The following is a 72,089-nucleotide window of genomic DNA, read 5'->3' as shown; positions in this document are numbered from 1 at the left end:
TTTAATGCATTAAAACCACTGTTACTTTAGCTAAAATGATACTGAAAAAGGTATCTAAATGAAGTGATCTTAAGCTTAAAATAATAGCAAATATCTGCTGATGGAGTCTTGCTTTCCCTTGAATTGGCAGATATTTTTTTTGTTTTAACCATAAATTGATTTTTTTTTCTTCAGAAAACAAGACTTAATACACATTTACTTGAAGTGAAATCACTTTGGTAACTTGGATACACTGCAACAAATGATTTCCTCAGGGTTACGTATTTTTGTCTTCTAGTATAAATATCTAAACATTCTTAAATCAAGATACATTAAGTAAAATCATGTAAGATATTAAGTCTTGTTTTCTAAAAAAAAAAAAAAAATCTAAATGTTGTTAGCTTTTGCGTAAAACAAGCAAAAATATCTGCCAATGGAGTAAGAAAAATAATCTTAATTCAAAGGCTAAACAAGATTATTTTTCATTGGCAGATATTTTTGATTTTTTTTTTGGACATATCTTAAGTCATTTTACTTGTAAAGAAAATTCATCTTGATTTCAAGAATTTTTAGATATTTATAATAGAAAAAAAGACAAAAATACTAGGTAAGAAAATCATTTCTATTTATCAAGGAATGATTATTATGGAATGTTCAGATTTATTTAATCCTCTTTTCCTTTAATGTCCTTTTTAGTGTCTTTAAATATAGAATCTTATTTAATTTAATTTATTCTATTGTTTTTTACTACTTACTTGCTTTTAATTATATATTTCTTATAAAAACCTTTAGCTTTTTTTTTTTTTTTTTCCTAAAGCATTGAATGAAATGAGCTATATAAATAAATGTGCCCCGTCTGCCTATTTGTGCTGGAAAACATGCTGAGTAAGACATGTGATTGCAAACCCACTGCAGTCTCATCGAGTATTTCTTTCACCGTTATTAATCAGATGCTGCTGTTTGCAATAAAAGAAATAAAGCGGCGATCTGTTTCATTCAGCCACAGAAACCTCACAGAGCGGACGTTTCCAGCTAATACACATATCACGTCTCATTTGTCTTATATTTAGCCTTCATTTATGAGCAGATTACGGACTTACTAAACCACGGCCGTCATTCATCTTCGTCCACAGACGCAGATCATCTGGAATTAAACTCCGATTCATGCTGATGCACGAAGATCGAGGCGTTCGGCAGAGGAGCGTATGATTACACGTGCGGTTCGTGCATCAATAAAACTCTGCGACTATCATTAGCCTGATGCCACCAGTTAAGAAACCCTAAAACTCTGTAGACGTGGTCATTATGTTGAAAATGTACAGACTCGCCCCAGACTGAGAGACTGAGCTTTGATATTTAACAGCCGGACAGAACGGCTCCTGCGCTGACCTCTGACTGACCCCTGGATCAGGGCGAAGGGCGTGAGGATAAAACCACAGCTAATGGAGGTGACTAACCACCGGCTCCAAACGACAGCCATGACATCTGCCCTAAAACTACAGCAGCACAGACAAACACAGAACAATCACTGACTGCCACATCAGAGCAAATCTAACCTAAACTGAGCATTTGACACCCAAAAATGAAAATGTGCTCATCCTCAGGCCATCCCAAATGTAGATGAGTTTGTTTCTTCATCAGATTTGTAGAAATTCCATGACTGTCTCTCTCTGCAGTGAATGGGTGCCGTCAGAATGAGAGTCCAAACAGCTGATAAAATCATCACAATAATCCACACCACTCCAGTCCATCAGTTCACATCTTGACAAGACAAAAGCTCAAACAGATGAAATTCATAATAACACTTCCTCCAGTGAAAAAGTGGTCTGGTCTGAATCAGGAGACAAATCTGCACTGATTACAAACCAAAACAGCTCTAAACAAATATGTGACTGGATTTTGATGTGAGAGACATTTTCACTGAAGGAAGCGTTATTATAGTTTATGGACTCATATCTTGATGCATTTGTTTCAGCTTTTGTCTTGTCAAGATGTTAACTGGTGGACTGGAGTGGTGTGGATTATTGTGATGTTTTTACCAGCTGTTTGGACTCTCATTCTGACGGCACCCATTCACATCCATTTGTGAGCAAGTGATGGAATGACACATTTCTACAAATCTGATAAAGAAACAAACTCATCTTACTGTGTGCTTCAAAAACACATTCCACTCTCATAATGCAAAGCACTTTCAGTCCTGGAGGGTTGTGTATTTTGTAGATAGATGCACGTTTGTTTACTTGCTCACCAATGGATGCAAATGGGTGCCGTCAGAATGAGAGTCCAAACAGCTGATAAAAACATCACAATAATCCACACCACTCCAGTCCATCAGTTAACATCTTGACAAGACAAAAGCTCAAACAAATCCAGCATTAAGACCTTTTAACTCAAATTCCACTGGAGTGGAGTGGTTTCATTTTCAGCGTAACTATTTTTAAACCAGGCGGAATATTCTTGCTCTGGAGTTTCCTGCATCTATAAACTAAACTCTTCTCATAAACTCATCTGAACACTATGGAAACGTTGCTGGAATTACCTGCATTGGAATAAGGTTGTACGTCCAACACTATTCCCATTAAAACGGGGTAGAAAATGCATGAAGTCGGAAATGTATTCGATACAAAGCCACACCCTGGATCTTTACTGGTGATTTTAATAAGCTGAAATGAATAGTTAGTTGTTGTTGGAAGCTCGAGTCTTGGCACGAATGCCTTTTTCTTCAGTTTGGATTATTAGACGTGGTGCTGGAGGTAAACGCTGCAGAAAATCCAACAAAGAAGCGAAGCCAAATAAAATCTCCCCGTGTTATTTCAGCGCTCTCATTAATATTCTCTGCGCCTCCGTCCAAATCTGAAGTCATGATTCCTTCAGTCGAGGGAGTTTCATAAGTCACAGTGAATTCAAAATGTTGTTATTTCTGAACGCAACTTAAAACGCGCTTCAGCTCGTCTTAATTCTCCTCGGACGCTCTGAAGTCTCCGATAAGTGGGCGACGAGCTAAACGCACGGATAAAACAACTTGGCCACATGTTTTTACAATACTGTGGTATTTTTGTTGGAAGTGGTGTCTGTGGAGGAATGTTTAATGGCAGTTAACATGCTTTAATACTGAGAGCTTGAAAGCAGAGAATCAGTCCTGCGTGAGCCGCTCTTGCTGAAAAACGGCGTGCTGTCAGACGCTAACGAAACGCTGACGGGACGGAGACTCCGGGGGGCGTTAGATTGACAAAGAGACTCCAAAAAACACAGACTGAACACAACAGCACATAAAAAACTGACAGACGAGCCGAATATTTTTTGTGGAAACTGTCATATATTTTATTTTTCAGGATTCACAGATGAATAGAAAGTGCAAAAGCACAGCATTTATTTAAAATGGAAATCTTCTGTAACATTATAAATGTCTTTACTGTCACTTTTGATCAATCCTTGATGAATTCAAGTATTCTTTCTTTAGACTTGCTTATCCCAATCTTTCAAATGGTGGTGTATCAGGGTTTCCACAAAAATACTGGTCAGCACAAGTGTTTTCAACATAATCAGAAATGTTTCAAATCAGTATATTAGAATGATTTCTGAAGGATCATGTGACACTGAAGACTGCAGTAATGATGCTGAAAATTCAGCTTTGATCACCAGGAATAAATTACAGTTTAACAGATATTCACATAGAAAATGGCTATTTGAAATTGTAATAATATTTCACTGTTTTAACTGTGTTTTGATCCAATAATTGCAGCCTTGCTGAGCAATAAAGACAGAAACATTAAAAAATCTGAATTATTCCGAACTTCTGACCAGCAGTAAAGAGCTGGCAATCCAAGTTGTTGTTTCTAAAGGTGGATTTGCAAAATGTGTTTATTTAAAAATAAAATAAAAATAACTGCTTATGTAATAAAAATAGCACCAACTCTCTTGATAAAAGATTACTATGGACCACGCTCAAATAGTGCAAACAAGACCCTTGTTTAACTCCAGACTTGTTTTTTCGACCACTTCGTAAAACAACAGTCAACAGATCAAAGAAACTAAAGGTGAAATCTTGAATGAAAGCTCTGAGACTAGAAGAGGTTGATTGTGAAATCCTGCACAAGATGTTTTTCCTCGCACATGTGGGCAGATACACTGATAACATCCGTTCCTCAAGCGGGAAACCTGCGCAATGCCCCAATTATAATGAAAGAGAGAATTCCAGTGCTATAGAGAAGCGTTCATTCAGCAGAATCCGCTGCCAAAACAGCCCAGACGCGCTGGATGAGCTTCCGTTGAGGGTGGGCAAGCCAAATCATCTGCATCTGTTCGGACGGACGGAGAATGACGGCGGCCAACGGAAACACCGCGCCGCACAAAAGCGGGAATGTGACGTCCCGATGCCAGAGCCAGATACGCTTCTACAAACACGGCTCGGGTTTACTAGCTCAACAAAGAGCTCAGACTTTACACGGGCGACGAGTCAAAGAACAGCAGCGTGAGCTCAAAACACCAGAGACTCAGCGCTGCTCACAAACATCAGCCGTCTGCTGTGAACCAGTGCTTCATAACCAGGGCTTCAAGCTTAAAATCAAGATGTAAGCATGGAAGAAATACTTCTGCTGCACATATAACATGAAATAACCCCCATACAGCACACTCAGATCTAGCAGGTCTATACAGGTAGAGCTGGGGAAGGTGGAGGGTTTCCGAAGCACACTGCAAACTGGGACAGCAAGCACTAGTCATATATGTGACCCTGGACCACAAAACCAGTCACAAGGGTCAGTTTTCTGAAATTGAGATTTAGACATCACCCGAAAGCTGAATAAATAAGCCTTTCCATTGATGTATGGTTTGTTAGGATACATTGCAAAAATGATTTTCTTACTTTGGCTTGCTTGGCCCGCCAAAATATTGCAAAATTCTTAAATCAAGAGAATCTTCTAGATGAGTAAAAATTGTCAAGTCAAAATTAAGTGCGTTTTTGCTTGAAACAAGCAAAATAATCTGCCAATGGGGTAAGAAAAAGAATCTAGTCTTCTGTTTTGAAATTCTATATATTTTTTAACCCCATTGGCAGATTATTTTGCTTGTTCTAAGCAAAAAAATCACTTGATTTTGACTTTTTTTCCCCCCTGAAAACAAGACAATCATTTTTACTTGTTTATAAAATCCTTCTTGATTTAAGAATTTTTAGATATTTTGGCTGGAAACAAAACAAAAAATGTAAAGTAAGAAAAGCATTTTTGCAGCGTAGGACAACTATTTGAAAATCTGGAATCGGAGGGTGCAAAAATTGAGAAAATCACCTTTAAAGTTGTCCAAATGAAGTTCTTAGCAATGCATATTACTAATCAAAAATTAAGTTTTGATATTTATGGTAGAAAGTGTACACAATATCTTAAATGAACATAATATCTTAAAAATATTGCTACAAATATACCCGTGCTACTTAAGACTGGTTTTGTGCTCCAGGGTCACATTTTTGAATGTTGAATTGATTGGTGAAAATAATAAAATATTTAAAAATATATGAAATATTAAAATGTTTAAAAAATGTATAATCAGAAATGACTTAAAGTCTTTCAAATTCACTTTGGGGGTAATGCATTACAAGAAACGCAAGTTACGTAATCAGATTACTTTTTATTGATATTGGTATTGATATCAGAGTTACTTTTTCAAATAAGTAACACCAGTGACTTTTTGTTTCCTTTATGTCTTTAATCCCATTGTATTAACCAATGTCTTTGCTGCTGACCATTTTTGAACCAATTCAGCTGTACTAAAAAGCAAAACTTTTAATATTAAAAACAAAGCAGCAAGCCCTGCCCAGATTTAAAAAGTAACGCAAAAGTAATGTAACGCATTACTTTGCATAAAATGTAACTAGCGTAATTAGTTACTTTATTTAGGGAGTAATGCAATATTGTAACGCATTACTTTTAATAGTAACTTTCCTGAACACTGATCAACACGAACATCACAAACAAACACATGAAGCAGTCCATATATGAGCCACATGTGATGCTGCTGTCCACATGTGAGGACTTTAGTCTGCTTTCACTGTCTGGAAGTGAGCAGCTTGAACATTTGGAATGTGAATTTATAGCTGTTCATTAACACTGGGTTTACGGCGAGACGTGATGAAGATCAGCCTCATACTGAGAGTGATTGAACGCCTGTGTGTGTTTGTTTCTGTGGAGCTGAACTAAACCCGAGGCGCGTGAGTTTTTGGTGGCTGGGGCTGGTTTGAGTTCTCGTGGGATTGCGTATCTCTGGCACCAGCTCTCTGCGTCTCTCGCTGCCAACTAAAGCAGAGCCAAACGTGGAGGCCCACACTTAAAGGATGGTTTCAGCAGGACGGAGGAATGAAAGACGGAACGGCTTCGGTGTGAAAACAAACAGCTGCCCTGATGTTCGTTCGTACGCCGGGTTGCGTGTCAAGACTCTGTTTAGATCTGGTTTAATCCTGGAGCGAGATCTGCCTCGTCGCTCTAATCACGCGAGCCGCGCTGATCGACAGCATTCAGTGCACTGCAATATTTTACAGCATCAAAAAATGTGAGTAAAGAAAAGAAAATAGAAATGTCATGCCATGGCAGGCAGTCGCAATCGCAACACAAGGTCATGGGTTTGATTCCCAGTGAAAGCATCAGATCCGATCAAATATACTGTATACCTGCAATGCAAGTCACTTTAGATTGAGGAGTGCGTCAAACGCATCAAAGTAAATGCAAATGTCAGCAGCTGAGGATATTTTCATGGCATGAGTCAGATTTTTTACATTTTCTACCAGAAGTATACACTGCCGCTCAACTTTGGGATGGGTAAGACTTGTAATGTTTTTTAAAGAAGTCTCATCAAGGCTGCATTTATTTGATCAAAAATACAGAAAAAAAACTGTAAAATTGCAAAATGTTATTACAATATAAAATAATGATTTTTATTTTAATATACTTTCAAATATAATTTATTCCTGTGATGCAAAGCTGAATTTTCATCAGCTGTTACTCCAGTCTTCAGTGTCACATGATCCTTCAGAAATCATTCTAATATACTGATTTATTATTAGAATTATCAATGGTGGAAAACCTTTTTTTTTTTTTTACTTTTTTTTTCAGAATTCTTTGAATAACGAGTTAAACAGCATTTATTTAAAATAAAAATCTTTTCTAACAATATAAATCACTTTTTATTAATTTATTCCTTGATTAATAAAAGTATTAATTTCTTTAAAAATATATATATATTTCACATTTACTGACCCCTAACTTTTAAAAAGTAGTGTGTATTGTTAGAAAACCTTTCTATATTAAATAAATGCTGTTCTTTTTAACCTTTTATTGGTCAAAAAATAACAAAAATGTGTCACAGGTTCCAAAGCGCTGATAATAAAGCAGTATATTAGAATGATTTCTGAAGGATCATGTGACACTGAAGACTGCAGTAATGATGCTGAAAATTCAGCTTTGATCACAGATATACGTTAAATTTAAATGTATATTGATATAGAAAAGCATTGTTTTACATCGTAATAATATTTCACAATATTACTTTTTTTCTGTATTTTTGATCAAATGAACACAGTGCTGATGAGCGGAAGAAACTTCTTTAAAAACATAAAAATTCTTACTGATCCCAAACTCTGAGCGGTGGTGTATAAAAACAAAAAAACTAACTAAATAAAAAAAAAAAAATGTTTCAGTTTTTGCAAAATGATTTGCATATGATAAAATGAAGTAAACATCCTATTAAGAAAAGCACCTGCAGTCGTTTGTAAATAATGGCATCATCAGAAGCCTGTCTGCCAAACGGCTCCAGCTGTGAAAGTGTGATGAGCAGAGAATGCTGGGATTACAGACGGCCGTCTCGTTCATCTGCTAATAAATGGACACGCAGCGCTTTCCTCTTGGGTTTGTCTGCGGGCACAAACGTAAAACCCTGTTCCAGGTGCACCGGTCGCAGCTTAGGGTCACGTGGGGTCAGAGGTCATAGGTCACATGAGCTCAGGTCGTTCAGTGCATCGCTGGAGCTGCAAACGTTCTCCAGTTACGTGGAATGAAGGACGGGATTTATTCTGAAACCACATTTTCATGCAGACATTGCCAGTAAGCTTCACTAATAACATATTTGTAGTGCTTTATACTATACAGATTTTCAAAGCAGATTCGCAGTATTCATTATCATTTTTACGAGTAAAAGTATGTAAACACTGAAAGTAGGGATGCATGAAATTAAAATTCTTAGCTAAAGCCGAACTAAATTACACTCTGGGACGACGGCCGATTAATGAACTAATTTTGCCATGTTTTATCTCCCATGAATTTTGCCTTTTGTTTTTCACCATTGCATAAATTAAATAGCCACAATTAGCTTTTTACATTTTGTCTTGCTTTTCAAAAAAATCAATCACAAAACAATTAAAAAAAATATTCACTGACCATTTTTAACATTCTAGTAGACAATATAGCCAACAAACCACAGTTTAATTTAAAATTAGCTCAATAAACAAAAAGGTCTTCTTGCGGGTTTGCACCAAAATAAGTCAGCATTTATAAATGTTAGTATTGTCATTTTACTGTTGTTCTGTCAAAGACCAAAATAGTGCTAACAATCATTCCAACAGCTCTATTACTACATTTATAATAACGTTCTGAATTATTTTTTGTACATTAAAAACACATTCAAGAAGGGGGTCTTAAAAATGACCAAAGATTATTGTTTTACTAACTTATTCATTTGAAGTTCAATTGTGGTTTGTTGGCTATAATGTCTACTAGAATGTTAAAAATGGTCAGTGTTAAGTAAATATATTTAAATTGTTTTGTAATTGATTTTTTCTCTTTGAAAAGCAAGACAAAATGTAAAAAGCAAATATTGGCTATTTAATTTATGCAATGGTGAAGAAATTGACAAAATACATGAAAAAAAAAAAAAAAAAAAAAAAAACGTGTTTTGTAATCGGTCTTCGGCCCAGTGTGTGATTTTGTTCGGCTTCGGCCAAGAATTTAAATTTCGGTACATTGTTTGGGTCAAAATTATACATTTTTCTTTTATGCCAAAAATCATTATGATATTACGATCATGTTCCAGGAAGACATTTTGTAAATTTCCTACCATAAATATATTTTTGATTAGTGATATGCATTGCTAAGAACTTCATTTGAACAACTTTAAAGGCAAATTTCTCAATATTTACAATTGTTATTATTATTATTATTATTTTTTTTTTGTTCACCCTCAGATTGCAGATTTTCAAATAGTAGTATCTCGGCCAAATATTGTCCTATTCTACCAAATTTAAATTAAAATGACCCTCATGACTGGTTTTGTGGTCTAGGGTCACATATAGTAAGTAAAAGTTTCGTCAAATAAAAAGTACAGATAAAACTTACTTTAAAACTTTACTTACTATATTTTAAACTAATGTTTAAGTACTCATATAAGCGCCGTCAGGAGTGTTTCCAGACTGTGTTTCTTCACAGATCGCTCGTAAACAGGTTCGCAGTCATTCATACAGCAATAAATCACAGCGGCCTCATAAAACACAGCTCTTCAGCGTTCACCAAACTGACTGATACACAACACCTGCGTCAGAGCAAACCAGCCAAACACAGATGCATTCGGATGTGAGTTTGTGATTGTCTCGGTGTCTCTTCAGCAGCTGAGAATGAGCTGAAGCGCAGGTCTGTGATTGGCTTTACTGCGAATCCTGATGAACGTGAGCTCTGATTATTTCCAGATGTTTCTCATCATATTTCCCCACACCATCGTCCTCTCGTTTCCACATCATTCCATCAGGAATAAACAGCAGCTCGGTTTCTCTAATCGGATCGTGTGTTTCAGTCACACACATCCAGACAACTCGGTTTCATTTTCTGCCAAATTCCTGTGTTCGCTGGTTTAAAATGTTCTGGATTCCACTTTAATAGTTTAATTGAGGTAATAATCAATCAAAAAATATGTCAGTTTTAATTCATAAAAATGTAATTCATAAAAAACTTTTAACAAAAAAGGCCATATTAAAGTTTTATTTATTTCGCACAAATTCTGTAATGTTAGTTTTAACTTCTCTGTTTTATGATTTAATGCAAATTATCAAAAACTGTGGTAATAAAATGAACGATAAAACTCTAAATTTCAATTCAATTTGATTATTTTAATTAAAACAATTCTTTTAAAAACAAATTCAGTCATGTTTTGGCAAATGAAGTGCTTTATAAAAGAAAAATCTATCATTTTGACGCACACAGTGTATTTTTGGCTATTGCTATAAATATACCCGAGCCACTCAAGACTGTTTTTGTGCTCAAGTCACAAATATGCGCTGAACGCTACTTTATCTGCATACATGGTTGACTTGCATACAGTGATATATACAATGTAGCAAACCTCAACTGCTTGACTGCTTGTAGGCTTGCAAAATGTACACAATGTATCACAGGTCTAATCTGATGAATGTAGCATGAGGCAGGAAAATAAATCATGATACAGGATCATGTGACACTGAAGACTGCAGTAATGATGCTGAAAATTCAGCTTTGATCACAGGAATTAATTACAGTTGAACAGATATTCACATAGAAAACAGCTATTTTAAATTATAATTTCACATTTTTACAGCTTTTTCTGTATTTTGGATCAAATAAATGCAGCCTTGATGAGCAGAAGAGACTTCTTTAAAAACTAAAAATCACGATCTTTTGAACAGAAGTGTATAAAATGTATAAGATATTTCAAGAGAAATAGTGAGACAATAGCAGCAGTGATTGTTTCCACTGCAAATAGCACTACTAATAATGCGTTTAGCGCTCTATCCCATGTAATGAACCTCAGGAAGCTTAAATTCAGTGTCATGTTTTGGCAAATGAAGCGCTGCACAACAGCAGTTTTAATGTTCAAATTAAAACATAATGAATATTTGTTATATTTTCTGAAATACGCTAGCGTGTGTGTAAAACTGAAGTATGCGGTGGGTTTAGACTCGGACTGGTGAAGCTTCGGTGCCCCAGAGCCGCACGAATGGAGAGCGAGGAACAGGATCGCTTACACTCTGCTCCGGACGGGTGTGTTGTAAAGAAAAGCCCTCAGGAGCGGCGCATGAAACGCAGCCCTTGTTAGCGTGTAGCGCTGCAGTCATTGGCTGCCTGTCTGGACGTCTCTGCTTTCACTCACACGCTTCCTGTAGCAGCAAACGCAGCAGACTGCAGCAACACACACACACACACACACACACACACACACACACACACACACACACACACACACATATATATATACTGTACACACAGTGGCATGTGAAAGTTCAGGAACCCCTTGCTGAATCTGTGAAAATGTGAATAATTTTAACAAAATAAGAGAGATCATACAAAATGCATGTTATTTTTTATTTAGTATAGTCCTGAATAGATATTTGACATAAAAGATGTGTACATATAATCCACAAGACAAAAAAATAGCTGAAATTATTAAAATAACCCCATTTAAGTATTGGAACCCTTGGTTCTTAATTCTGTGTTTGTTAGCTGGATGATCTACCATTGGTTTTTTGTTTAGTGATGTTTGTTCATGAGTCCCTTGTTTGTTCTGAACAGTTAAACTGAGCACTGCTCTTCAGAAAAATCCTCCAGGACCTGCAAATTCCTTAATTTTCAGCATCTTTTGCATATTTGAACCCTTTCCAACAATGACTTTATGATTTTGAGATGCATCTTTTCACACTGAGGACAACTGAGGGACTCATGTGCAACTATTACAGAAGTTTCAAACACTCACTGATGCTCCAGAAGGAAAAAACATGCATTAAGAGCCGGGGGTGAAAACTTTTGAACAGGATGAAGATTTTCAAATATTTTTTATTTTGTTGAAATCTTCTTTTTTTTTCATTTAGCACTGCCCTTCAGAGGCAACAGAAGATACTTGCATGTTTCCCGGAAGATAAATTAAGTACAGTTTAAATTGATCTTGTTCTAAAAATTTTCCTTCTGGAGCATCAGTGAGTGTTTGAACCTTCTGTAATAGTTGATATGAGTCCCTCAGTTGTCCTCATTGTGAAAAGATGCATCTCAAAATCATACAGTCATTGTTGGAAAGGGTTCAAATACACAAAAATGCTGGAAAACTGAACAATCTGCAGGACCTGGAGGATTTTTGTAAAGAGCAGTGCTCAGTTTAACTGTTCAGAACAAACAAGAGACTCATGAACAAACATCACTAAACATGAAAACAGTGGTAGATCATCCAGGTTACAAACACAGTATTAAGAGCCAAGGGTTCCCTAACATTTGAAAGGGGTTATTTTAATCATTTCAGCTATTTTTTGTCTTGTGGACTATATGTAAACATATTTTATGTAAAATATCTTACTCATAACAAGCTTTTTGTATGATCCCTCTTATTTTGTTAAAATTGTTTACATTTTCACAGATTCTGCAATCAGACTGACGACTCGATCAAACTAAAAACACCTCAGTCAATCTATTGAGCTGCACTGCAAAAAATGCTTTTCTAGCTTAGATTTTTTTCTTGTTTCCAGACAAAATATCTAGAAATTCTTAAATCAAGAAGGATTTTCTAGACGAGTAAAAATAATTTTCTTGTTTTCAGAAAAAACAAGTCAAAATTAAGTGAGTTTTTGCTTAGAACAAGCAAAATAATCTTATTTCAAACAGATATTTTTCTTACCCCATTGGCAGATTATTTTGCCTGATTTAAGCAAAAATGCACTTAATTTTGACCTTTTTTTTCTGAATACAAGACCATTTTTACTCATCTAGAAAATGCTTCTTGATTTAAGAATTTTTAGATATTTTGGCTGGAAACAAGACAAAAAAATCTAAGCTAGAAAAGCATTTTGATAGTTATTAAAAGTCGACAAATAGAGGACTTGACCAATAACGATAAGAAGACCATGATGACCGATAACCAATTCACCAACTCTTCTCAGGACATTAACTGATGGACTGAAATGTGAAGTTTTTATCAGCTGTTTGGACTCTCATTCTGACGGCACCCATTGACTCCAGAGGATCTATTGGTGAGACAGTGACGTAACGCTTGACGGGTCGGCGTTTGTCGTGTACGCGATCGTGAGAGAACACAAACATTCCTGGCATTCCTGGCTGACCTGAGATCAGTGCTAATGAGGCGCGCTGGCACACAATGGAATGCTAATTGCGAGTATTGTCTCGCGGCGCTGCTGTTGTTTTAACCCTGATCAACACGCTCTCTTTATCTTATCAGCTCCAGTCAAACAAACAAACCCTCCGAACCCACAGACTAAACAAGCTGCTGCGCGAAACGCCTGACTCCAGACCCACTTACAACAACTACATTTACTGTCCCTTCAAGACCACAAACTCCAGCTCTTCATTCATACGTGGCTGATGGGATGTTTTAGTTGCTTACTGTCAGAGCACACTAAAGTTTAATAGTTTGCTCATTTACTTGTAGTATCCTTAAGTATTTGTGACCCTGGAGAACAAAACCAGTCATAAGTGTTGTTTTTTTATTAGAATAAATAATCTTTCCATCGATGTATGGTTTGTTAGGATAGGACAATATTTGGCAATTTGAAAATCTGCAATCTGAGGGTGCAAAATAATCTAAATATTGAGAAAATCGCCTAAAGTTGTCCAAATGAAGTTCTTAGCAATGCATATTACTAATCAAAAATTAAGTTTTGATATATTCACAGTAGGAAATTTACAAAATATCTTGATGGAACATGATCTTTACTTAATATCCTAATGATTTTTAGCATAAAATAAAAAACGATAATTCTGACCCATACAATGTGTTTTTGGCTATTGCTACAAATATATCCGTGATACTTAAGACTGGGTCGCAAATATGAGTTGGATGCTACTTTATCTGCATACATAGTCCACTTACCTAGTGATATATACAATGTAGCAAACCTCAACTGCTTGACTGCTCGTATCCTTGCAAAATGTAAACAATGTATCACAGGTCTAATCTGATAAATATGTAATAAATCATGTATACAGGATCATGTGACACTGAAGACTGCAGTAATGATGCTGAAAATTCAGCTTTGATCAAAGGAATTAATTACGGTTTAACAGATATTCATATAGAAAACTGCTGTTTAAATTACAAAAATATTTCAAAATTGTTCAAGCTCTTTTGTATTTTTGATCAAATAAAAGCAGTCTTGATGAACAGAAGAGACTTCTTTAAAAACAATGTTTTGAACAGAACTGTATAAAATGCATAAGATATTTCAAGTCTTATAAAAAAATAGTAAGGCAATAGCAGTAGTGATTGTTTCCACAGCAAAAAGCACAAATAATAATGTGTTTAGTTCTCTATCCAGTAAAATGAACCATTGGAGTAACGCCTCAGGAAACTTAAATTTCACAGTCGAGGGCTGTTCACAGTAAAAGCACTGCAGCGTTTCACACTCTCTATAACACTCACACACACACACACACACACACACACACACACACACACACACACACACACACACACAAGAGAGAGTTTGAGAGGTCAATCAGAACAAAGTTTCCTCGTGTTTATAATCTCCCTGTTTTCAATCTGGAGTTAAATGAAGCAGAATATGTGGCGGTAAGCAGATTGTGTGTGTTCATGGCCATTAGTCCAGTTTGTCTAAATGAACAGAACATGAGCGCTGCGGCCGCTATGAAAATAACTCATTTGTTCGAAGTAGCTTTAATCAGATTTCCACATCATTTGATTTAACGCTGATCTACACATGACCTCACGGTGAACTGCGACACAGCGGCCATCGCTAGCAGCTTTACTGACGGACGCTTCATCAAAGGCAGAATAACGACTACAGATGCAAAGTTTTTTTTTTTTCTGAGAAACAAGATTTGTTCCTAGAAGGAGCATAATCTCATTTAATCTCTGTGACATGAGCTCACAATTATTTTTAGCAGCAACGTTTGCATTCGGGCTGCGAGTCAAAAACCGGCCAGAAGCCGAACGAACGCTGCCGGATATTTGCATAGCGAGGTCAGAAACGAGGCTCAGTCTGCGGCTCAAAAACGGAGGAAAACATCATTTCATTACATGATCCGCCTCTGGCTGTTCACACTCAACTAACCCTACAGAAATATAAATCCAAAACAGAAAATGAGGAAATGCAAGTCTAAAGAGACTTCAAAGCCACAGGATTGGGACGGGTCCCGAGGGAGACTGACCTGCTCCGAAGGCGAAGAAGAAGCTTTTGTCGGGGTGTTCCTCCAGCAGCGCTTTGACGCGTCGACCCATGCGCTCGTTCCTCTTGTAGATCAGCTCCTGTCTGAAGTAGCGGTCGATCTCCTGCGCCGTCACCTGTTCGCTCGGCCGCAGCGTCACGTTCTTGAAGTTCGGCACCTGGATGTAAATCAGACAGATTTCATTCCTGTTTCGAGTTAGAAGAACAGTCGCTTTGATTTCTATAGCACTCCGTACTATACAGACTGTTTCAGAGCAGCCTCATAGTAAACAGAAATGAGTGAAAAAAAAAAGGAATATACACACATACACAGTTGAGGTCAACAGTTCACAGGCCCCAAAAGGTTTTTCTGAAGTGCTGAGGTGTACCTGTGAGGTGTCGTGGTTGAAGATGATGGAGTTGAGGTCTCCACAGTTGTAGTGCTTGATCAGGTCTTCTGTGGTGTACGGCACCTGCAGACTCCCGGCGCGGAGACTCTCCTGCTGCAGCAGCGTCTGGTTCAGAGCGAAAATCACCTGAAACACACCGCAGCAGAGCATTAGAGATGATTCTACACACCTGCGGCCTCATGCAGAAACACTATTGAGAGACTTTCTTAAAGAGAGAGTTCCACCAGAAATGAAACTACTGTCATCATGCAATCAGCCTCATGATGTCCAAACCTGCATGACTGACTGTTGTCTGTGAACACAAAAGAAGATATTCTGAAGAATGTTGAGAACTGATCAGTTTGAGAACCAAAACTGCTACCAACATTCTTGAATTTCTTCAAAGTAGCACAAGGTATATTTGTAGCAATAGCCAAAAACACATGGTATGGGTCAAAATGACTAATCTCTCTTTTATACCAAAATCATTAGGATATTAAGTAAAGATCATGTTTCATGAAGATATTTTGTAAATTTCCTACCGTAAATAAATCAAAACTTAATTTTTGATTAGTAATATGCATTGCTAAGAACTTCATTTGCACAACTTTAAAGGTGATTTCCTCAATATTTAGATTGCAGATTTTCAAATAGTTGTATCTTGACCGAATATAGTCCTTTCCTAACAAACCTCAAATCAAATCTCAATTTTAAAAAATGTACCCTTATGACTGCTTTTGTGGTCCAGGGTCACAATTCTGAGATAAAAAGTAGAAATTATGACTTAAGTTGAAATGGACTTGATGACTTTATAAACACATTGGTCACGTGACAAAAATTCCAACTTAAGTATGTCATAATTTTGACTTTTTATGGCATGAAAATAAGGCACTAAGTAATTAATAGAACACATCCCTGCTGACAAAAACAGCTAAAACCAGCCTAGGCTGATTGTGTGTGTGTGTGTGTGTGTGTGTGTGTGTGTGTGTGTGTGTGTGTGTGTGTGTGTGTGTGTGTGTGTGTGTGTGTGTGTGTGTGTGTGTGTGTGTGTGTGTGTGAGTGTAATATATAGACATTATGAAAGAAAAAATCTGCTGTGATTTGTTTATCAGGACGGTCTTTGGTTTCTAAGGAAGTGCAGATGAAAAATTAACTCTGGAAAATCACTTTATAATGCAGATTGTAATGTAAATAGTGTTGTGGGTGCTTGTTAGGTGGATTTTTACTCTGTCAAGTGAGTCTGATCACTTTTTAAAATAGCAGTACAACAACATACACACAAAACACACGTGATCTGAGGAATGGATCACAAACAAAAACTTCACAAACTCAACTTTAACACCGGTCAGTATTTGAGGACAAGTTCTAGTGAAGGCTCACTTGGTAAACAGCAGTAAAAGCAGGAGTGCTGTGTTTATGAATGAGGTTCTGGTGAAGCGTGAGTGAATCTCTCACAGATCAAAGGCTCCGCGGAGGAGAGTTTCTCTCAATTAGTTCTAGCTGCCGCTTTTTGTTGCTTCTGCTGCTGCAGCTCACCATTGTGTCACCATGAAATTCCCCAGTGTTTACTCTCTCTCTCTCACACACACACACACACACACACACACACACACACACACACAGTTTAGAGTGATCACTCACAATAGTTTCTCTTCCAAACAAACAAGTGTATTTGCTCCCAACAGGAGAATCAATCAAGTTTCCTCCACCTGTGAGCTCACAGCCAAACTACTCTGCAGATGAGTTGAAGAGTTACACACACACACACACACACACACACACACACACACACACACACACACACACACACACACTCTTGAGGTCTTTTCATCAGCGCCGATGACACTCTCTGGCCCCGTCGGTCATTGTTTGAGGGGCTCGTCCCAGAGAGGAGGGCAAAGCCCAGCAGATGCCTTCTTGTCTGGGACAAAGGGCCCCCGTCGGCCGCTGGGCTCCCCGCGCTTTCATGCCGCGCTCATCAAAGCCTCCTGCTCTGCATTTGAAAGCGCGCCGGCTTTATGCTGCTCAAATTAGCCTATCGCCACCCCGCTAGCCTCCCAAACTCCACGGCACAAAAACTCCCTCCATCTGCCGCGGCCAAAGCATCTTCAGCGGCGCGGCTCCCCCTCGACGGCAGCAAAAGAGCCTTTCAGCCCCTTAAATTACGGCGCGGAGGAGGCGCTGAATGAAAGAGCCGGGGCTGAACGAATGCTGTTTCTTCCTCCGTTGTGTCCGTTCCGTGGGTCACTGGCCACATTCACGCGCACGGGAACCAGAGCGCGTTCCTATCAAAGCGCTGCGGCCCTATGAAAGTCAATAATTCAGCTTTGTGATGGAAATCGCCCGTTGCGTTACGATGGATGGACCTGCAGAAAATTCTCTGAGCTCCACGAAGCTGAAGGGTGTGATTTCTGCACCAAACGCAATCACTAATAATACTGATGATTGAGTTCAAACAGGTTTCCCAAATGCTCCTGCTGTGAGCTCAAACTTATCATCATCACTGGGACAGGCCTGAAATAATATTAGTCTTAAAGCCTGTTTACAACAAAAACAATGGTGATAACTATATTAGTGTCCACAGCAATGCAGGTACTGTTCACTTTAAGAGATTACTCCACTTCCAGAATAAAAAAAATTCCTGGTAATTTACTCACCCCCTTGTCATCCAAGATGTTCATGTCTTTCTTTCTTCAGTCATAAAGAAATTGTGTTTAGAAAATTACCGATTGTTTGGCTAGATAAGACTCTTCTTCCTCGGCTGGGATCGTTTAGAGTCCTTTGAAGCTGCATTTAAACTGCATTTTGGAAGTTCAAACTCAGGGCACCATAGAAGTCCACTATATGGAGAGAAATCCTGAAATGTTTTCTTCAAGAAACATAATGAAAGAAAGAAAGACATGAACATCTCGGATGACAAGGGGGTGAGTACATCATCTGTACATATTTTGACAGATGACAAAACTGTAGCGTGCTTATAATAAAGATAACATGAGTGTGTGTTGGTGTTGATGATAAGAGCTGTTGTTATAGTCACCGTTTACGTTGTGAACAGCCTTTAGAGTGACTGAACATGAATCTGAACATCTGAACATCTGAACAGCACACACATCTGTGTTTACAGTCTGTTCAGTCGTCTGATTTAGATATCTGTGTGTTCTGGCTCAGACAGCAGGTCTTTAATCGTACATGTGAAGTAGATGTGAGCCGCTGTAGCTGTTCTTGCGGCCCTGGAGCGTCTGTCTGCGAGTGATGGACGTCCTCTCGGTCCCGCACTAATGGACGCCGTTAACGGCACCCAGCTCTTTCTCATGACATCATCTGCAGTCTGTTTTCCCAGCAGTTAAGAACACAAACAAAGCCAAAGCTTGCGGCGCACCGCCGGCGACAGCGCTGCAATACGGCCGCGGTATTTGTGAATGAACTGTGATCATCTGGGAAACTTTCCCACGATGCCCTGCCTGCGTTTAACCGGCAGAGTAACGTGACTCTTCCGTGGCACGCGCCGAAATCAAACTCACGTTAATTCAAAGCAGATCAGCCGTGCGTGAGCTCCTCACTCTTCACTGCATTTACTCTGTGATTCGAGTTTGGCTTTGATTAGTCTCAGTACTATAACACACACTAAACACTCTCTCAAACACCACCAGTAGGCTTTTATCTAGGGATGCACCGAAATTAAAATTCTTGGCCGAAACCAAAAAATAGGAAACCAAGGCCGAAAACCGAAAGAATGCCAGTTATTAGTGCCATTGCATTTATGGCTAAGACTAATCTTACTAAAATCAAGGCATTGCAATTGCATAAATTAATATTAAAGTTTCAAAGAATAAATCAATTATATTAATTTAAACAAGTAAAGTATTATATTACTTAACATATACATATATTTTACTGCCTTTGTTTAAATTGTTTAATTGTTTAAATTTTAATAACACATTATCTTGTGGATCCATCAGTTCACATTTACAACTCTTTCTCTTCCAGCAGGAGGCGCTGTCAGAATAATGGAACACAAAGCAGCGCAGCGAATGACTTTGAAACGTGCAGCGCTCATATTTATTCAATGGATAGCCTTTTGAAGTTTCATCGCAATTCTTGTCTTTCAGTCCCACATTTAAGACTACCTGAAATCATAATTAAGACTTTCCTAACCCCTAATAACACTGCAGTCATCAATGAAAATTAAGAGCTCTATTTCAAGAACAGACTTTCAAAACAAACCTTACACAAAATTCGTTTCTTTTTATTTTTTTTCACCATGTTCAAGGCACAAGGAAAATATAAGGGGACTAAATTAATATCAGAATATGAAGTATAATCGTCTCTCATTGTCTCTGAGAGAATGCAGGTCAGATGCTGAAAGCACTGTCAGTTTTTACTTTCACTTTGACATATTGCTCAGTTTTCACGTTGCTTGTGTGATATCCGTTGGCTCACCTCCATGGTTTAAAACATAAATATTTATATACAGTATATAGAAAAGACATATCTTTAAAATATTGCGATATAACACAAATGTAAAGACATTGTTTTTCACTCACTGAAATCTGTCTGGATCTCTGCTCTCATCACTGGCTGAACACACGACTGACGACAGAGACCTCCTCTTGAACTTTCTGCATTACAAGTTTTGCAAATCGCTATCCGTGGGTCTTTCTCAGATATACTGAAATACGTCCACACCGCAGACGTGTTGCTTCAGACGAGCACATGCAGGCTGCGGTTTCTGTTTGCGTCAACATACTGTTTCGGCCGTGTTGTTTCGGTGAAAAAAATCTTTCGGTGGCCGAATATTCGGGGCATCCCTACTTTTATCCAAACTTCAGTAATGTAAAACAGAGATCTTCTCATGAGTTCCACTTTCCTGCTGAGTTTAGCTCCAATTCTGATCAAACAAACCTACCTGTGATGTTCTAATGATCCTGAAGACATTGCTCAGGTGTGTTTGATCAGAGTTTGAGTTCAACTCTGCAGGAAACTAGATCTCAAGAGCCAGATTTGAGAAGAACTAGTCACTGGATTAAACCCAGTAAACTAGTTTAGTTAGTCATTTGCCTTCAGAGGAACTAGTGAGTGGAATAAATGCTGATGGTGCATAAATGAACTAGAGCTGCAAAACAATTAATTAATTCAAAACAAAAGTTTGTTTGCATACTACGTGTGTACTGTGTATATTTATTATGTGCGTGTATATACATACACAAACATGCATATATATTAAGGAAAAATATTTTATATATATATATATTAGGGGTGGGCATAGATTAATTTTTTTAATCTAGATTAATCTAGATTAAATCTTGGAATTAATCTAGATTAATCTAGATTAAAAGGGCTAATTTTAATTCTGCTGAAGGCATTCAGAATATGTGTGCTACCCAAATAATGACTTAAAGTCTTTGAGAATGGATCATAAAGGCTCATAAAGCTGTTCTATGATAATTTGTTGATGAAAATAAATTATGTTCAATTAGATGTACTTGTGTTTACTAACTAACTAACAATGAAATTATTTTTTCTACCTATTAGATTGTGTTTTTTTTAACGTCAACACCTACCCAGCCCATTACATGTTACACCGTACTTTTATTTTGACAGGTTGCCGTAACGTTTCTGTGTCATACAGTATGATATGATGCTAGTTTTCTCAAATGAAACGGTATAGGTGACTCTCACAGCAGTTTGGGAGATTGAGTTATCTGTTCATGTGAGATGAAAATGCCAAAATTACCGGGAGCGTCACGTGTGTTTCAGTATGCGTGTAGTAAAAGCTCGTCTCCGCAATGCATACATACAGCTAGGCAAACGGAACATACGGATTCATATTAAAACGGTCTTTTTGCATTTCAGTTTTCACATACACTAGTCCATATCGCGATTTGAATTAAGTGACTGACCAACATTTGATTTATGAATCCAAAAAACGACGAATTTACGTGGCATTTCGCTATAGTAGATTCGGTTTTTTATGAATGGAGGACGACGCGATCCCGTCTGTGTTTTGGCGGAGGAGACTTAAACGCGCGACCATATTCTACAGTATTCGGTATACATCCGCGTTAAACTATCAAGGTGAAAGTCATCATAGCTTGCGTAGTTTAGACCCAGCTCCCAACCCAAATATGAGAATAGATTAACGGCGATATTTTTTTTATCGCGCGATAAGAGTTTCACATTAACGCAGCACGTTAACGCCGATAACGGCCCACCACTAATATATATATATATATATATATATATATATATATATATATATATATATATATATATATATATATATATACAAATTATATAGTGTTTACATACAAATGCATACAAATATTAAAAAAAATATATATACATGGGTCAAAGACAAAAAAGGGTTTAAGCATAAAAGCAATTAAGTGTAATACTGCTTTAATTTGTTGTTTTTTCCCCCCCAAATTAAATGTTTTCTGTTTAATTGAATTGCATTTTTGTTAAAAAAATTAATATCATACATAATATCATACACTATCCCTAACCCTAACACCCACTAAAATGTCATTCAGTGTCAATCTTGTCAGGCATATTCACAACAAAAATCAATTTATGACATATTAAAAGAACAATTACTTTCACCCCAAATACTAATTAGTTATAATTCTATGTTTTTACAGTGTGCCACTATCCTAGGTTTTGCCCATTTGTCAGTAAGATTTTTTTACTCATTTAAAACACAATCAATTTGAATATGCTCCCTTATTCTTTTATATATTTTTTGTACAAGTCAGAATAAGCACGTTGTTTGAAATTTTACACAAATATTGTGTTACACTGAATGACTATGTAACATTATTTCAATGATATTTTGACATTTTATTCTCCAAAAACTATAAAAGTAGACACTTTACTTACATTTAATGTGCTTTCTTTGGACATAAAATCACTTTTGTACATTTCTTTTGATGTGGACATCTTAACGTATTTGAACCACATATGTGTGCATTTATATATACATTATACATATACACAGTACACACACATATAGTATGCAAACATAAATTTGAATCAATTAATTGTGACTAATCATTTTGCAGCTCTAAAATAAACAGCCAAAATGCGTTAAAAGTTAAAAACTGTGTTATGTAAACAAAATTAACAACACTAAGGTTTTGTTTTTTTATATCAACCTGCTATGGGACTACCGATAAAAATGAGCCATTTTACCTTTATTGTATGTATTATTAAAGTATGTTGTCCCTGAAGGAAGAAATAACTCAATAATGAGCAGAACTGATTCATAGCTGTGCAGTAATCAGTACAATTCAACAGAATCATTTTATACTGTTGTACTGGTGCACAAATCCATTTAAATCTTCATAAGCGACGTGATAATTCAAGTTTGACTCAGAGGATTTACTCACTGCTTTTGCGATCACATACTAAAGAATCATAATGTGATCAAATAAATGTATAATACATTTAATAAAAGCATTGAGCAAACCCTTAGAGAGTACAACTTGTCTTTGAGATGATTTTCAGCTCATCTAAGTTCTGGAGAAGCTGAGATTCTGACACAACATTACAAGACGCTGTTTGTGTTTCATCTCCTGCAGATTTCACTAAGCGTCACAGTTTGCCGTCTGCTTTATTTTCTTTCCCTGTGGAGAGTCTTTATCTCAGCGTTTCGTCTCCAGACCGGCTCAACAACGCCACTAAAAGCTCGCACCGCCGTAAACATTCCCGCACCGCAGCGTCTGCGGCTCGTATTAGAGAGTTAAACATCAACACGTTAAACGTCCTCCTGACAGCTGCGGCTCCAGACCAACTCAAGACGAGCGCTTCAGACGGAACCAGACACACCGGCGGCTCTCATGCTCATCTCAACTGTTACGAGACCTTTCTATCATTCCTCCTCCTGGAAATGAGAATCACACTCTGAGAAAGTGTGTATATGTAAACAACTAAATGAATCAATAATTAAATATTTCAGATATAATTTAAGCATGAGATACAGCTGCTAAATGATTCAAATGGCACTTATTTAATTTCAGAATGAAGCAATTGAATGAACTGTGACTCACTGAATCAGTTGAGTGCTGAGTGATTCAAATGACTCCTTTATAAAGAGTTACTTATGTAATTTCATAAATCAATTGAATAAATGATTCAAACACTCATTAAGTGAATCACTGAATCAGTTGAGTGCTGAATGATTCAAGTGACTCCTTCATAAAGAGTTACTTATGTAATTTCATAATAAATCAATTGAATAAATGATTCAAACACTCATTAAGTGAATCACTGAATCAGTTGAGTGCTGAATGATTCAAGTGACTCCTTCATAAAGAGTTACTTATGTAATTTCTGAATAAATCAATTGAATGAATGATTCAAACACTCATTCCTGAACACAGCCACTAATGCACTGATAATATATGTATTTATGGAAATCTGTATCTGTGGAAATAGCTGTAGGCTGTCAATCTTGAGCTCTAATGTGGTTTTATGTCTAATGTGTTTGTAAGTAGGCAGTTCTTGTCTGGAACTAATTGCGATGAACAGACAAACGCAGGTTGGCGTAGATGCGATGCATAAGTGTTTTAATCAGTGTAGAGAAACGCAGGTCATTGAGTCCATGTTGGTCTGTATTCTGCATTTACCCCACAGGCCCCGTGTTTACCTTAGCGCTCAATCGCAGCCAAATATTTACGCTGTCTGACAGAATCAGTGTCACGCGTTAAAGTAAAGCGACTGCGCTTTGATTGACAGCTCCATCCGGCCCACACACGCAGTCTCAGCCAATCAGCTCGCAAGAACCTCTGAGCTAAAAACAGGATACGGAAAGCACCTCAAGTAAACGTCTCAATGACGGATTGCAAACACGCGTGTCTCTAAATGAATCTGAGCATGTTAATACTGCATGTGATTATTATACAAGAGCTAGAAAATGATTCAAATATGTGACCCTGGACCACAAAACCAGTCATAAGGGTCTATTTTTTGAAATTGAGATTTATACATAATCTGAAAGCTGAATAAATAAGCCTTCCATTGGTTTCATTCCATTGATATCTTCATGGAACATGATCTTTCCTTGATATGCTAACATTTTTTGGCATAAAAGAGAAATCAATGAATTTTTGTCTATTACTACAAATATACCTCTGCTACTTAAGGCTGTTTTGTTGTCCAGAGTCACATATGCAACACATCACAACCATTAAAAAAAGCAAAGGTTGTACTTGTGGTGCAACAGCCACCTTAGTGTTAGAGTTACTAATATGCACCTTTTAGTGGTAGATTAAGTACAAAGTTGTCTTTTCTGAGAACTCGCATGCTCTATCAAACCATAGCAGTGTGTGGAGTTGCACGCGTCGGCTCAAGCCCCGAACGCAGAATCTCAGCACTGCGGTCTCACGCTGAAAATCTTCACATCCCACCATGTAAAATCGTCCCTGTAGTGGAAAATATGTGCGGATAACCTCTCAGCCCCAAAGTAATGGATCCGCATGTGGCCGCGAGCCATCGGCCGTTTGTGGCTTTTCAACCAACTTCAAAATTGATGTAGACACGGCAGCACGGTCCATCCGTCAGACCGCAAACACACACACACACATGCGAGAGCGGACACAGATTCGAAACATATTTGGAATAGAGCTGCTTCTGAATGCATCTGTGTGATTATGAGGGAAAGAAACGTTCCTCTGCGTGAGGAATTTCACAGAGGAATTCTGACAAGCGCAGGGAGAAGAGAAGAGTAAGAAGAACATGAGAAACAGAACATGAACACTGGAGAAGAGCTGGTCACTTGGTGTTTAAACTCAACGCCAGATTCCTTTGCTATTTTCATGAAGGAGTAACAAGTTGTAATACTATAGTAGTGCAATTTAAAAACTTTCTAAGGGTTTAAACGTTTGTTTGCTTGAAATGTCTTCAAAGGTTCTTTGGCAGGAGTTCCAGGAGTTCAAAACAGCTTGCCAAAGTGAAGTTCTCTCCAACTGGTAAACGCCTTCAAACTACCATTAGTTTGTGTTGATTACATAACAGGTGGGCGTGGCTCTGGGGCTCCGCCTTCTGTTATCTGGAAATGTTCAGCTCATTTGTTCTGCTTCGTCCAATGAGAGCAGACGCCAGTAAAAACATTAACACACAGGAGAGCTGCTTTATAGTAGAAACTGAAGTTGTAATTCTAATTCTAAAGTGATACTAACATAATTTGTTTCATGTTTAATACTGTATAAATACTTGTATTAAAGGAATAGTAAACCCAAATGAAGTTTTTCACCAAAAATTAAAACACTCAGGCCATTCAAGATGTAGATGAGTTTGTTTCTTCAACAGATTTACAGAAATGTATCATTCCATTACTTGCTCACCAGTGGATCCTGAATGAAGTGTTATTATAGATTATGGATTTTAGTTGGAAGCAATGGTTTAGTGTGTTGGGAAAGTTACTTTTAAAGGTAATGCATTATAATACTGCAGTACTTCATAAAAAGTAACTAATTGCGTTACTTGGTTACATTTTATGCAAAGTAAAAAGTAGCATTATGTTACTTTTGTGTTACTTTTTGTCACCTGGGCTGGGCTTGCTTATTGTTTTTAATAACAAAAACCCAGAATTATATTTTTGGCAGCTCTAAAGGCCCTTTCACACCAAAAGTGAAATAAACGTCAGGCTGAAGGAAGAGCCACTTTACTAGTTACTTGAAAAAAGTAACCTGATTACGTGTAATGCGGAACACTGATGACGGATTTGTTTGAGCTTTTGTCTTCTCAAGATGTTAACTGATGGACTGGAGTGGTGTGGATTATTGTGATGTTTTTATCAGCTGTTTGGACTCTCATTCTGACGGCACCCATTCACTCCAAAGGATCCATTGGTGAGACAGTGATGGAGTGACACATTTCTACAAATCTGATGTATAAACAAAATCATCTACGTCTCGGACTGTGAGCATAACAGGGCTTTAAACAGCGGACAGAGCCACAGCATGTTCACTGTGAGTGTGTGTAGTTTTTATGAGGTCAGTGAGCGCACACACACACACACACACACACACACACACACACACACACACACACACTCACACAAAGAGCTCCATCCCCAAAGACAAACACTCTTTGGGTGTAAATGACCCTGAAAACGCGGGCGTTTCATGCGAGCGAGTGGAATTCTCTCTCAGCCGGGACAAAAAGTAAACAATATGGGGGCGCAGGCCGCGGGAGAGAGAGAGAGAGAGAGAGAGAGAGAGAGAGAGAGAGAGAGAGAGAAAACGCTTTCACCCGTGAGACCCTCAGGAGCCGCTGACCAAGAACAACAGCTCAACAATACGGTGCGGCGCTCAGGCGATTCGCTCTGTAGATCGGTCAGAGGAGCAGAGAGCCGGCCGAGAGACTTCAAAGAGCGACTGACCGCCGGCGTAAAAGAGAGTTTGACAGCAGCGTCTTTCATGTGCTGCAGGAGGGGATTGTGGGAGTGCGATTACATCACCGCCGTCCAGAACTGGGTCATAATGTTGAGGACGGTACACATAATCACAGAACACACACGTGTCTGTGTGGTGCAGAAGGATCTGCCGCTGACGGAGACGTCTGCGTGTCGCTCACGTTAAAGTGCCTCAATCAACAGTCACGAGTGTGAATGCACCACCATCTGCTTTCATTAACCGTGAGACTCGATCCCGCCGCTCCACTCGCTCTTCACGCTCAGCGCTAAAGCTGCTCCGCATCCCGTTCATCACGCTGAGTAAGTCATCTGCTCTGAGATTAAACCACGAGCATCGCTGCGCTCGCTACGACGGACGTTCTCCACAAACCCTTAACAAATCTCTCAGCACTGAGAAACACTACAAATCACTGAGACGTTCAGCAGGAAGATATTAGAAGATGAGGCTGATATTAATCTGGAGAAAATCTGGGAAAACTATCCACAAGCAGAGCGTCACATTAGTGTCAAAGCCGGTTTCTGACACAGAATAAAAAAAAATAATTTCAACCTTTTATTGCAAGAAAAATAAATTTCACAATTAATTACAAAGTAACGGCTTGTAACACACTAAAAATTAAATGGGAAATTGCTTTGAAATTACTATGCAACCACATTGAATATAAACACACAAAACCAGCTAACAACTTTTGGTTCCCAGAACGTTTCCAGAATGTTAGTTTTTATGGTTTGTTTTTGGTTAGCCAGGAAAGTTTTTGGTTTTTAAAAACGTTATTCTAACATTCCCCTAATGCTATTATAACGTTTCCAGAACGTTGTTCAAATGTTCCCAGAATGTTAGTTTTTGGTTTGTAGACCATTATTCTATTGTTATTCTAACATTAACGTTTCCCTAACATTATAACGTTCCCAGAACATTCATTTTTGTTTTGGAGAACATTTTTCTAATGTTCCATGTTATTCCAACATTATGCTAATGTTCCCAGAATGTTAATTTTTGGTTCTCAGAAAGTTAGTTTTTGGTTTTTAGAATGTTATTCTAACATCCCCCTAATGTTATTTTAACGTTCCCAGAACACTATTCAAATGTTCCCAGAACGTTAGTTTTTGGTTTATAGAACATTATTCTAACATTATGCTAACGTTCCCAGAAAGTTAGTTTTTGGTTTTCAGAATGTTATTCTAATGTTCCCCTAGCGCCATTTTAACATTCCCAGAATGTTCGTTTTTGGTTTTTAGAATGTTATTATAACGTTCCTCTAACACTATTATAACATTCCCAGAACATCAGTTTTGGGTTCCCAGAATGTTTTTTTTTTTAAGGTTTGTTTTTGGTAAGCCAAGAAAGTTTTCTTAACGGAAATAGAACGGAAATTTGGTTTGTATAACGTTGTTTTAACATTATTATAATGTTTCCCTTAACCTCTACTCCCACATGATCACTCTGCTGCATGTCAGTAATCATCCAACACAATCACCACTCAGTGTAGGTTATTTTTAGGTTATTTAATAACCATGCAGTTATTTAACAACTATGCAACGTTCTGGGTATGTTATTTTATAGTTACAAAATAAATATAACCTAAAAAGAATGTTCCATTAACATTAGTATTTGGTTCCCCAAAAAATAAACAAACGTTTTGTGTTTGCTGGGCCCATGCGGCATCATAAGGGGACACACTCCTGTCCATCAGAGCTGTGACACACTAACACCAGATTAACACACCGTTTGATTCAGTTAACACCTCTCTGATACTCACGTATTAGCACGTTAGGAGGAACAATAGCGGCTGTAATTACTCACACACACATGCTAATGGAGGGCGACACACAAACCAATCCCTGAGTGGCTGTCAAAGACCACAGGACACAACAATAGCTGAGAATGATGGCCATTAAACAGCTTTAGCTGGAGCAAAGCTACGGAGATACGCTTTCACACACAACATCAATCGCAAACTCACAATCAGCATATTTAATGCTGATCAAGCAGAAACACTGCAGAATGTCAAATAATCGATGAAAACATCTGCACTTGGCATCTAGATCATTGTGCAATATGAAGGGATGATGGGCTTATGTGACGGTCACTAAAATAATTCTAAAATAAATGTATAAAAAATTTAAATATTACAATTAATAAAAAAAAAATATAATACATTTTAAACATTATATTAATATTATATATTAATAAATTTAATAACGTTAACATTTGGTTTGTAGAATGTTTTTCTAATGTTCCCAGAATGTTCGATTTTGGTTTTTAGAACATTATTCTAACATTCCCCTAACATTATTATAACGTTCCCAGAACTTCATTTTTAATGTTTTGTTTTTGGTTAGCGAGGAAAGTTTTCTTAATGTTTCCAGAGTGTTCGTTTTTGGTTCCCAGAAAGTTAGTTTTTGGTTTTTATACCGTTATTCTAACGTTATTCTAACATTCCCCAAACATTATTATAACGTTCCCAGAATGTCAGGTTTTGGTTCCCGGAACTTAATTTTTTTATGGTTTGTTTTTGGTTAGCCAGGAAAGTTTTCTTAACGTTCCAATAAAGTTAGTTTTTGGTTTTTATAACGTTAATCTAATGTTCCCAGAACATTTAAAAAGGAAAAGACAAAAGATAAAAAGAAAATAAAAAACTAACATAGATATACAAGAATAAAAACATCTCTAGACAAGGAAGGGCTTACATTTGAAATCTGCTCTATTGTAATAATAAGCAGGCCTGTGTTATTAGCTCTAAATTATTCCAAAATAAACATTTCCTGATCATTTACTCACCCCCATGTCATCCAAGATGTTCATGTCTGTATTTCTTCAGTCGCAAAGAAATTACGTTTTTTGAGGAAAACATTTCAGGAGTTTTCTCCATATAGTGGACTTCAGCGGTGCTCAACGGACTAAAGGTTAGAAATGCAGTTTCAGTGCAGCATCAAAGGGCTCTAAACAATCCCAGCCAAGGAAGAAAGTTCTTATCTAGCAAAACGAGGGTTTTAAAAAAGGTTATTTACAAAAAAAAAAAAATTGAATAAAAACAATTTATATACAATTCTCACGATTTTAAAGTTGGAGGAGAAAATTAGATGTGAGTTTTCCGACATACCCTAACTGTCTTGAACTTGAGTGCACATCGCAGAGCTAGGCATGACATTTGTGGTTAAAAAGGGTAAAAATATTAATTTATTTGAGAAGATAACCAATCGATTCACTAGATAAGACACTTATTTCTCAGCTGGGATTGTTTAGAGTCTTTTGAAACTGCATTTATAACCTTCGATCCGTTGAGCACCACTGAAGTCCACTATATGGAGAAAAATCCTGGAATATTTTGTTAAAAAAACGTAATTTCTTTACAACCAAAGAAAGACATGAATGACACCGGGGCGAGTAAATGATCAGAATTTTTATTCTGGAAGTGGAGTAATCCTTTAAAGTCTCTAGAGAGGTGCAAACAGACGGCTAATGCTGAATAAAGGACTATAAGTTTTCCAAATAGTAGACAGAAGTGCTAAACATGTTGTGTTTACCACGGGTAATTAGAGTAACTAGTAAGTAGGACAGAAGCCTCTCTGAGACTGATCAATGATTTCGCCCGAGGGTCGGATCTGTGAAGCCTGTTCCCGAGTTCCCACACAAGCGCCAGTTAAAACCAAGAACAAGTTTCTGAGGAGAGACGCCTCGGGCCGATCGACAACATGAGATCTAGTCTAATCCAACACAGATAGAGACAGACAGACAGACGCTCGAGCTGCCAGCTCATGTCACCGCTCTCATCAGAAGATTAGCACAACTAATGAGTTTTGTGAGGTTTGTCACTGATCCGGATACAGACACCAGCGAGGAATGAGCTGCATCTGATACCCGTGTGTTTGGTCAACAGCGGAGAGGAAACCCAGCACTCGAGAGACGGATGTTTGTGAGAACTCTTCATCTCTCAAATGATCATCTTTCTCAGTTCTGATCTACCACTGTCACAAAAACAGCTCAATGATTTACTTTAGTCGAGAGGATAAATCTGAGCAGGTAGAGTCTCCCGGCTGGACGAAGGTAAAACAATCCGCCGTGCGTCAAACTCCCAATAAACTCTCCAACACGAGCGTGTGAGTATTCGCTGAGTGGAAACAAATGAGAAACACCTGCTGCTGAAGAACGAACCAGAGACACGTTCCAGTGAAATACAGCTGCTGACAGAAACTGTAAAAAATCCTCAGATTTCCATTAGGAAAATCCTACTACTTCACACTGGAGTTAAATGGTGTAATGACTCTACAGTAAAAACACCTTCATCTGAAAACAAACCCCACACACAAATGAGAAACGCAGAGATGTTTTTACTGTGGAAACCTAAGGACTAAACACACTAAGCCAGCAAAATACGACAGAGTGAATGTGTTTCTGAAACATAACAAAACAAAGAGATGGAAATGACACCGAATGGATCCTCTGGAGTGAATGGGTGCCGTCAGAATGAGAGTCCAAACAGCCGATAAAAACATCACAATAATCAATTCACTCCAGTCCATCAGTTAACATCTTGACAAGACACAAGCTCAAACAAATCCAGCATTAAGATGTTTTTAACTCAAATACGAGTCTATAATCCATAATAACGCTTCCTCCAGTGAAAAAGAGAGAAATCTGCACAGATCAAGCACTGTTTACAAGCCCAAAACAGTCTCATCTGAGAATCTTAGTGGCATCAAATTGATAATATTACTGAAATTTAGAAGAATTGTTGTGCTCACTGTCAGGCCATCCAAGATAAAGATGATTCATCTTGAGTTTGTTTCTTCGTCGGATTTGTATAAATGTATCTTTCCATCACTGTCTCACCAATGGATCCTCTGGAGTGAATGGGTGCCGTCAGAATGAGAGTCCACACAGCTGATAAAATCATCACAATAATCCACAAATAACCCACACCAGTCCATCAGTTAACATCTTGACAAGACAAAAGATCAAACAAATCCATCTTTAAGACTAAAATAACTAAAAAATACATTGAGTTCATAATTCATAATAACGCTTCCTCCAGTTTATAAGTCCATCACCTGTTGTCCCTCACATCAAAATCCAGCCACATATTTGTTTAGAGCTGTTTTGGCTTTGAAATGTGTGCAGGTTTCTCTCCTGATTCAGACCAGGCCACTTTTTCACTGGAGGAAGTGTATAAAAGTAAGTAAAAAAATGTCTTAATTGATGGACTGGACTGGAGTGGTGTGGATTACTTGTGGATTATTGAGATGTTTTTATCAGCTGTTTGGACTCTTATTCTGACGACACTCATTCACTGCAGAGGATCCATTGGTGAGACAGTGATGGAATGACACATTTATACAAATATGATGAAAAAACAAACACATCTTCATCTTGGATGCCCTGACGGTGAGCAAATATTTAGCACATTTTCATTTTTAGGCGAACAATTCTTCTAAATTTCAGTAATATTATCAATTTGATGTCACTGTTTTGGCTTGTAATCGGTGCTTGATCTGTACAGATTTCTCTCCTGATTCAGACCAGACCACTTTTTCACTGGAGGAAGTGTTATCATGGATTATGGATTCTTCTCCAGAGTTACTCTGAGAGTCACTTCAGCAACTTTACAGCATTTACTTTGAGAAAAAACACTGTCAAACACTCACTGAGACTCAGATCCTCACCACAAACCCACAAAAAGTCTGGTTTAACTTTAAGAAATTATGACACATTCATTTTTGTTTTTCTGAATGCATTCTGAAGAGTGCACGCTTTAACTGTGTCTCACACAAAATCAGATTTTTTTTAGTGAACATTTGATTTTGGCTTGTCTCTAGAATGTGAGCTGAAACGTTTCTCAGCACTGAAAGCCTCGTCGCTGTGTGAGATTGGCTCTTACGGCTCCTGTCCTCGTCTGTGAGCTCACGATATCAGCGCTCGTTCTGCGTGAGACTCATCGCTGACGGTTTGTGTTTGAGCAGCTGATGACCGCAGGCCGCTCCGTGACTCATCTGTGATTGCGGCGCTGCGAGGCGGCAGATTTAAATGTGCCATTTAAGGGGCCCCATCTGTACAAACACCATTTATCATTACTGGCCCTGTTTTTGAAATCCAGTGCGATTTGGCAGCCAGATTATTTTCTCAAAGCTTTAAAGTTATGTTTAACGCCACAAAGTGGTAAACATTAAAAACACCAGAGGAATTCAAGGCTGAGGCGCGTTAAAGGCGCCAGAAGTTATTAAAGGATTTGGACGGTTCGTGCAATTCCTGATTTTGTCCGAGCGGGACGGTCCCGAGATCCAGCGAGAACTCAATCATCTGTCTGATCTGAATCAACACCGAATCAACACTGAAACATAGTTTATCATTGATTTTGACTTTTTGAATTTGAAGATCAGGGTAAATTTAACTTTTGTCTTCTGGGAAACATGTAAGTATCTCCTGAAGCTCATACTGTTGCCGCGGGTTGTTTTTCATGTCTGTGGGTTGACGTGACCCCAGTAACGTAATATTTAGCCCCTGGAATGCTAATTATCTGACAGCCTCTCAGAGACCAGCACTATAGCTTCTGAAGGGCAGTAGTAAATGGAAAAAAATATATATTTAGGCAAAATAAGAAAAATGCACACATCTTCTTTCTGTTCAAAAGTTTTCACCCCCAGCTCTTAATGCATGTTTTTTCCTTCTGGAGCATCAGTGAGTGTTTGAACCTTCTGTAATAGTTGATATGAGTCCCTCAGTTGTCCTCAGTGTGAAAAGATGGATCTCATACTTCAGACTCATACAGTGATTGTTGGAAAGGGTTTAAATACACAAAAATGCTGGAAAACCAAAGAATGGATTTTTCTGAATAACAGGATTGTTTAACTGTTCAGGACAAACAAGGGACTCATGAATAACTATCACTAAACAAACCAAAAAACACTGGATGATTTAGAGAACAACACAGTATGAAGAATCAAGGGGATGTAAACTTTTGCATGGGGTCATTTTTATAAACTGTTATTTTCTCTTGTGGACTATATGTAACCATTGTAAACATCTTTTATGTGAAATATCTTATTCAGGTCAGTATTAATTAAAAAATAGCATGCATTTTGTATAATCCCTCTTGTTTTGATAAAATAAGTAACATTTTTCAGATTCTGCAAGGTGTAATGTATTTAAAACATTTTGCAGATTCTGAAAGGGGGATGTAAATATTTATATATTTCAATATATGGACTCTGTCATTATTGTATCATTTATGTAACTTTTGTCAGGCACAACAGAACTGTATAAAAACAGATGTAACAACATATTGGTTTTATTGTATTTCATTAAAACATTATTACTTTGAGAAGTACATTCTAGTACACAGTAGTAATAAATTTGTCATAATTTCTTCAAGCTAAACCAGACTTTTTGTGTGTTTGTGGTGCAGATCTGAGTCTCGTGTGTGTTGGATAGTAGTTTTTCTCAAAGTAAATGCTATAAAGCTGATGAAGTGACTCTCAGAGCAACACTGGAGATGAATTGATTGATATATATTGAGATGCAGGCGCTGAAAACAGACTAAGTGCAGAACACACTAACTGCTTCTGCTGTTAGATTCATATTCAGCAAAAATGTCCAGAAGTTTATCCACATATGTTTTATCATGATATCATGTCATTTATCAGACAACCTGTTGAATCTGAAATCTGTGAAACAGTCTGTACTGTGTAAAGAACTACAGAAATACATCTGACCCAGTGTTGCCAAGTCCTCAGTTTTCCCGTGGAATTGGGACATTTTCATACTGTTGCCGTTTTTTTTTTTATGTCATATTTATAATAATATTTAGCCCCTGGAATGCTAACCCCACCACAAAACATGTATTTTACCCCCTGGAACGCATTTTTTTTGGGCGGGTTTTGTTGTGAAAACCTGGCAACCCTGATCTGACCTGACAGCCTCTCAGAGACCAGCACTCATCCTCGGCCCATTGAACACAGTGAAACTCCAGTGTTTAAGAAGCGATGACAGGCGTTCAGCTCAACTAAACTAATGTAAGCGTCACATTCCTGCAGATTCCCATCATAGTCCGTCATCGTACGGCCGTCACTCGCAGCGGCGCAAACATTCGGCCACACGTTTGCCGAGCTGCTATCGGTCCGGACGAGACACGGCATCCGACAGAGGAACACACGGCCGTATCTGGTCCGTGATCACGCGGGATAAGCCAATTAAAGCCGAGGCTCACCGTGAGGTCTGATCATGAAAGCCCAGCCTCGTCACAGCCCTGATGGGATTTCAGCTGAACGTCTGAAGACGCCTTGAGCTTCTGCGCATGCAGGGATTTCATTCAGGGATTGAAGAGCTTAGCAAAGACAGAGAAACAGGATGATCTTCAAGCTCCATTCATGTGGATTCTCCTGTTCATTCAGTCTAAAAAGCGATTTGTTTGCTAGATGCTTTTCCGCCACTGAATAAAAAATAACAAAAAAGGTGATTGTGACTTTTTATCTCGCAATTCAGACTTTTTTTTTCTTAGAATTGCATGATGCAAACTCGCAGTTCTGACTTTTTTCTTAGAATTGCATGATGCAAACTCGCAGTTCTGACTTTTTTCTTAGAATTGCATGATGCAAACTCGCAGTTCTGACTTTTTTCTTAGAATTGCATGATGCAAACTAGCAGTTCTGACTTTTTTCTTAGAATTGCATGATGCAAACTCGCAGTTATGACTTTTTTCTTAGAATTGCATGATGCAAACTCGCAGTTCTGACTTTTTTCTTAGAATTGCATGATGCAAACTCGCAGTTCTGACTTTTTTCTTAGAATTGCATGATGCAAACTAGCAGTTCTGACTTTTTTCTTAGAATTGCATGATGCAAACTCGCAATTCTGACTTTTTTCTTAGAATTGCATGATGCAAACTCGCAATTCTGACTTTTTTCTTAGAATTGCATGCAAACTCGCAGTTCTGACTTTTTTCTTAGAATTGCATGATGCAAACTCGCAATTCTGATTTTTTTTTCTTAGAATTATGATGCAAACTCACAAGTTTATAACTAGCAAATGTAAGTTTATATCTCATAATTGTGAGGAAAAAAAGTCAGAATTGCAAGATGTTAACTCACAATATTATGACATTTGCATGATATTGTGTATTTTTGTATGCCATGAGCATCTGCAGAAATTGAAATTATTGATAAATTTTACAACATTAACACTATTACTTTCTTGTTTATCTCTGTGAAGCTGCTTTGAAACCACCTGTATTGTATAAAGCGCTATAGAAATAAGTGTGTCTTGACAGTAACTGTTTTATTGAATAATCAATCACACAGACGGATGAATCTGGTTCAGTAGCGCTGGGAGCGTCCGGTGAAGTTGTCACGCGTAATCTCTTTAGTTCCGTATGGCATTCGCTCAAACACGATTCCCTGTGTCTGCCGCTCTGAAGGTAATTGTGGGGCTCTAATAGAGCGACAGCCGACTTGACTTCAACAAGGGGGTTTTGAGTGGGATTCAGACGCCAACCATTACGCTCAAATCACTTTTAATAACACCAGACACTCCGAGAGCACAACGTTTGTACAGCTGATGCACAATCAGGCCTGCGTGCTACAGATTTTCCTCCACACTCTTTCTCTGATGACAGAAAGGCAACTAATGCAAACTGAGACTCAGAGGATGTTACAATCACTGCGAGGATGCATTAGACATGCAATCTATGCAAAGTGGCCAAAAACTGCTGCTCGTCTGAATTAGTTTACTATGAAAGCCCGTTTCTGCCACTGAATAAGAAAACAAAAAAGGGTTCCTGCGGGTCCATGAAATACTTGAGAGTTTGAGAATCTGAAAAAAAAAAAATCAAGGCCCTGGAAAGTTTTTGAAAATGAACATAGATACAGGTCCCTGCAAGGCAAGTGCTTCAATTTATCTCGTGCAAGAGATAAATATTATTCCATCCAGTCTGCTAATGTTATTTTACTAACACTTTGTGGCCTATGCATACTAGCTTGCTTGATTTATGTTAGTTATGTGCATTTACAACAAACAGAATATCAGATCTCTCTCATATAGAAAATACATGCAAAAAATGCTTTTTTTCATAGTTGTGTTTTATGCATGAAAACGTTATCTTACAAGGTAACAGTGTAACCTTGCTCTCACTTGAAATATGTGCCCACATTGAGTCCTTGAATTTGAGGGCATTGGACCTGGAAAGTCCTTGAATTTGAAGTTAACCAAGGTGTGGGAACCCTGCTACAATTCTCACAATTCTGACTTTTTTTCTTAGAAATGCATGATGCAATTGAGTTATAAAGTCAGAATCGCGAGATGTAAGTCACATTTCTGACTTTTTTTCTCAGAATTGTGTGATGTAAACTCAAAATTGCAAGAAAGAAAGTCAGAATTGCGAGATAAAAACACAATTCTGAGGAAAAAAAGTCACATTTGCAAGATATAAACTCGCAATTCTGAGAAATGTCACAATTGTTAGATATAAACATAAATTTGAGGAAAAAATCCCATTTGCAAGATATAAACAAACAATTCTGTGAAATAAAAGTCAAAATTGTGAGATATAAACTTGCAATTCGGAGAAAAAAAGACAGTTGTCTGCAATTCTGACATAACTTTTTATATCATGCAATTCTGATTTCATTTCTCATAATTGTGAGTTTATATCTGATAATTCTGAAAAAAAAATGTCAGAATTGTGACTTTATATCTCGCAATTCTGACATTAGTTTATATCTTGCATTTTGACTACAACTCGCAATTGTGAGTTTATATCACGCAATTGTGAGAAAAAAAGTGTTTTTCTATGTGAACAAGTACTAGATGATCTCACCCCCCATGTTTTTAAATGCATGCATTGTGTGTGATGATAAAGCCACAAATGATAAAAGTCATGTGACACTGAAGACTGGAATAATAATGCTGAACATTCAGCTTTGATCACAGCAATCAATTACAGTTTAACAGATATTCACATAGAAACAGCAGTTTTAAATTGCAGTAATATTTCACAATTTTGATAAAATGAATGCAGCCTTGATGAGCAGAAAATACTTCTTTCAAAAACTTGACAATCATAATCTTCTGTACTCCATATTGAGTTGCGATGGACAGTGTCTTAAAGATGATGAAAACACTCACCTGAGAGAAGTTGAGTCCGTTCAGAGGATGGCACTGCTCCTCCACCTTCTCCACGGCTCCCGTTTTCTTCTTCATCCTCTCGGCTTCCTGCGCGAGATACAGGTCCAGGACGGGGACGCCGCGCGTCTTGATGTCGGCCTCCGTCAGAGAGTTGACCATCAGCATGACCCACACGGGCCGCTTGCGCTCCCAGTTTCCGGCGATGGCGTTGAACAGGTAGTCTGCGTACAGGCCTTTGCCCCGCTGGTCCGGCGTCATCCAGGACGGCAGCATGAGCTTGACGTACTCCAGGTGTCTCTTGAGCCGCCGGTAGATGTCTTTGGGCAGGACGTCCTGCAGGTTCTCTCCCTGCGGCAGCAGCTGGCAGCTGGTCAGAGCCGAGATGGTGTAGGGGTCCGTCAGGTCCAGCTCGAAGTACACGATGTTGCTCTCCTGGAAGGCCTTTTTGGAGTTCTCCGGGATGAAGTCCCACACGCGCGTGTACGGGACGTGAATGGTGCCGTAGAAGTACGAGGGCGGCTCTCGCTTTATCGTCCACAGGAAGGAGTTGAGCTCGCTTTGCTGAGGAATAAACAAGAAAGTTTCATCAGACAGACAGAGGTTTGGGCTTTTCAAAAGCTGATGCTGAAACAGCAGTAAAACACACTATTTACTCACAAATACAATAAAAATCTGAATTTAAAAAAAGGTCATTGTGAATTTTTATCTCATAATTATGACTTTTTTTCTTAGAATTGCATGATACAAACTCACAATTCTGACTTTCTCGGAATTGTAAGATATAAACTTGCATTGTGTGTTATAAAGTCAGAATCTTTATATCTCACAATTCTGACTTTTTTTCTTACAACTGCATGATACAAACTCACAATTCTGAATTTTTTTAGAATTGCATGATAAGTTACAATTTTGACTTTTTTGTTTTAATTGCATGATACAAACTCGCAATTCTGACTTTCTCGGAATTGTGAGATATAAACTTGCATTGTGTGTTATAAAGTCAGAATTATGAGATATAAACTAGCAACTGATAGTTATATCTTTATATCTCACAATTCTGACTTTTTTCTTATAATTGCATGATACAAACGTACAATTCTGGCTTTATTCTTATTTGCATGATACAAACTCACAATTCTGACTTTTCTCGCAATTGTGAGTCATAAAGTGCAATTTTGAGGGGGAAAAAGACTGATATGTTCTCAGAATTGTGAGTTTATATCTCACAATTCTGACTTAACTCGTAATATAGAAAAAGTCAAAATTGTGAGATATAAACTCTGATTTCTGAGAAAAAAAGTTACAATTGCCAGATATAAACTCACAATTACATAAATTATTATAATCTAAAACAGTTGATTTCTATGTGAATATCTGATCAAATGTAATTTATTTCTGTGATCAAAGCTGAATTTTCAGCATCATTACTCCAGTCTTCAGTGTCACGTGATCCTCCAGAAATCATTCTAATATACTAATTTGAACACTTGTTATTGACCAAAAACCTCAAAACATCCAAATATTGGCCAGTATATGTCACTCTAACAACATAAAGTCTTGTTTATTCTCTCAGATTAATGAGATGAAGATGTGCAGCTGTGAAACACTTGTAAACATTTAACAGACTCTCAACGCTCAAAGTTTCATAATGATGCTATAAGACATGCAAATCAATCGCAGACTGTTTCTGATTTGTGCAGTCACTAGTACACTCAAACACCCTTTCAGAGAACAATTCTTAAAAGAACCATTTTGAAGAACGTTTTAAAAATCTCAAGAACCCTTTTCAACCAAAAAATTATCTCTGCATTTGAATGGTCCATGGATGTTCATTCCTTTATTTTTAAGAGTGTACGCAAACAGCGAGCCTCCAGCAGAACCAGTCTAGGAAATCACTGAAGAGCTGATGTTTATTCACAAGCTGATAATGCCTTTAATGGACAGTTAATATCTAATTAGTGCCTGAAATGAGCGTCGATGGCAATACACGTCCAGACCCACAGCCATTCAGGACTTGCTTTGACAGTCTGACACTCCAGAAACAAGATTGAACATTGTGCTGAATATAAAGACAGAATACTAAAAGATAAAACATAGTTTATGCGAAATATAACACTGTCAGCTACAGCAGGAACATTGTGTTTTATGTTCAACAAAGTGAGCCTATAAAACTCTATCAATAACTGTGAAAATATGAGTGTTTTCTAGGAGTTCCGAGCTCTTATCTTTCATTCAGACACTGTGATTTAAATCCATTTAGTGCAAATGATAAATATTTCACTTAAAGAGTCAGTTACACGCAGTGTTTATACTCCATTATCACACATGCGTGTTCCATATCACTTCATAACTTTCCATCAATGACAGCGAGTCATTAAAATGAGACTTGAGTTGATTTTGATTGCTTCCATTGTCCTCTTTTGTTAGTCGCATTGGATAAAAGCGTCCGTTTAATGTCTAAATGTAAATGTAACACTGTAAAAAGCTATTTGTTGAATCAACTTAAAATAATTTGTTACCCGACTGCCTTAAAGTCTTAAGTTCTGTCAACTTGAAATGTTAAGTTGTACTAAGTGACAACTTAGATATTTGAGCTGATTCAACTTAAACATGTGAGGCAGCTGGATAACAAACACAGCTTTTAAGTTTAACAAAACAATTTTTTTGTTTAGTTAACTCAAATATCTAAGTTGTCACTTAGTACAACTTAAGTTGAGTAAACTTATTTGAGTTGACTTCAAATTTTAAGGCAGCGGGGTAACAAATTATTTTAAGTTGGCTCAGTAAATATATATAAAATATATATTTTATTTCTGACAAACGTAAAGCCCTTTCACACCAAAAATGAAATGCCTGAGGTTCTACACATTCATATTTCCACCGTAAAACTTCATAACCTGCGGATTTGATTGATAATATCTACTTTAAGAAAATGATTTGTAACTTTTTTACAAAAGAGAAGCCCTTACTTCAGTGTTGAGGTCGCAGCTGGTCTCTCTAAGGTTGTGCTGGTTTGCTTTCACCATCATGATCAAGCAGGTTTGGAGAAAAGCGCCCCAACTAACCACCACCACCATCATCATCTCAGTCTGCTGAAGAATCTTCACCAAACTCGACTCTTCTTCATTGACAGTCAGAATATTCCACAAGAGTGAGGAAAATCCCAGAAAACCCACAAAAGTCATCCATCCTGAAGAAGAGCTGGACTGAGCCAGAAACGCTCAAAGAGCAACTTCTAGGACATGATGGTCGTGTTCGTCAAACTCCAGCTCCATGTGAGCAGATGCAGTCTGTCATGAAGATCATGTTCCAGTGTTCGAGTCTCACTTCACACACATCCCGATCACGAACACGCGCTTAAAGCTCTGAGGAACTCTGAGAAACTCTCAGGATTGTAGTTCAGCGCTTGAGTTTCTCCTCAAACACAACAAATGAGTCACTTCAGTCCGAGCAGTGGGCTCCTCCGCGGCTTCTGACTCTCACTGCAGCTCAACAAGTTCTGAGCGCGCTCGCGTGTGCGTGTGTGTGTGTGTGTGTGTGTGTGTGTGTGTGTGTTAGAGGGGGCATTACCTTCCCCCAGCCCCTCAGTCTCCCCCACTCTGGGTAAATCTCTGGGTAAATAATGAGATTTGAGCATCTCGGACCCCCGCGAAACTCCTGCGCGCGAGAGAGACTCCAAACACACGCGCGTCACTGGCGCTCGCGCTTACGAGTCTGTCACGCACGCACACACACACACACACACACACACACACACACACACACACACACACACACACACACACACACACACACACACACACATGTTGGGTTTACATGTTTTATGGGGACATTCCATAGGCGTAATGGTTTTTATACTGTACAGACCGTATTTTCTATGGCCCTACACCTACCCTACACCTAAACCTAACCCTCACAGGAGATTGTGCACACTTTTACTTCCTCAAAAAAACTCATTGTGCATGATTTATAAGCCTGTTTCCTCATGGGGACCTGAGAAATGTCCCCACAAGGTCAAAATCTACTGGTATTACTATCCTTGTGGGGACATTTGGTCCCCACAACGTGATGAATACCAGGTACACACACACACACAGACACACACATACACACACACACACACACACACACACACACACACGAGTTGCCAAAATAATCAGAGACAGAAAAAAAACAACCTGCAGTATATGCAGGGTGCGATTTGTGGATAAAAAGCAAAGAGGGATGCTTTTTCTTTCTCTGTAGGCGGAGGTTAACCAGTGTAGTCTGTTAACAACCCACATTATATACACGTTTTTTTAGGCAAGAACCAGATTATGAGTGTCGCCTCATTAAATGTTTTTAATACGAGGGAAACTGTCTAACGTGATCACAATTTAATAAAAACATTATACGTTACCCCCATTAATTGTGCTGATTTCATTTCAAATGAGATATAGAGAAAGTGAGCAAAGTATCAACTGAGCTTTTTGAAACTCCGAATCAATAAAGCACTGCGTCGCAAAATCATTCACAGTTTCGAATCATTTGATTCAAAAAGAAGACTTTCACTGCGTCACTCTGTAACACTGATGAACTCTACTTAATTCATCCTAATAAAATTCGATGCACTTCTGTTGTTGGATATCGGACTAGTTATGGTTTCACACGGACCTGGACTTCATCCAAAATCCATGACCCAGGAACCAGTAACATAAACATGTGTGCCTTTTTAGAATCGAATTTGATTTGTTTTTTAACCTTTTTCCCATGCATCGAGGACGAGAAAAGATGTTATGGTTTCTGAAGTGTATTAAAACACTGCACTGTAACACTATAAAACCTCAAACTCATTCAGTCTCATTATGTTTTTATTTTTTTAAACCAGTTTTTTTTTTTTCCATAGAACTGAGGAACTGTTCAATTGTTAGGAATATTTTAAATTAATATTATTTATTTTTAGTGTTGGGGAAAGTTACTTTCAAAAGTAATGCATTACAATATTGAGTTGCTCCCTAAAAAGTAATCAATTATGCTGCTTAGTTAAGTTTTACATATATAATGCGTAAAAGAAAACGAGTCAAGTTCTGTCAACTCAAAGTTTAGTCAACTTGAAATGTTAAGTTGTACTAAGTGACAACTTAGATATTTGTATATATTCATTACATTTCTTTCCATTCTAGTTATTTTGGTGAAATAAAATGTGAGATTGGAATTGTAGTTGTAAAAATATTTTATTTTATTTTATTTCAAGTAAAGTTTTTATTTGACTATAATAAAAAAGATAGTGTAGTGAAGATTGAAATGTAAAAATTCTGGTGGAATCTGATTCTCATAAAAGTATTGTTTATTCAATAATTTGTAAAACTGTCAACTTTGGAATTCAGAAAGTGTCCTTCTGAGATGATGATGATGATGATGATGATGATGATGATGATGATGGTGGTGGTGGTTTTATTGGTTGGATTTTATGACAAAAACAGTCATAAACAACATTTGTCTCTCCTAATGTATTTGTGGATAAGATTCACTTCAGTCACATCAAGAACTATAACAACAACAATTTCTTGATTTTCTTGAAACTGTACATAAATGTCATCTGCATGAAATCAGTGAAAGCAGCGCTTGTCAAACTGTCACAAGGTTTATATTAAGACTTGACAAAAGTGAGTATTTTCAGAAATGACAAGTTGTCACATTTTTATATTATTTTGAGGTCGTCTATTTCTGTTTTACACACTGGAGTAAACTAGTAATAAATGATTGTAGCACCGTAGTGTAACTATTGAGTTAGTTCTGATTGGCTGCTCTGATGTTGCAAAGTATCATGGATAGATGCAGTTTAGTTTTCATCCTCCTGCAGAAGAGCAGAGCTGTTCATGGGCTGATTTTGAGATGAACATGTAAGACTTTCTATGCATTTTGGTATAGAACCTTTCCACTCTGATATGATTTTTCTACCCTAACTGTGAGATTGTAGTGTCTAGTTTGTTTTCACACTAGTCTTGGTAACAGTAGTGATGCTTAATGAACATTTAATGGACTTCATGGCCATCCTCATCCTCACAGGATCTGAGGCTAAAGCCCCTCATCCTCATGTGTGTTGAGGGCAGGTTGCAGCGCCCCCATGTGGAGGTTCTCAAATCTGCACTAATTGAACACTCAACACACAATCAGTCTGCTATTTATTTATTTATTTATTTATTTTTATAGCAGAAAATATCAATATAAACGCAATCAGGGACATTTACAGTAACAAAACCAAAAAGGCATGAGAATGGATTTACGTGCACAGACGGAGTAAACCACAACAACACATTCAAGAGATACATGTTATGGGTTTTCTTAAGGGCAGACACTGCAGGTAAAAACACTTTTTTTCATGCACCTGTCAAGTTTGAGATTTTGGGCTTTTCAGTGTTTTTCAGACTAGTGGAAAGAAAACATCTAAAAGACACTGCTAAGTGTTTCTTTTATAGCTCTTTATCTATTTGTGTCAATAGATTTCAATTGCAATACAGATTTTTAAAGGCTGTTTTCTCAAAATGAGGTTTTCTCCTACACTGAGCCATAAATCTCCACTTCAGTAGCACTTACACACACCACACTTTACATTTTTCTATATCCTGAAGGTTTTTACAGAGGGATTTGTTCATATATAATTAGCTTTTTTTATACAACATTTTATTCCCCAAAATATAAAATAATATATAATGTTTTGTTTATGGAGTGACAAAATGAGATAAAATTCAAAAACATTTGATTATAATATGCCAAAAATATTAAACAAGAATTTTGAATCTGACTTCATCCAGTGTTTAGATTTTTGTACTAGAAATTTATGCAAATGAGTGCATATTTCATCAAATAATGCCTCATTTGCATATTTAAACCTAACATTTAACCCTATTTTACTTACTCGCCTTAATAAAAAACGGGGGAAAAAATTACTCTCATGAACATTTTAATCAAATGAAAAGAATGTTATTTTTAAGCTTCTTCTTTCTAAATAAATCCTTTCTTGGGCTCAAGTCTGTCTAGAAAACCAATTAGAATCATTAGTCCTTAGCCTTTAGATCAAAGCGTTTTGAGAAATTGTATGAAATAAACCTGTGAGAAACTCAGCTCAGATGAAATGAAGCGCTGAATCTGACATCTCACACTAAAACACACAAAGAAGAAGCTCATCCTCACAGCGACAGTCTCTGGTGCTTGTGATGGACATAATACTAAACAAACCCATGTCTGGAAATAGAAATATACAGATATGTGAAGCAGAGGACGTTTTATTTTAGCCTTGAGTGTCAGATCCACAGCACATGTGCTCTCATCATAGAAATATTAGGACTTTTTCACACACTTTGCACTTTCTGACATGTGTAGGGAAGAACAGTGTTTGATGTGTTTGACATTCATCATGCAAATGAACATTTCAGAAGTAAAACGCATAAGTAATAGCTTTGAACTCCAGAACAAACAGTTCTCTGTTTCAGAATGACCTGACTATGGTTTACCTGTGAGCAGTCCAGATCTTACATCTGATTTCAGATCAGTTCACTTCTTCAGATGTGTGCATCGTTTGGAACCCAACACATAACAAACATAATAAATAAATTAATTACATTTTAAATATATTTTTATTTACATTTTATCTTATTTTTATTTTGTCATTTACACTGCTGCTCAAAAGTTTGGCATCAGTAAGACCTTTTGTATTTTTAAGAAGTCTCTTATGCTCATCAAGGCTGCATTTATTGGATCAAAAATACTGAAACAGAATGATATATTGCAAAATGTTATTACAATATAAAATAATAGCTTTTATATTAATATACTTTAAAATATAATTTATTCCTGTGATGCAAAGCTGAATTTTCAGTGTCACATGATCCTTCAGAAATCATTCTAATATGCTGATTTATTATTAGAATTATCAACGTTGGAAACAGTTGTGCTGCTTAATATTTCTTTGGATTTTTTTTTATTTATATTGAGCAGCAAAACTGTTTCCAACATTGATAATTCTAATAATAAATCAGCATATTAGAATGATTTCTGTAGGATCATGTGACACTGAAGACTGCAGTAATGATGCTGAAAATTCAGCTTTGCATCACAGAAATAAATTACATTTTTAAATATATTTACATAGAAAACAGTTATTTTAAATTGAAATAATATTTCACAATATTCCAGTTTTTTCTGTATTTTTAATTAAATAAATCCAGCCTTGATGAGCATTAGAAACGTCTTTAAAAACCATTAATAATCTTAGATCCCAAACCCTAAGTGTAAATCTTACTTATATCTTACACCTGGGAAAATAAATCACTTAGAAATTGCTAGTAATTTTCAGAATTACTTACAGAGAAAAAACAATAACATGAAAAACTGAATCTTCTCTAATCCTACATAAACTTACAGTGTAGAGATACAGTAATAGCCACTTTTGTTGTTTAAATATTTCCATTATCTATCATTTTTACAAGAGTTTCCATCTAGGTTTCCTAAAACACTTTCCTCGAGGACCAACATTTCATAAAAAGGTCATCTTTTCTAAAGCAGGACATGAGGTCACCATAATGACCCACTGAAACTGCAGGACTTTCTTCTGGTTTCCAAGAAAACATGAACATGTGCAGATTTCCAAGAAAACCCTTCAGCTCAAAGTCTAGTGATGTTTCTAAGAAGCTCTAAAAGCAGCATCCCTAAAATGTGAGCAAAAGTGTCCATAAACCCACTCACAAACATTTCTCTGACTGTAAGGAACAATCACTGAGAGTTTCTGGAAGAGCATCACTCATCACTCAGACGTCAAAGACAACCTAGAGTCTGCTGAGAGTCAATCTGTGCCCTAAACTGAGACCCAGAAACCACAAGAAACTGAGACGTGGAGAAACAGTAAAACAGAGGAGCTGAGAAACGAGAGCCGTGAGGATGATTGAGCAGCGGGACAGTGATCAAACCAGAAACAGCTGGTCAGTATCAATGCTTGATGATTCCTGTCGAGCAGATCGTGATCCTCTGAACACCAGCCATTTCACATTACAATCTGATCTGAGTCACTGCAGATCAATGTTTCTATATGCAGTGTGTCTGAATGTCAAGTCACGGTTATTTCTGACTTATTTTCTAATTAGAATCAGATTTTAAAAACAGCTTCACAACAGGAAAATAACAGGAAATTACAGAAAACATATAAATTAATTTAATAACTGAAAGTGAAAGTGAAACTGAAAAAAAAAAACATGACACAAATACCCCCAAAACATTTCCTTTAAAATGAAAATTAAAAATATGAATAAAAGTAATTAAACATGTTTCTAAAAAAAATATAGCATCTCAGTTCTACTAAAGTAACACGAACACAATTAAAAAAAAAAAGTTAAGAATTGTTATCTTTTTGACGAGTGTTGAGATGATAGTGCTGCTTAAAACACACAGTATTTACTGCGATATTTTGGTCTGTTTTCCTCTTTGTAGAATAATATTAACTAGATAGAAAAACTTTGTCAAGACAGACTTTAGGTTAGCTTGTGAAAGCCTAGCTTGAAAGTTTAAAGCAGCTGTAAAAGCTTAAAGTTTTGAACTTTATATAGATAGATTAGATGATTAGCATGTTGCTAGCATGATTAGAATGTAGTTAGCATTCCTAACATTTTATAGCATGTTTAATGTTTCTAGAATGATTAGCAAGTTACTAGCATGTCAATGGCAAGTTTTATGCATGGTTAGCAAGTTGCTAGCCTGTTTCTAGCGTGATTAGCGAGGTGTTAGCATGTTACTAGCATGTTTCTAACATAATTAACATGTTACTTGCGTAATTAACAAGTTGCTAGCACGTTTCTAACATGTTTCAATCATGATTAGTAAGTTCCTAGCATGTTTCCAAATTGTTTAGCAAGTTGTTAGCATATTTATAGCATGATTATCAAGTTGCTAGCATGTTTCTAGACTGACTAGCAAATTGCTAGCACATTTCTAACATGATTATCACCGTGCTAGCATGTTTCTAGCATGATTAGCAAGTTGATAACGTTTCTAGTATGATTAGCAATTTATTAGCATGTGTCTAACATGATTAGCATGTTGGTAGCATGGTTGTAGCGTGATTACCAAGTTGCTAGCACATTTTAGCATGATAAGCATGTTGTTAGCATTTGGTTACCATGATTAGCATGTTGCTAGCATGCTTCTAGCATGATTATCAAGTTGCTAGCATGTTTCTAACATGATAAACATGTTACTAGCATGTTGTTAGCATGATTCTAGCATTATTAACATGTTGCTAGCATGTTGTTAGCATGTTGCTAGCATGATTAGCATGTTACTAGCATGTTGTTAGCATGTGTCTAGGATGATTAGCATGTTACTAGCCTGTTTCTAGCATGTTACTAGCATGTGTCTAGCATGATTAGCATGTTACTAGCATGTGTCTAGCATGATTAGCATGTTTCTAGCATGATTAGCATGTTACTAGCCTGTGTCTAGCATGATTAGCATGTTACTAGCATGTGTCTAACATGATTAGCATGTTACTAGCCTGTTTCTAGCATGATTAGCATGTTACTAGCATGTGTCTAGCATGATTAGCATGTTACTAGCCTGTTTCTAGCATGATTAGCATGTTCCTAGCCTGTTTCTAGCATGATTAGCATGTTACTAGCATGTGTCTAGCATGATTAGCATGTTACTAGCATGTTTCTAGCATGATTAGCACGTTACTAGCATGTGTCTAGCATGATTAGCATGTTACTAGCCTGTTTCTAGCATGATTAGCATGTTACTAGCATGTGTCTAGCATGATTAGCATGTGTCTAGCATGATTAGCATGTTACTAGCATGTTTCTAGCATGATTAGCATGTTACTAGCATGTGTCTAGCATGATTAGCATGTTACTAGCCTGTTTCTAGCATTATTAGCATGTTACTAGCATGTTTCTAGCATGATTAGCATGTTACTAGCATGTGTCTAGCATGATTAGCATGTTACTAGCCTGTGTCTAGCATGATTAGCATGTTACTAGCATGTGTCTAACATGATTAGCATGTTACTAGCCTGTTTCTAGCATGATTAGCATGTTACTAGCATGTGTCTAGCATGATTAGCATGTTACTAGCCTGTTTCTAGCATGATTAGCATGTTCCTAGCCTGTTTCTAGCATGATTAGCATGTTACTAGCATGTGTCTAGCATGATTAGCATGTTACTAGCATGTTTCTAGCATGATTAGCACGTTACTAGCATGTGTCTAGCATGATTAGCACGTTACTAGCCTGTTTCTAGCATGATTAGCATGTTACTAGCATTTGTCTAGCATGATTAGCATGTGTCTAGCATGATTAGCATGTTACTAGCATGTTTCTAGCATGATTAGCATGTTACTAGCATGTGTCTAGCATGATTAGCATGTTACTAGCCTGTTTCTAGCATTATTAGCATGTTACTAGCATGTTTCTAGCATGATTAGCATGTTACTAGCATGTGTCTAGCATGATTAGCATGTTACTAGCATGTTTCTAGCATGATTAGCATGTTACTAGCATGTGTCTAGGATGATTAGCATGTTACTAGCCTGTTTCTAGCATGATTAGCATGTGTCTAGCATGGTTAGTATGTGTCTAGCATGTTTGTGAAGCTAGCCTAATGCAGGTGTAGAGTAGAGCAGTGGTTGATGTTCTATCTGTGGATACAGAGTGAGTTTATTCTGCATAGAAGTGAAAATCAAAGCATTTTAATTTGATCAATATGAGAGAGATTGAGTTTGGGCTGGAGAGCAGCTCTTCATGATTCAGAGGTTGTGCTCATCTGATGCTGTCAGTGACGTGTGAACATCAGCTGTCTTCAGGATTGAAGTGTTTCTGTGGTCAGAGGATCTGATAGAGTCTGATAGAGTCTGATGAAGGCGTGTCAGTGTAAGGAGCTGGAGAATCAGCTGGTAATGAATGTCACAGACAGCAGGAGCTCATGTTAATCACTCTAATGACTGAACTTTCTCTTCAAGGAGAGCGTGTTCACTGATTCTCAACACAGTGTGTGTTTGTTTTCATGGGTTTATTAGCTCAGATGATGAGGGTCTAATGAGGACATGATCTTCAGATCCTCCTGCTCTGTGGAGATTCATCTGTCTGGATATGAAGGAGTTTCGGGAACTCAAACCTAAGTTTCTTTGTAAACTCTGAATCTCACTGCAGGTCTATATCTGACTCTGGAGCACAATAGTCTTGAGAAACACAGGTATATTTGTAGAAATGGCCAAGGATACACTGTATGGGGCAAAAACATTGATTTTTTTATGCCTAAAATCATTAGGATATGAAGGCGAGACACTGCAGGTGAATAAGAATAGGGTAAAATATAACAGTTATCACTTTACTTACCCAGTTGATCGATTGCATTGATAATTACAAACATTTGTTGTACTACAAGTTTTCTAAAATGTAAGGTTTAAATATGCAAATGAGCCATTATTTAATGAAATATGCGCTAATTTGCATAGATTTCTAGAACAAACAACTAAACACTGGATGAAGTCAGTTTCAAAATTCTTGTTTTAACAGAGGGGATTTTGAGCATCTCATTTTGTCACTTTTGAAAATACCGGCAGAAAACTATATATATATGTATATTTTAAAGTTTTTTGGAGGAATAAAATGTATAACATCAAGCAAATCATATCTGAACAAATCCCTCTGTAAAAACCTTCAGAATATAGACAGGCAGAGTAGGAGAAAAAACTCTTGGCCTCTAAAAATCTGTATTGTAATTGAAGTCTATTGACACAAATAGATAAAGTGCTATAAAAGAAACAATTAACAGTGTCTTTTAGATGTTTTCTTTCCACTAGTCTGAAAAACACTTTATGACAAACCAAAACACCCAAAATTTCAAACCTGACAGGTGCATTAAAAACTGTTTTTACCTAAGTAAAGGTCAAGTTCAATGAAGAAACTTAATTTTTGATTATTAATATGCATTGCTAAGAACTTCATTTGGACAACTTTAAAGGTGATTTTCTCAAAATTTAGATTTTTTGCACCCTCAGATTACAGATTTTCAAATAGTTGTATCTCTAACAAACCAGACATAAATGCAAAGCTTATTTAGACCCTTATGACTGGTTTTGTGGTCCAGGGTCACATATAGTCTCATAATGTCTTGTAAAATTTCAAAAGGTCTCTTATCTTCTCATATGTTCTCAGTCTCTCTCAGACAGTTTTATGTGGTCTGTACTGTCTCATATTATCGCATATGTTCTCATAAAGTCTCATTCGGTTTCTTCCAGCGGTCAGAAGCTCACAGCACAAATGTTTCTTTGTGTTGAAGAGACCGAATCTTTCCGATTATGAAAGCGCGCTGTGCAGCTCTGAGGCTTTTATTGATTTCTCTGTCAACAAGCTTTTCTGAGCGTTCATGACCTACATCTGTCTCTCGCCACCAGCCTTCCTGCTATTAATCACACTTCAGTCCGTCACACTGCGTCTGTCGCTGTAGCCATGGAGACTTTCTGTCCCTCGACAGGTGAAGTATTTGAGCAAACACCTTTAACAGCTCATCTGTTTGAGCTCCAGGACTGACTCGTGTAATGAAGAGTCTCTCGGACGGATTTCAAGTGTTTGCTGGACAATGAACCAATCGCTGCACAGGCAGCTGCTCAGAAACACCTGCTCATTCTTCTATCTATGAAATAAACCTTGCAAAATTGAAATACTGATCAAATATTGAAGACATGAGTTTGTTACTTCTCTTTAATTTTTTAGTGAAGTTAGTCTTGTTATCATGATGTGTGTTGGTTAAAGCAGTGGAGTCAGTGCTGAGTGTCAGTGCAGTTTTGCACTCAATAGGGGGCGCTGTTGATTTACCACACACACACACACACACACACACACACACACACACACACACACACACACACACACACTCCATCCATCTGACAGATCAACACAATGAACCTAAGGACACCCACAGCAATATATTGCTAGAATTACAAATTATTTTAGATGTATTATGAATTGCTGGACCACAAATCCAGTTTTGAAAGTTATTTATGCATCATCTGAAAACTGAATAAATAACAATACATAAATGATTAAAAATGAATAAATTGTTAGAATAGAACAATATTTGGCCGAGATACAACTATTTGTAAATCTAATCTGAGGGTGCAAAAAAAAAAAAAAAAATCAAAATACTGCCTTTAAAGTTGTCCAAATGAAGTTCTTAGCGATGCATATTACTAATCAAAAATTAAGTTTTGATATATTGACAGTAGGAAATGTAGATGGTATCTTCATGGAACATAATTTTTACTTAATATCCCAATGATTATTAACATAAATCATATTTTTTTCATATCATCGTATCATCTCATACAGTGTATTTTTGGCTATTACAAATATAGACACCATGCTACTTCAGACTGGTTTTGTGCTCCAGCAACACATATGTTAATGTTATAGTATGACTATCAGCATATATAATGTGCATATAAAATTATTAGGGAGACACTGCAGGCAGTTTTTTCATGCACCTGTCAAGATTTTGGGCTTTTTGGTTCATAAAGACTAGTGGAAAAAAAACACCAGAGAGACATCTATTTCTGTCAATAGATTTCAATTACAATACATACTTTTTTTTTTTTACAGCTAAGAGTTTTTTCTGCTACACTGAGCCATAAATCTCCACTTCAGCAGCACTTACACACACCACACTTTACATTTGTATTCCTGACTAAATCTTGAAGTTTTTTACTAAGGGATTTGTTCATATATAATTTGCTTGATTTTATACAACATTTTATGTCCCCCAAAAATGGTTTAAATTTTTTTTTTGTCTGTTCAAAAAAATGAAACAAAAATTTTTGAACTGACTTTATCCAGTGTTTACATGCTTGTACTAGATGCACATGAGTGCATATTTGCTCATTTGCATATTTAAATCTAACATTTTAGAAAGCTTGTAATATAATTTATTTTTTTTTTCCCCAATTATCACTGTAATTAATCAGCTGGGTAAGTAAGGTGATAATACTATTTTAGTAATTGTTTTTTTACTGGGTTTAATGATTTATTTACAGTCCAAATGAATCATTAAACCCAGTGCTGTTCAGAATCTTGTGTTCACTGAATGTTTGTGTTTGGTTTGAAAAAAGTGTAATATACTTATATTTATTCATTTAACAGATGTTTATATCATTTAAATGTAGCAGCAACACCAAAGCTCCAAAGATATAAAACATTTATTTAAACATCTTTCACATAACACGTGTGACGTTTCAAACACGCAAGCTCTTCATCAGCCCACGGGCTTGAAACGTCACACACGCCATGCAAACATTTTAAAAAAAAAGATTTTTGATATCTTTGGAGCTTTGGTGTTGTCGACTTTACATTTAAATGTTCGGCTTGTTTTTTTTTAGTCAAGCACCCACTTGAGAATTATGTGCGTGCTTTTGTTTGCTTTTTGACAGATATTTATAGCCAAAACACTTACAAATGAGTAATAAAAATGTAAGCCATTAAACCAAGTGAAAACATGCTTTAAACACTGCCTCCAAAGCAGATCTGAGTATAGAGCAGAGCAGCGCTGGATCGGGCTATAAATGATTGAAATGCTTTTGCCCTATTAATGCTGCAGCAGGAGTTAACTAGACCGTGATAACACTTCAGCAGCGCACTGCACGCCTCTATGATGCTGTCTATGTAGGGAGCACACTAGCATTTAGAGCAGAGCTCTGTAGTGTGTTTGCTGCTAAAGATCTCATCTGGTGTCTAATGCTAATATGTGTGTGTGTGTGTGTGTGTGTGTGTGTGTGTGTGTGTGTGTGTGTGTGTGTGTGTGTGTGTGTGTGTGTGTGTGTGTGTGTGTGTGTGGTCATGCTGGACTGAGCGCTTAATATTCACTCCAGCGTATTCATGATGTCAACATTAATCGTCCATCCATAATGGAGTGTGCTGCAAAACGCCGCTCGCTGACACGAGAGGATTGAGACGGGTCCCAATTAAACCCTGGACAGCAAAATGTGCGTGACGTCTTACAGGGAAACCATCTCATCCAGTACATATAAAACATTAATTACCTCAAAGGACATCAACTAGACATGAATTTCAAACAGTTTGTGACTCATTTGAGTTTATGTGATAGCGCAGAGCCACACAGCAATGCTTTAACAACCATCCAGAATTCTAGTGGTGTCTGGAGATGTGCAGTATTGACAAAAAAAAAAAAAGGAAATCTCAGTATTTTGGGGATCTGTAGTGTGTTTTGTACAGGTTGGCTGCATTGTCATGGATAATTAAATATAGCACCTAACTCTAAAACTGCCAATAGGAGGAGGCAAGTCCTTAATCAGTGATTCATTGCATCGTTCATTCAAACGATTCGTTCAAAATGGTCGACTTATTTAGAATTGTAACGGATCATTGGAGTCAATAGGTGGGTCAAAAACACCTGACTGCTTTTTTCAGTTAAAAATAGGTATAAATGCATAAAAAAATGTGATATATAAGAAGTACCTCTCCCACATATGTACCAACTTTAACATTTCAAAAAATTTACTTTTGTTTTTTGTTGTAATTTTTGGTTATTGAAAGTGACAAAACAACATGTGGTGCGATCAATAATAACAATAACTGTATTAAATTATAAAAATGAATAATCTAATTTCTGTGGCTAAAATATGAATCACTCCTACAGTACGCTTAAGTGAATGGTATTTAAAGAAAAATTATCAGTTTTATGCAATTTACAGAAAAATAAGTCTGCTAACTACATTTCAGGCAACTCGGAAATTATAAAACACAAATATGGGATCATTATGCTTGAAATGCAAATACTTTAATTACTGAGAACATCTAAAAATGTTAAGCACGTTAAGGAATTAATTTGAATGTAAATCATGGTCACACCACATGACATTTTTTAACTCATCTAGATGAAAAAACACTAAAGTCACGTAATTTTAAAATTTTAATATGAATTTTATGTGTGCACAATATTCTTAATGTTTAAACAACTACAAAAACAATTACTCTTTTTTGTATTTTAAAGGGGTAATTGGGTGCAAAACTAACTTTTCCTTGTTGTTTGCACATTAATGTGTTGTTGGCAGTTTGTGAACACAACCACCCTACAATGATAAAAATACACCCAGTGGAATTTTTTTAATCTTTAAAAGTAATATCCCCTTTTTAAAGTCAGGTCATTCTCAGGTCATTGAGGATGTAATAATGAACGTAGCAGTTGTCATTTACTCCCGACATCTGAACCGCTGAAGACACAGAGGATTAACGTTACTTTATCCCGATCTACATATGCGTCTATGTTCGTGTGAATCATTCGTGATGCAGCTTCACCCACAGCAGAAGCGAGTAGAAGGGTTTTTTATGTGTCTTTGCAAATGGCCTTTCTTAATAATGTGCTTGTTTGCAAGTTTAGCCACTAAATGCAAACATTAGGGCTCATAATCCCACATCAGAGAGGGGCGGGGCAGGCAGAGCTCATTTGCATTTAAAGGGACCATGCCATAAAATTAGTTGATTTTTTGCAGAGCTGACAAGGTAAAAGGGTGTTTTTTTACACTACTATTGAGAATTTTTAACCAAAGTATTTTATAGACTTTTCATTAAGACCCTAAAGAAACACATGAACTAGTGGAAAATAGGCATCTGATGACCCCTTTAAAATTTCCTGTTGAAAATCCTCATACGTCAATGGGCGTGTTCGACTTGAAGCAGCACACCAGTTGGTGAATGACATCAAATACTGAGACAGCATCCAGCATATTTTTAGCTGTACACAACAACTCGTATTGCTGCTTGATATTGCAAACTGGTGTGTCTCTCCATGTTATTTTAATGTTTAATCAGCTGTTACTAGATCAGCAGTGGATCACTGCATTGACCAATGCTGTAAAGCTCTCTGTCTACTGGAGTGTTTGATACTATTGTCTGTTTCATGCTTTCCCCTGTTGTTTATTCCTCTGGTTATATCAAAAAGCTGAAAGCGGTCCAGCTGTCTGTGTTCAGACTGTGATTGCCAGCGGATTAGAGCAGGAAATTAATCAGAGCCTCTGATATAGAAGTATCTGCGACATGGCAGCGCTCCAGAGATGATGGATCGGCGTGAATGAGGATGGCACACACCGGCACCTGTCTGGAGGAAACTCTGCAGCCAAACGCTCTGAGACGAATGAGCTTTAGAGATTAGACACTGTGTGAATGCTATGTGTCTGTCTGCAATCACTACAGTATGAGCGTCTCGTGTTCACTCACTTTGATTGCATCTAATTTGCACTTTATTCTGGGTCAATAACCCACTCTGACATGAAATGTCTATTTGTGTGCCTTACTCTGAACCATATGACTAATATGTTAATATGTTTTTATTGGCATTTATAGAATCTCTCAGCTACAGCAGAGGATTTTAATTCAGTAACTCGAGACTCATGTGTTCATCAGAAAGATTCATTTACTGACCATTTCTTCATTTTGGATGAACGGGGCTTGAGCCATTGGATTGATTTGTTAAAAAGGAATTAAGCTATAACTATATCATAATACACAGTGTTTTCATCAGCAAACGGTTACCTCACCTCAATATGTTCCTAGATTGGTGTTGAATGTTATCTTTGTAATGGAAAATTGATATTTTGTTTGTAAACATCATACTTTTTATGCTTATTTTGGTTAATTTGATAAAACTAGCAAGCTAAGCCAGCAGTAGTAGGATACTGACAATGTAAACATGGCTGAAGACGTGAAAAGTGGAGGAATGGACAAACCAAATCAATTGAGTGAGTCATTTAAGAGTTCGTGAATCATTTGATTCAGATCGGAAGTTTAATAGGAGTTTGTGAATTATTTGATTCAGATCGGAACTTTGATATGAATTTGTGAATCATTTGATTCAGATCGAAACTGTACTAGGAGTTTGTGAATCATTTGATTCAGATTGGAACTTCAGTAGGAGTTTGTGAATCATTTGATTCAGATCAGAACTTCAATAAGAGTTTGTGAATCATTTGATTCAGATCGGAACTTTGATATGAATTTGTGAAATCATTTGATTCAGATCGGAACTTCGATATGAAATTGTGAATCATTTGATTCAGATCGGAACTTCGATATGAAATTGTGAATCATTTGATTCAGATCGGAACTTCAATAGGAGTTTGTGAATCATTTGATTCAGATCGGAACTTCAATAGGAGTTTGTGAATCATTTGATTCAGATCGGAACTTCAGTAGGAGTTTGTGAATCATTTGATTCAGATCAGAACTTCAATAAGAGTTAGTGAATCATTTGATTCAGATCGGAACTTTGATATGAATTTGTGAAATCATTTGATTCAGATCGGAACTTCGATATGAAATTGTGAATCATTTGATTCAGATCGGAACTTTACTAGGAGTTTGTGAATCATTTGATTGAGATCGGAACTTCAATAGTAGTTTGTGAATCATTTGATTGAGATCGGAACTTCAATAGGAGTTTGTGAATCATTTGATTCAGATCGGAACTTCAATAGGAGTTTGTGAATCATTTGATTCAGATCGAAACTTCGATAGGAGTTTGTGAATCATTTGATTCAGATCGGAACTTCGATATGAAATTGTGAATCATTTGATTCAGATCGGAACTTCATTAGGAGTTTGTGAATCATTTGATTGAGATCGGAACTTCATTAGGAGTTTGTGAATCATTTGATTGAGATCGGAACTTCAATAGGAGTTTGTGAATCATTTGATTCAGATCGGAACTTCAATAGGAGTTTGTGAATCATTTGATTCAGATCGGAACTTCAATAGGAGTTTGTGAATCATTTGATTCAGATCGGAACTTCAATAGGAGTTTGTGAATCATTTGATTGAGATCGGAACTTTAAGAGGAGTTTGTGAATCATTTGATTCAGATCGGAACTTCGATATGAAATTGTGAATCATTTGATTCAGATCAGAACTTCAATAAGAGTTTGTGAATCATTTGATTGAGATCGGAACTTTAAGAGGAGTTTGTGAATCATTTGATTCAGACTTCATTGATTCAGACTTCTGGAAGTACCTCCTTTAGTAGATTAGATGGAATAGGGTCATACATGTTGTGGGTTTAGATGATTTAACAAGTTTATACAATTCTTCCTCTCTTATAATAGAAAATGAGTGGAATTGTTCCTCAGGAGATCTACAGCGCATTATCTGATGCGATACTGTAGCGGGCGGCTGTATGGTTACAATTTTATCTCTAATAGTGTCTATCTTGGAGGTAAAGTACATCATAAAGTCATTACTGCTGTGCTGTTGGGAAATGTCTGCACCTGTTGCTGCTATATTTTTCGTTAATGTAACCACGGTATTGAACAAATACCTAGGGTTATGTATGTTTTCTTCTAAAAGAGACGTAAAGTAATCCGATCTGGCAGTTTTTAAAGCTTTTCTATAAGATAAGTTACATTCACGCCAAGCAGTACGAAAAACCTCTAGTTTTGTTTTCCTCCAGCTGCGTTCCATTTTCCGTGCTTTTCTCTTTAGGGCGCGAGTGTGATCGTTATACCACGGCGTTACACTGTTTTTCTTAATCTTTTTTAAGCGCACTGGAGCAACTGTATCTAAAGTGCTAGAAAAAAAAAAGAGTCCATAGTTTCTATAACATTATCAAGTTTTTCAGAGCTGTTGGATATGCTGAAGAATTCAGATAAGTCAGGAAGATTACTTACAAAGCAGTCTTTCGTAGTGGAAGTGATGGTTCTACCATACTCGTAGCAAGGAGTTGAATTTACAGTTTTAGCTATCTGGAGTATACAAGAGACTAGATAATGATCTGAGATATCATCGCTTTGCTGCAGAATTTTAACGTCATTAACATCAATTCCATGTGACAGTATTAAATCTAGAGTATGATTTCGGCAATGAGTAGGTCCTGACACGTGTTGTCTAACCCCAATAGAGTACAGAATGTCTATAAATGCTGTTCCTAATGCATCTTTTTCATTATCAACATGGATGTTAAAATCAGCCACTATTAAGACTTTATCTGCGGCCAACACTAACTCGGATAGAAAATCAGCAAATTCTTTAATAAAGTCTGTATGGTGCCCTGGTGGCCTGTATACAGTAGCCAGTACAAACGTCACGGCGGATTTATCATTAGCACTTGTTTCTCTGGATAATGCTATATGAAGCACCATTACTTCAAACGAGTTATATTTGAAGCCCGTTCTCTGAGAGTCATTGAGAATATTGCTATAAATAGTAGAAACACCTCCCCCTTTACCTTTTAGACGCGGTTCATGTTTATAACAGTAATCTTGGGGGGTGGACTCGTTTAAAATAATGTAATCGTCTGGTTTTAGCCAGGTTTCTGTCAAACAGAGCACATCTAGGTTATGATCAGTGATTATATCATTTACAAAAAGTGCTTTCGTAGAAAGGGACCTGATATTCAATAAGCCAAGCTTTATCAATTGTTTCTCTGTATTATATATATTTTTTATTTGTTGAACATCAATTAAATTGTTAGTCTTGATTTGATTCAGGCGTTTTTTGTATTTTCTTGCTCGGGGGACTGACACAGTCTCTATAGTGTGATATCTAGGTGAAAGGGTCTCTATGTGCTGAGAATTAACTGATTTCTGTGACGTGAGGTGGCTAGCAAACGGTCGGTTTAGCCAGTCTGTCTGCTTCCTGACCTGGGCCCCAGTTAGTCAAGTGCAAACTCTAAGACTATGTGCCATATTTCTAGATAGAAGAGATGCTCCACATCCGGAGGGATGAAGACCATCTCTTTTCAACAGGTCAGGTCTGCCCCAGAAACTCGTCCAATTGTCTATGAAACCTATGTTATTTCACGGGCACCACTTTGACATCCAGCCGTTTAATGATGACAATCTACTATGTATCTCGTCACCACAGTAAGCCGGGAGGGGACCAGAGCATATTACAGTGTCTGACATCGTACTTGCAAGTTCACACACCTCTTTAACATTATTTTTAGTGATCTCCGACTGGTGAAGTCGAACATCATTAGCGCCGACGTGAATAACAATCTTACTGAATTTACGTTTAGCATTAGCCAGCACTTTTAAATTTGCCAAGATGTCAGGCGCTCTGGCTCCCGGTAAACACTGGACTATGTTGGCTGGAGTCTCTATTTTCACGTTCCGTACAATAGAATCGCCAATTACTAGAGCACTTTCATCAGGTTTCTCAGTGGGTGCTTCACTGAGTGGGGAGAACCTGTTTGATGTTCTGATCGGAACGGAAGAGCGGTGTTTTGACCCGCGACTATGCCGCCTCACAGTCACCCAGTGGCCCTGCTGCACGGGCGTTGTTACTGGAACCGAACAATGTACAGGGCTTTCTGAGCTAGTCGCATCCAAACCCGGATCTAAGGTCCTCACATTCTTACTATCCTCCATTAAAGTTTGGATGCGTGATTCTAGTTCTGAAATCTTCTCTGTCAGTCTGGCTATATTCCTGCATTTATCACATGTATAAGGCTCACTGCTGACAGAGATAGATAAGCTATACATGTGGCAGATGGTGCAGACAACAATAGCAAGAGAAGAAGAAGCCATTACTCACCGTTTTTGTAGAATGGTTCCAACTTACCACTGTTGTTGGATGAATTCCTGAAGAACAGATCAGGGGAGAAAAAACGGAATGGAACCAGCTAAAGGAGTAACTTACTAACGATATTTAATACGAGAGAAAAAAAAAACGTGAATGGAACACGGATGGCAAGCTAACCGGCTAATGCAATGCTAACGATAGTAAAACAAGAGTTAAAAGCATGAATGGAGTGCGAGAGGCAAGTTAACGCGTTGCACTCGCGATTATAGAATAAGGCAAATGATCAAATTAGTCAGATTAGTTTGATGGATAATATCAGAAATTTGGTGGAAGTTAAGCTATATCTATCAATTTAAAACAGCAGAATTAACAATAAGATAGAGAATCCAACAGAAAAACGAAGTTACAGGGAGCAACAAACACAGACAACTCTGCAGCAAGGCAAACAGGAAACAAGGGAAACAGCAAAACAGCGACACCCACCAGTTTGTGAATCATTTGATTCAGATCGAAACTTTACTAGGAGTTTGTGAATCATTTGATTCAGATCGAAACTTTACTAGGAGTTTGTGAATCATTTGATTCAGATCGGAACTTTACTAGGAGTTTGTGAATCATTTGATTCAGATCGGAACTTTACTAGGAGTTTGTGAATCATTTGATTCAGATCGGAACTTTACTAGGAGTTTGTGAATCATTTGATTCAGATCGGAACTTTAATAGGAGTTTGTGAATCATTTGATTCAGATCGGAACTTTAATAGGAGTTTGTGAATCATTTGATTCAGATCAGTTATTTCAGTAAATAGTTTGTAAATAGTTTGTAAATAGTTTGTATTATACATTCATTTTAACAATATTTAGTTAACTTGGATAAACTTTATTGTTCAGCTGGTCTGTGCATGCGCATTTCATGGCTTCGTCCATGCAGTAAATGCGCGTTTTTTCTCAGGGAATGTCGATATCCATTTACAATTTAACATCAGTCAGAGCTACATAATTGTAATTAAAAAGTGATTTCATGCAGTATTTCTGTCTCAGTGCAAGTGAGAATATGTTTAATGTGATTATTGTGAACATGAAAACACGTTTGAATGAAACACTGATTCTCCTTCTAGTCAGCACTGAGATTGATGTGCGATTGATGCTTTTAAAAGCACTTCATGAACCTCTTCGACATTCTAGTCGTTGCACAACACACATATGGGTCAGATATGAGGACATAAATCATGTTATTGAACTCAACTGAATTGATCTGAATAATGACTCTGTATTGTCTTCTCTAGAGCTGCTTTACTGCAGAATTTGAGTTTGTATCATATTTGATGAACATTAACACTGTTATATTCCTGTTCATTACTGTGAAGCTACTTAGAAACAGTCTGTATTGTAAAAATGCATAAAAGTAGGGCCATATCTTGATTAGATGTGGTCCTGATAACCTTCCTAAATGTAGACATGTTTGTGTGGATGTTTAGGAGTAGAAAATATCATTGGTTGAGAATAGAAACAGAAGAACTCTTGCCATGATGGAAGAACAAACATGTGTGCGTTTTATTTTCTATAGGCCTCTTCAGCAGCTGTGACCGCAGAGACGAGACCCGCTGACCGACCGCACCGAGAGACGGATGGAGATTGAGTTCACCGGCTGCCTGGTGAGACACGTCTGAATCTGAATCTGAACACACACACACACACACACACACACACACACACACACACACACACACACACACACACACACACACACACACACACACACACACTGGTTTACATGTTTTATGGGGACATTCCATAGGCGTAATGGTTTTTATACTGTACAAACCGTCTATCGCCCTAACCCTACCCTACACCTAAACCTAGCCCTCACAGGAGATTGTGCACACTTTTACTTCCTCAAAAAAACTCATTGTGCATGATTTATAAGCCTGTTTCCTTGTGGGGACATTTGGTCCCCACAACGTGATGAATACCACACACACACACACACACACACACACACACACACACACACACACACACACACACACACACACACACACACACACACAGACAGACAGACACACACACACACACACACACACACACACACACACACACACACTGGTTTACATGTTTTATGGGGACATTCCATAGGCGTAATGGTTTTTATACTGTACAAACCGTATTTTCTATCGCCCTACACCTACCCTACACCTAAACCTAGCCCTCACAGGAGATTGTGCACACTTTTACTTCCTCAAAAAAACTCATTGTGCATGATTTATAAGCCTGTTTCCTCATGGGGACCTGAGAAATGTCCCCACAAGGTCAAAATTTACTGGTATTCCTATCCTTGTGGGGACATTTGGTCCCCACAACGTGATGAATACCAGGTACACACACACACACACACACACACACACACACAGACAGACAGACACACACACACACACACACACACACACACACACACACACACACACACACACACACACACACACACACACACACACACACACACACACACACACACACACACACACACACACACACACAGATAGACAGAGAGAGAGAGTAGCTGTTGAGATGTTTGTCTGTCTGTATCTGTGTGGTCTTTTTAAGACTGTCTGTGATGTGAGGTGAAATGTGAAATGAGGAGGAAAATCACTGTTTGAGTTTTTATTCCACATATAAATCAATTTTCAAAGATCATTAAAAAGGTCTTAAAGAGTCGTAATTTACTCTTACACAATTTAAGGCCTTCTAAAGAACTTATATCAGAGCAGAAAGTCTTAAATGTATAAAGTCATGGTAATAAATGTTGTTTGTTGATGTTTAGGCAATATCTAAACATATTTAAATAAATAAAAAATTACTTGGATGCAAATATAACACAAAATCTTGAAAATATGATGAAAATGAAGTGAGTGGATGCTTAAAACAAGAACAAATATAACTGCAAGCAGTAATTATCAGGGCATTTAAACGCTTATGAAAAAAAGATATTATGTAGCAAGCCTGTAACCACCTAAATCAATGATTTAAAAAAAAAAAAGCATTTTTGGCAAGTCCTGGAATTTACCAAAGAAATAGTATGTTTGTAAAGTTTATGATTGTTATAGTGCCAACTGTGGTCCGATCTTCTTAAAACTTTGCATGCTTGTTTAGAATCACCTGTCACATGTGCTCACCTGGTTTTCGTGAAGTTTTGAGTTTTCCTTTAGGCTTTGTGGGATTGTGGGTAAAATTGGACGTGGCCCTTTTCTAAACCTGTTGGACCTTCCTAAAGAGCAAGTTTCAACATTATTTTAATAATTATTTACCTAGAGAGACCAGAGAATTCTACTGCAGTGTGTTTTTTTTTTTTTCAGATTGAGCAAAAAACCTAGGACTTTTTTTTTTTTTTAACATCATCTCAATCATTTAACAAACAATTTGATTGACAGCAGTGGTTCTAGACGCAAAGTTGTCCAGAATGAGGAATTCTATCAAATGATATGAATATTATGCATATGTTCGAAAACCAATTGTTTAAGTGTTGTTTAGTGTATGATTTCTTTCAAATTTTTCACAGACCTTTGGGGCCATCAGTCGAATAGGCCCACCAAGTTTCGTTCCAATCAGCCTCCGTTAACCTTGTCTAATGTGTGCTCAAACTTCATCGGCCAATGTTTTGTTGAGATACGCAAATGCCCTTATAGACACTTGTGGCACTTTGGACTAAGACCAATGTTCCATGTTGATATGGCAAATGGATGTGTAGGTATACCCATTTTTTTGTTTTTTTGTTTTTTGCCATTTTATAGCGCCACCAAGTGGTCAAGCTCTGTGATTTTTGTCCTGCCACCTCAGATCATCAGTGCTCTGAGTTTGGTAGAGATTTCTAATTCCATTCAGTTGTAAGCACTTTACTTAAAGTGGCCCTGCCCCTTTCTAGGGTTTTGGTATCCCTTTGCGACGGTGATTATTGATATTCACTCTCCAGAGAATCTTTCTGGACTGGTTTGGTTGCAATCAGGTGAAAAACCTAGGATTAGTTCGCAAAGGTAGGTTTTTCAAAAAATCCAAAATATCCTAAAATTTTAACGGTGCTCTCGAACGAATCTAAGGTGTACCTTTTGTCTGATGTGAGCCAAGGATTCCAACAACATAAGACACTTGAGCCTGTGACTGACGGTTTAGGAGTAATGAGCGAATTCATACTTTTGATGGCTGTAGCGCCCCGTCAGGCCGATTGGGGCGAGACTTGCTGAAATTGTCGGCGGTGTGAGTACTATTATCCCTCCAAGTTTCAAGTCTCTACGACATACGGTTTGGTCTGCATGATTTGATCTGTGGCCATTTTAACCCCTTCAAGTGCACTTGAACCCCTAAATATCTGCCAATGATGAATGAAAACAGTTTTCCCCTTTGAATTAAGTGCATTTCTCTCTATTGACCGATATTTATTTGTGTTTTATCATAAATTTACTTTCATTTGATACATTTCAAAGAAAACATTTTTTTTGCAGTGATCCAGTAAAAATTACTTCACTATTGTTGTTGATTAGAGCAGAGCAATTCAAGCCTTTAGCTTTCTTTTTAGTCAAATGAATCACAGTAATGGAGCACTGTAGGAAGTTGTATTTTCAAACTTTAAAGTCTGATGGAAGTGTTACAAGCTCATATTCTCCCTAGACATGTACATCAATGGAACATACTGATTTATTGCGTTTATTCCTTAAATTTTCTTAAAAAGTCCAAAAATTACCTTCATCAAACCTGCAGAAACCCTGTCAGATGTGTTTACATTGTAACAAATGGAGTAAAAAGCATGTTTTTCAGGTGAATCCAGGTAAAGTGGTTCACGTCATCTTAATACCTTTAATATTTATTGGTCTTTATAAGTTTAACATGCTGCGGTGTGAGGGCTGAGCCGTCGTGTTTTACACCGACACCAATGATAAATTATGAAGCAGTGCCATACTTCACCTGCATTCACCCTGTCTGTAAACACTAACTGGTGTTGATGGTTATTATTAATAATCACCCGTTTCTCAGTCCGTTAGTCAGCAGATCCTCAGTAGACGGTGCAGGTGTGACGGCGGTCGCAGACGCTCAGGTGCAGTCAGGAGAAAACTCTCATTTGACATCCAGTTCTCATCCAGGAGGATCAGAGAGCCACAGTCAGATGCTTTGTGTGTTCAAGAAGCTCTGCTGTACTGAGAGAATCACCTGCCGTGAGTCTGGCACAGACAGAGATAATCGTGTGAGTAAGTGTGGATGTGTTATGACTTTTATCTTGTGTTTCTTCACATCAGTCAGGCATTTGTTCAGTCACTGCTGTTTATTTCTGTGTTTCTAGGATGATTTGTGTTTTTCAGACTGATGATGTTCTTCACTGTTACTCTGAGGAAATGCATTGGATTATACGGTGTGTTCTTACATACAACAGTTACTGATTTTATTATACTTTAAAGGATTACCCCACTGAATATATACTCACCCCGTGCCATCCAAGATGTTCTTGTCTTTCTTTCTTCAGTCACAAAGAAATTAAGTTAGTAAAGGAACACATTCCAGTATTTTTTTCCATATAGTGGACTTCAGTGGTGCTAAATGGAATGAAGGTTAAATAATGCAGTTTAAATGCAGCTTAAAAGTCCTCAAAATGATCCCAGGCGAGGAATAAAGGGTCTTATCTAGTGAAACATTCAGTTATTTTGCAATTTATATACTTTTTATACCCTTATTACTCGTCTGGGATCGTTTAGAGCCATTTGAGGCTGTACCGAAACTGCATTTTTAACCTTCAATCTGTTGAGCACCACTGAAGTCCACTATATGGAGAAAAATCCTGGAATGTTTTTCTCAAAAAACTTAATTTCTTTTTGGCAAAGAAAGAAAAACATAAACATCTTGGATGACACGAGGGTGAGTAAATTATCAGGAATTTTTTATTCTGAAAGTGGAGTAATCCTTGAAGACACTCAGGGCAAAACCAGTGCTTTTTGTCATGCACTGGTCAATTTTGGTCTACTTGCTTCCATATCATGTAAAATAGACTATTGTACAGGAAACATCCTAAAATACATATTTAAGTGTTTGTTTTGTTGCACTTTATCCATTTCTGTCTGTAGATTTAAATTTTCTTACAAACGCTAAACTTTACATATTCATTCATCTCTGTATTCTGAAGGTTTGTTCATATTTCATTCACATTGGTTTATAAAACATTTCACTCCTAAAAACATGGTGAAAATTTATTTGTCTTTTGACAGTATTTTCTGATTTATGGAGCGGTTTAAAAAATAGAAATCTCACAAGAATTTCAAACCTGAATGTTCAGATTCCTGTTCTGAAAATATTGAATTACATAATGCGTAGTTTGCATATTAAAACAAAACATTTGAGAAAACTCCCAAATAATTTATCAGTAATTAATGTAAGTGATCAGCTGCTGAAGTGTGAAAGCGTCTGTTGTGTAACAGACACAGAAAGCATCATTAAACATATAAACGTGTTCATGTGTCAATTGAGATCGGTGACAGACACATGCGTGTGCAGCTGCTGCTGAATCAGGTGTGTTTGATGAGGGACTCGATGGTGGGGAAGCGATGATGATGATGATGATGATGATGATGGGAGAATGAGTGTTTCAGTGATGAGATGAGGGTCGAGTCCTGCTGTGTTTGTTAATGAGGGGCCTCCAGGGGCCGCTGGAGCACATCATCCAGAGCTCATAAACATGCACAGGCTGCCCTTTACACACACACACACACACACTGACCTGAGCACACACACTTGTAAAGGGCAGGCCGTTAATGCAGTCTGAATATCACACACGCCTTCATATGTGTCCAGAGCACAGAAACATGAGGCTCTGTGTCCGTGAGGATGCTGCCAGTGCAGACCATACTGTTTACATTTAAAACAGCTGATTTACACACACACACACACACACACACACACACACACACACTTACACTTGTGTCCAAGCTGCTGCCCATCGTTGCTGTTGTTTGTGATGGTAGTGAGTGGATTTATGCTGCAGTATGTATCGTATGTACACTACAACTCAAAAGTTTGGGATCAGTAAAATTTTTAATGGTTTTAAAGACATTTCTTATGCTAATCAAGGCTGTTTATTTGATCAAAAATACATAAAAAATGTAATACTGTGAAATATTATTTCAATTTAAAAGAACTGTTTTCTATGTGAATATATTTTAAAATGTAATTTATTCCTGTGATGCAAAGCTACATTTTCAGCATCATTACTGCAGTCTTCAGTGTCACACGATCCGTCAGAAATCATTCTAATATACTGATTTATTATCAATGTTGGAAACAGTTGTGCTGCTTAATTTTTTGTTGGAACCTGTGATTTTATTTTATTTTATTACAGGATTTTTAACAAATAAAGTGTTGAAAAGAACAGTATTTATTTAAAATAGAAATATTTTGTAACAATATAAACTGTCATCTAAACGTTTGGGGTCAGTAAATTTTTCTTTCTTTCTTTCTTTCTTTCTTTCTTTCTTTCTTTCTTTCTTTCTTTCTTTCTTTCTTTCTTTCTTTCTTTCTTTCTTTCTTTCTTTTTTAAATTAATACTTTTATTTACCAAGGATGTGTTAAATTGATACAAAAAGACTGATAGCAAAAGACAGCAAAGACTTATATTGTTAGAAATTATTTATATTTTGAATAAATGTTGCTCTTTTTAATCTTTTATTCATCAAGAATCCTGAAAAAGAATCACAGGTTCCAAAAAAAATATTAAGCAGCACAACTGTTTCGACCATTGATAATAACACTAATAAATCAGAATGATTTCTGAAGAATCATGTGAAACTGAAAACTGAAGTAATGGCTAATAAAAATTCAGCTTTGCATTACAGGAACCAAATATATTTTAAAATATATTAATATAGAACACCATTATTTTAAACTGTGTTTTTGATCAAGTAAATGCAGCCTTCTTTCTTTAAAAAACATTTAAAATCTTTTCTGATCCCAAACTTTGAGTGACGGTGTATGTTTTCTGTCATAATAACGAATGTATGATGCAGGTGACAACTACTGTAAAACATTAGCCACGCATTTCAGCGTAAAAAGTTCAGCTGGTTTCTTAAATTAGGTAATATCAACCTAGTTGTAGAAGTCATTTTAATTACATTAAACCAACTTAAAACTTAACTTCAAATCAAGTTGAATTTTATATAACTTTGACAAAAAGTACCAGCAGCACTCATGCAGCCCCAGACCATGATGCTACCACCACTATGCTGGACTGCAGACAAGACACAGTTTTCTCGGTACTCCTCACACATGCTGAACACCATCTGAGCCAAACAAGTTTATCTTATAGTCTCTTCAGACCACAGGACATGGTTCCAGTAATTCATGCTCTTGGTTGTCTTCAGCAAACTGTTTGCATGTTTTCTCGTGCGTCAGCTTCAGAAGAGGCTTCCTTCTGGGACGACGCCTGTGCAAACCGACTTGTTGCAGTGTGCGGTGTATGGTCTGAGCACTGACAAGCTGACCTTCTACTTCTGCAACCTTTAAAGCAATGCTGGCAGCACTCATGCATCTGTTTTTTGAAGACAGGTTCTGCACCTGACGCACAGAACGAGTGCTCAACTTTGTCGATCGACCCTTGCAATCTTGGAGGACCTCTTTATGACCCTAACCACTGTAGTGTAACTGGTTTTCAGGGTGTTACTGAACCTCTAATAGCCTTGGCCATCTTTGTGGAGAGCAACAAGTCTAATCCTCAAATCCTCAGAGAGTTGTTTGCCATGAGATGCCATGCAGAGCATGAACCGCAGTGACACCGGCGGAGAACAAGATGGCGGAGGAAGGGAGTGGCTGGACAGGTGCTGCTGTACCTCTCCTAAAACAAACTGGGAGACCGCCAGATGATTTATTCGCAAATGGAATTTCTACATCTTGGAACTCACGCATAATCAAACATACTAATACAGAGAACTCACTACGTCTCTGGGTAACTGTGTTGTTTCTCCTACTGACACAACTGTGGGGAAATTGGTCTACCGCTCGTGAACAGGAACGCCACACTCTGTTGCAGACCACGATGTTTGCAGACACAGCCGTGCCAATGCCACTCGCTTCTTGGTGCTAATACACCATATACTCAAACGTCTTAAATGACGGGCGAGCATGTACTGCTCCCGAGCAACGACGCCAGCAAGTCGGACGCGAGGATATTCTTTCCTTCTCTGCACGGTTCTGCTTCTATGCGGGGATATTCATCAAAACCCCGGGCCTGTGGATTATCGAGATCGTGCGGATGCTCTAAAATCAGCTGTTCCCATCTACGGGGTGAAAATGCCGCGGACCCACATTCAAGGTTTCAGCATGGGAAAACGAGGTAACACCCTGACAAACTCTGCTCCGAACTCTATTTTGGGACCCTTGCTTTTTAGCATCTATATAAATGGCCTCCCTACAGTGTGCCCTGACGTTGACGTGATCATGTACGCTGATGATACGGTTATCTTTACTTTTGGAAAAAAACGAGCAGGAGGTTGCTGACAAATTATCAAAAGAGATGAAAAAAGTTGCAGAATGGTTGCAGACTTCATGCCTGACCTTAAATGTTGATAAAACAGTCTCAATGTGTTTCTCAAATAAACATAAATTACAATAACCTCTAGAAATCCAAGTAAATGGACAAACTATTTTAAATGTGAATGAAATAAAATGTTTAGGTCTAATAATTGATTTGAACCTTGGTTTTAAAAATCATATAAAAAAAACTTATTTGATGAACTATAAACATATTAGAAGCTCATTAAATACAGAGGCCTCAAATACTTACCTCAACACTATGATTGTTTCACATTTTCTGTATTGCATGTCTAGTTGGTCTCAGGTGTGTAAAACATCGTTAAAACCACTGGAATCATTATATAAAAGTTCATGATAAAAACCTCGACTGTACCATCACTGTCAAATACAAAGTAAATATCACTTTCTGAGTTTCGAAAATCGTATTAAATATAATCAAATTTCTGCCCTGTTTAAAATAATCCATAACATCGCTGCTGCCCCTTTGAGAAATTTTTTCACACTCAATTCAGAGAGAATCTCTAGAACCTCACAGTCGACAGTCAGAGGAGAGTGCAGCGTTACAAGATATAAAACTGCATATGGTCAACAGTCTTTCTCTTATAAAGCAGCGAGCCTTTGGAACACTCTTCCAAACTAAATTATTTCATGCACAAACTGTTGTACTTTTAGACGCCTGACCAAACCGTGGTTATTATCAAAGCAAATCTGTACGCACTAAATGACTGTGATATAAACGCTGTAAACTGTGAGTGAGTGAGTGAATGATAGAAAGTGCTTTTATGATGTGAGCTTCTATGTATTTTTCCGCATATATTTGATAATTTTTTGTAAGTATAACAACAACCTGTCCAGGGACTGTGGGTGGAAATTAGTATTTTTGCTATAACCTGGCACATGACATCTCTTCTTATCTTAGACTAATGTTGTTTGTGCACTGTCCCTGATTTAATAAATAAAGAGAGAGAAAAAAAATGTTGAACATCCAGAGGTCAGTATGAGAGAATTGTACTTAAAGCACCTCATTTGAACTGCTCTCATACAAGATACACAAGTTTGTATGGTCCTGTCAAGCAGACAAAAACACAAACATGATGAATAGGACATGTGGCTTTGCATGGTTAAATACCATAGTGCTGTTATCACTTTTGTTGACAATAATGGCTGTATGTTGAGTTATTTTCAGAGGACAGTGAATCTATACTGCTATACAAGCTGCACATTGACTACTCTAAAATATTTCCAAGTTTCATGTCTATAGTATTGTCCCTTGAGAAGATATACTAAAAAGGTTGCTGAAATGTGAGATACTTTATATGTTGCATTTATAAAAGCTGATTGACCAAGAGTTATAAATAGACGTGTACAGCAGCACATACATGTGCGTTTCATTTCTCATGCAGAGTTGCAGATGAAGTAAGACAAATGGAGCTGATCTGCTGTGACCTGATGGTAATTACTCCACTAAATGAAATACGATTTCATCTGGCTTCCTCAGCCGCCCGTTTCTGATTTCCTGCTATTTATATGTATCTGTGATCTGAGGAGAGGCAGAGAGCATTATGGGAGCTGCTGTGTTTGTGTGGTCGTGCGTTTCCTGTGTGCTTTATTAGATTCTAAGTGTTTTCTCCTCACAGTGCCAGCATGTGTGTTATATGTGTGTGTGTGTGTGTGTGTGTGTGTGTGTGTGTGTGTGTGTTCAGTCATACTAATAAGTGTGTTCCAGCGCTGCAGTGTGATGGGGGAGGAGACCAGAGATTCATCACTGCTGTCACACAGCGGCTGTGTTCACAATCACACTACTCTCTCTCACTAGTGCTCGTGCTCCTCTGTATGTGTGGAGTAGTGTGTTCACCAGTGCAGTGTGTTCTGCTGTCAGTCTCACACCTGTGTCTCATACCTGTTGAGACTTTTAGTGGCTC

General features: G+C 37.4%; 1 protein-coding gene across 1 annotated transcript; it reads right to left on the bottom strand.

The window, feature by feature from the left end:
* Nucleotides 1–15,108: 15,108 nt before the first annotated feature.
* trabd2a (TraB domain containing 2A) lies at nt 15,109–41,631 on the bottom strand. Its single transcript, XM_073840176.1, has 4 exons — nt 41,036–41,631; nt 38,067–38,627; nt 15,535–15,681; nt 15,109–15,324 (listed from the first exon to the last, which is right to left on the bottom strand). Exons 1-4 carry the CDS (start codon nt 41,249–41,251, stop codon nt 15,109–15,111), a joined length of 1,140 nt encoding a protein of 379 aa, XP_073696277.1. The 5' UTR covers nt 41,252–41,631.
* Between the last annotated feature and the right edge of the window lie 30,458 nt (nt 41,632–72,089).

The sequence above is a fragment of the Garra rufa genome, chromosome 5, assembly GCF_049309525.1.
Source record: "Garra rufa chromosome 5, GarRuf1.0, whole genome shotgun sequence".
Taxonomy (NCBI): Eukaryota; Metazoa; Chordata; class Actinopteri; order Cypriniformes; family Cyprinidae; genus Garra; species Garra rufa.
Note: the sequence above shows the minus strand (reverse complement) of the source record. Positions and strands in the feature narration are given on the sequence as shown.

What these genes read in the sequence shown, in the direction of transcription:
- trabd2a (XM_073840176.1), bottom strand. Translation starts at nt 41,251, where the DNA reads ATGACTTTTGTGGGTTTTCTGGGATTTTCCTCACTCTTGTGGAATATT. An exon ending in ACGGACTCAACTTCTCTCAG is followed by an intron (nt 15,682 to 38,066) that starts GTGAGTGTTTTC and finishes GGTGTGTTTCAG; the next exon opens with GTGATTTTCGCTCTGAACCA. An exon ending in TCAACCACGACACCTCACAG is followed by an intron (nt 15,325 to 15,534) that starts GTACACCTCAGC and finishes ATTTACATCCAG; the next exon opens with GTGCCGAACTTCAAGAACGT.